The sequence below is a fragment of the Triticum urartu genome, chromosome 5 (genome assembly GCF_003073215.2).
Source record: "Triticum urartu cultivar G1812 chromosome 5, Tu2.1, whole genome shotgun sequence".
Taxonomy (NCBI): Eukaryota; Viridiplantae; Streptophyta; class Magnoliopsida; order Poales; family Poaceae; genus Triticum; species Triticum urartu.
The window spans coordinates 491,065,037-491,137,125 of record NC_053026.1 but is presented as its reverse complement, the minus strand read 5'-3'; positions in this window follow the sequence as shown (position 1 = coordinate 491,137,125).

Sequence of the window (72,089 nt, the reverse complement as noted above, 5' to 3'; positions counted from 1 at the left end):
CACATTATTGTCAATACGTTCCACTAGTGCACGTATTTAACTATGGTAACATCCAAGGAGATTCCATGGTAAGATTTTTTAGTATTACGACATCCATGCATCTTTTGCATAAATTCTTTTAAAACTTAACTACATTGCTAAGTTCGAAGTTATTACTATGTTTTTCAACAGAAAATCCCTAATGATTGTGTGCCTCATCTGATGTATCAGAATGGTCGCCTTGATGTTTTGAACATACGGCTAGGTCATCATACGAATCTCACCTGTCCATATTGGATTTCTAAAAGAAGTGGAGACATGAAAAATCAAAGAATGGGAAATATGTATGGACAGTCGTAAGGAGGTACTTGGAAGCAACATTGTGTGAAAGGCAATAATTGAAGACAGGATAATCTCCATTCTCCATAATGGAGAGTCAGGGCCTATCTTGTTTTATGCTATTTTACCTAAGAGAAGGTAGTAGGTCCTAGTTAATAATACTCATGATCATGTGCTAAGAACAACTAAGTAGGATTGGTTAGATGACTATGATGATGATGTGGTATCGAGTAGAAGTTGTATGATCGATGATGATGAGTATGACTTGTTATTATGATACCAATGATGAGTTATTTATTATTATGATCGATGATGCATGATGCTAAGTTGTTATATGAGCATGATTAATTATTATATAACAGTGGGGGAAATGAACCTGGATTAGATTCAAGTGAAGCCAACATGTGGTGCACCTCGAAAGTACTACTAATCCAAACTAGATCAAATTTGGATCAGACTAGTACTTTCGACATGCACCACATGTTGCCTCCACTTGAATCTACTCCACGTTCATTTCACCCACCATTATATATAATAAGTAATCATGGTCATAAAATCATATGATGAAAGTAGTTTATATAAAGCCACACAATGAAACTAAGCTGTATTTTTAAAAATACAAGAAAATTGAGCAGCAGTGCCTTTTAGAACAAGTGCTACTGCTACTTACAAGTAGCAATAGCGCTATCCAAAGGAAAGCGCTACTGCTAACTAGGTATAGTAGTAGCGCTCCCTTTCCAGCGCTACTGCTACTAGTTAGGTGTAGTGCCTTAGTAGTAGCGCTGGACCTAGCGCTACTGCTATGCATATTTCAAGCGCTACTACTAGGGTTTTCTCTAGTAGTGACATGATGTTTTACCCAGGTTCGGGCCCTCTTGACGGAGGTAATACCCTACGTCCTGCTTGATTGATATTGATAAGTATCAGGGTTACAAGAGTTGATCTACCACGAGATCGTAATGGCTAAAACGCTAGATGTCTAGCCTGTATGATTGTGATTGCCTCTACGGACTAAACCCTCTGGTTAATATAGACACCGGAGGGGACTAGGGTTGTACAAAGTCAGTTACAGAGAAATGAATCTTCATATCCGAACGCCAGGCTTGCCATCCACGCCAAGCAGAGTCCCATCCAGACACGGGAGAGAGTCTTCTGTCTTGTATCTTCATGGCCCATTAGTCCGGCCCATGTCACACAGGCTGGACGCCCGAGGACCCCTTAATCCAGGACTCCCTCAGTAGCCCCTGAACCAGGCTTCAATGACGATGTATCCGGCGTGCAGATTTTCTTCGGCATTGCAAGGTGGGTTCCTCCTCCGAATACTCCAAAGCCTCCACAAAAAACATGTCCGTCTCTATAAAACAAATACCACACACAACCGCAAAGAGTATAATATTTCACGAGTCCAATCTGCTGACAACATTTTTAGCACGACATCATGTCCCCGCCCGGTCATTACTTCAAACCATTTATTTCTTTAGCCTCCCGCTCCATGTTTCAAGATGCAGTTTTATTGGCATGTCTTGTCGAAGCACAGATTGTGTCCCCTTATTGCGGGATTCTCATCAATACAGGCATGGGTATGTCTACCATTTCGTTGGCATGATCCCTTGGGAATAGGCAGGCTTTAAGGCCTACGAGGAGGCGCTTGATATTCATCACATTTATAAAGGGCACAGACCTGTCTTTCTCCTCTACACCTACCTCTTCTTCAATCTTTCCAACCTCGAGTCCCAGCACCCAGGTTTCAACTTAATCGCTCCAAGCCTCCCAGTCATGTCCGGACCCAGCTTTCAAGACCGGTGTGTGGCCTCCTCTGTATTCCTACTCCCAGCTCCGGGCGGCAAGATACCTGCCCGCGAAAATCCCCCACAGGCTCCCTGCTAAAGAACATGTTATTCCTACTCCCAGATCCGGCAGGAGGGTTGTGTTCATTGTCGGAGTCAAAACCAGCAGATCTCGTGGTAGGGGGTCCCGAGCTATGAATTCTTGGATCAATGCTAACAGGAACGAAGGAGACGATGTTTTACTCTGGTTCAGGCCGTCTTGATGGAGGTAAAACCTTACGTCCTGCTCTTGTTTATATTGATGGAGTAACAAGTACAGAGTTGATCTACCTCGAGATCATATGTTGTGGTCTAAACCCTGAGGGTATAATGAATAATGTCATAATCATCTAGCGACTAGCCTGCCCTCGGCTTATATAATGTACCGGAGGCCTAGGATAACAAGAGTCCTAGTCGAATATGTTGGTGGAGAGGAGTCCTTGTCTTGATCATCAAGTCTTGTGGAATCTTCCTCGTGTGTGGCATGGGCTGCCCGAAGTGGCCCATGAGTGAACCGCCATGGGGTTCCTCAGCCCGATCCAGCTCGTCGGGAGACGACGTGGTGAGTACCCCGTAGTCCAGGACACCGTCAGTAGCCCTCTGAACTAGTTTTCAAGTTGGGGACGCTCCTTGATTCTTCCGAACTATTTTTCATCTTCGGTCGTCGGTCTTGAAAACTGGTTCAACAAATATTCTTATCTTCGATCTTGAGGATCACCGAAGTAAATCCGAAGAGTTTACACATCGGGTATCCTGAGGAGCCCCTTTAAGTTATCGGTCGTTATTAATGCCTTGTTATTTTTACGCCTACCTCAGGTTTGAAGTGTTTCCCGCGCGGCGGTGTCCTCTCATGTCCGAGCTCCAACGCCAAACTGCATTCGAGGTACCTTTTGCATCCGAGCACCAACGCTAGACCGCTTCCGAGCTTCAATGCCGGAATGTATCCGAAGAGTATTGTTACAACCGAGCTCCAACGTCGAACTGTATCCGAGCTCCGACGTCGGACTATGTCCAAGCTCCAACACCGGACTATATCCGAGCTCCAACGCTGGACTATATCCAAGCTCCAATGCCGCAATGTATCCAAGCTCCAACGCCGGACTATATCCGAGGTGTCATAAATCACCTTGGTTCAAAAAAGTTGAAGGAGTTTAGCCAAGCTTAATGTCGGAAATGCCCTCTATGGAGCCAGCCATTGGCGCCCGAGCATTATGCCAGACTCCTTCCGAGGTGGTGCACCACCCCAACTGCGGGCCGATTTTTTGTCAATATTTTTGATTGGTGCAATTTATTCTCTGCTGAGATATATAGCGAGTAGCCCTCAAGGTGTGTATCGGTCTAAAACCCGAGATGCACCTGAACGATGACATAAAACCGCTGATCCCAGTAGCCCATGAGACTCAGCTTGATCCGCAAAATCGGCCTGAGGATCAACTCCTAGCTCGGCAGAATACTTCGGGACACAAAAAGCGGTGTGCAAAGTCCTCGAGACTCAGGTTGGGTGCGGCCGACCAACCTGAGGATCATAATCTCCTTGAAAACTATATTGCACTTAAATTTTCTGGATTGGATTGCCAATGCGGTAGCCCCCTGATAATTGGGTTGGGCAACATGGCCGACCCTAGGATCGTACCTCCTCGGGAACTAGTTCAACTGTCATGTACGTTTTCACAATACCAAGGTGGGGTTTGATAGAAAAGATGCCGAACTGTAGTTTTAGAAAAGAGTTTCACGCCTAACACCTCAACCAAGAGAATGTCCTCCTTCCTGAAAGGAAAACATAAAATAGGTGAAAAGATGTTATAAGCTCAAAGGCCAAAAACATGCGTAAAAAACTTTACGTCTAGATTGAATCAAGCTGTTTTGGTGCCAATAAGGAATTTGTCTTCAAATTGTACTTCCGTCGTGCTTTGACATGACAAATCAAATCTCTAGACTTCAAGTGGGTCAGCCTTCGCCTTCAACCTCCCTATCCCAAAGGTGGAGTGTTTCTCAGGCCAGTTTAGCAAACTAAACGCGAGCGGCTTTAGATAGAAACCAGGCTACCCGACTATTGATCATACACCTGAGTAGATAAAGGAGTGGTGGAAAAAGATTTTGCAACGACTAAGAAGAAAATATCTATTACAAAAATGCTCGTACTAATTTAAGAGCCCCAAGTGATTTGGGTAAAATAATTTTATGTATAATGATTGTATGTACCAAGTACTTATATCATATCTTTGTTCACCCGAACTATAAACGTGTCTTAACCGACCGTCGGCTTCTCCCTCTTCGGTCAAGGGCCGAAAAGTGTTATGTACTCCACCTGCCGAGAGTATCGATGGTGTTTCTGATAACCAGGCAATCAGGCCACAAGGCTATAACAAACAAAGAGCGCTCAGGGAACTTATGCTATATTACTGACGAAGTGTAAGAAGCATCTTCGAAGAAAATAGTACCTCCACCGATACCTTTCTTCAGTTGCTCATTGTTACTATGAGACTTGTGCAATGTTTTTTTGTACTCATGAGTTCCGTTGTGTGCTGACCATGATTGAAAACAATAAGAGCGCTAGCTTTCGGCTTCACCCAGTCTGAGGTCCGAGCTCGGATGACCCGATCGTGACAACCACAGAGGTGGTCCCTTTACTCCCTAGCCGAACAATAGGGAACGTAGGGGTAAACACAGGAGCAAGGCAACCCAGCTTGCGTAACACTTAAGTCAACATGGTGCATATTGTGGCGTAATACACGAACAAGGAACGAAGCCATACAAGTATAATCATATGCAAGAGGAAGGGCTTCATAAAGGAAGCCCCCAAGTAAACGAGGTATTTGAATTTGTGTGTCACAAACAAAGTTTTAACAAGGAGGTTTTTCACAAACAACTTTTTTCCAAAAAAAGTATAATGCTTGGTAGAACCGAAAAAATTGAAAACTAAACGTTTTTGAGCATGAAAGCGACTTAGCTTGTTAATGTGCTCGGTATTGATGACGTGCTCCGAGCTTACGACGGGATGAGCTCCCAGCCCCCAAGACGGTCCCGAGGTGGCAGAGCAAAGAGCTCGACGCTTCGAAGTGGCAACATAGCACGACCGATGCAGACCGGCAGTGTGAGACCGAAGTACCCGACGTGGGTTAATGAAGTGATGAATAAGCCCCCGGTCCAGCAAAGGTGACGTGGTATGTACGCCGAGGTGACAGTGCTGCCCAATCCGGATCATTTACCTGCGCACAGAAGATAGTGCAAGCCGGAGATAATAGTAATAATAATATTATTATTTAAAAAAAGATGCATGATTAATAATTTATGCAAAGTGAGTAATAAAAGAAATATGGCCTGTGTGGCAAACACTCGATGAGGCAGAGCTCCCTCAACGATGCCGAGGTCCCGAGGTGACCGAACATGTCGGTATGGCAATTCGATCAACAAGGTGATCACACGACCTGATTTAGGTCGATTGGGACGATGACGTCAGCTTGCCGAAGAGTGACCGCATGACGCAGTCGAAGTCGATTACCTACACGTGTAAAATAGTGTAGTCCAACTATAATAATATAAATATATAAAAATCCTGACGTAATTAATTTACACAAGATAATTCATTTAAAGATATGTGGCCTGGCGCCGAAGTCAATATTGATGCAAGGCGTCTGCGTGATGCGGTAAAGGCATGGCAAAGCCTGACTTTACAGGTCGGTCCGAGTTCCGGATGCGACGTTCGCCGGAGTATGTATGGAAACTGACCGAACAACCATGTGACCATTGTTAATGCCGCCACCATTTGATAGACCTGTGTACAGATGATGGAACAAACCAGAGTAATAATTCCTTGGGAAAAATAAACCCAAACAAGGAAAAATTACTAGGATAAATATCACCTGGTTTATTTGTTGTAGCAATCCACATAAAGGTGACTCCCAAAATTGGGACCCTATCCGCACACCCATTGCCTGATGGGCGATAAAGCGATGGCATGGTGATGCTAGCAAAGGTTGGCTTGCCGAGACAAAGCCCTCGCTCCAGCTAACGTGACGAAGCTGGTCGGCTGGTGACGCCGAAGTCACCAGATTATGTTGATGAAGAAATAGCCAATTCCTCGGTCCAGCTGAGGTGACGGAGCAGGTCGGTGAGGAGACGTTCCGGCTGCCATGTCAGCCAAGGTGTTGAAGCAGTTCGGCGTGATGGACATCGGCTTGAAAAAGCAATAGTGCGGCCATGCCAAAGCAGGTCATGACTTGTGACGCGGTCAATGCCGGCTTGATGAAGTGACCATGCGGTGATCCCGGTGTGCCCGCTCCATGTAATCCATGGGGCAGCAATGTTGATGATGATTTATCCTTCACGATGTCGAACTCTTGTTCGGCTTGCCAAGATGATGATCCGAAGAAGTTGAGCTCAACTCAACAAAGCGGCGACGTGTCTAGCGTAGGTCGGCAGCCGTGGAGCAATATTGCCGGACTGATTTGACACAAGCGTGATGGTGAAGATTACCTCGGACGAGGCTTAAAATTTTATGGGTACGTGTTTAAAAAAACGCACAATACCCTAGAAAAAAAAGTTCCTTCAAAAGGGTTGCCCAATATCCCATTCATGAAGAAACATGAACTCGGGTCGGATTCGTATTCGCGCAGAAAACAGATCCGAAAATTGGTCCACTCATCGGAAGGTTTCCGGAGTTTAAACCATCGGATCGAGCTGAAATTTGGAGGGATGGTAGATATGGGAATTCCACAGCAGATGAACGGTTGGATCTTCCAAAGGACACCCTAGACTCGACCAGATTCCTATCCAGATTTGATAGGGCTCCAGTATATCGTAGATTGCCGGAGATTCCTCCGTCGGAACTCGACATAATTTTGCCTGGTTGTTGTAGATTGCCGGAGATTCCTCTGTCGGAACTCGTCAAAGCGATGCTCGAGGAGGTGGTGGCAGTGGATACAAGTTTGCTGTTTGTAAAAACAGCATGGTTTCCCAAGGGCAATGTTGACGTCGAGCCCCCGAGTTGATGTTGATGAAGGCCCTCGTCCGAACATGATAATTGGAGGTAGGGCACAGTCCTTGGTCAAGCCAAGGTGATCGGTCAAGGTGGCGTAAAAGATGTCGACATGGCAGTTGATCTGCAGGCGAGCCATGGATCCTTTTACAGATCACATAGCGGAACTCTCAATGAAAGCACCATTGTCGGAGTCAAAACCGGCAGATCTCGGGGTAGGGGGTCCCGAGCTGTGGATTCTCGGATCAATGGTAACAGGAACGAAGGAGATGATGTTTTACTCAGGTTCGGGCCCTCTTGATGGAGGTAAAACCCTACGTCCTACTTTTGTTTATATTGCTGGAGTATCAAGTACAGAGTTGATCTACCTCGAGATCATATGTTGTGGTCTAAAACCTATTGGTATAATGAATAATGTCATAATCATCTAGCGACTAGCCTGGCCTCGACTTATATAATGTACCAGAGGCCTAAGAAAACAAGAGTCCTAGTCGAATACGTTGGTGGAGAGGAGTCCTTGTCTTGATCATCAAGTCTTGTGGAATCTTCTCGTGTGCGGCATGGGCTGCCCGAAGTGGCCCATGATTGAACCGCAATGGGGGTCCTCGGCCCGATCCAGCTCATTGGGAGACGACATGGTGAGTACCCCCTAGTCCAGGACACTGTCATTCATCTCCCACTTCCTCCGGAGGCTAGAGTTTGCTCTCCATCCCTTCGTTCATGGACTCATGTTTTATTACGGGCTAGATTTTCACGATCTAGCTCCGAACTCCGTTCTTCACATCTCAGCGTTCATTGTCATGTGCGAGGCCTTTCTCCACATTCCCCACACTTCGACTTATGGCTCAAGACCTTTAATATGAAGCCGAAGGTAATCTAGGGGAAGCAAGTAGAGTGTGGTGGTGCGACGGTGAACAAGCTCACGAATACTCTTTGGCCAAAAGGCTCTTTCATGGAAACTTCCAACCTATGGCAGCGGTAGTGGTTTTACATCACTGAACCCCGTGGTACCAAGTGGGCAGCTACACCTGCGTTCCAATCTGGCCCTCCATTACGGCTTGCATCATGGATTAATAAAGGGTTGGACTGGGTATCAATTGACGAAGTGCAGACGCTACAAAGCCACATCTGGAGCCTCCTCGAAAAGGACACCGGCCTCATCAATGTAATCCAGGTAATGCTAGTCCGCCGGGGCCTGCCGTGCTAGCGACGGCCTCTCCGCATGTGGGAGTTCAATCCGGAAGGACCATGAACCCTTCAACACTTCTTCGACACGACACACAGATGAATGTGGAAGTAATTCTTCGGGACACGAAAACAGTGGTCGGATACCACCGAAGACATCGGCCTCGACTGCAACCATTCGGATACCTCGGTGAACACTCGACTTCCGAACATAGCTTAGTTAAGTATCCCGTAATACTGAGAAAACAATCTTCGAACAGGGCTGGATAAAGAAGGCAGAACGAATTACCACTACAAGAAATATGTTAACTAGTGACCTTTTGTCGGTGACCCTTGAAGAATTGGTCATAGATCTATGACCATTTGAGACCAATTGGTCAAAAGCTGCTCGGGGGACACAAACCCTCAACTATATCGACCATTTTGGCCATAAAGGTCGTAATTTCCTTACACAAAATGGTCATAAAGCAGACATCAGTGATCCGCTGCCTTATTTCTAGCTGATCACGGCCAATATAGATGGTCATAACCTTGTAAATTTTGTTGGATTGCTATGACTAGGTGCCACCTCATCAGTTTTGCCTATGTGTCATGTCCATGTGTCAATTTTTTCCCTAGATTGTGAAGCAACCTATATTTCTGTCATTCCCAAAATTCCCAAAAAAATCTCATAAATTCTTTGGGTCATATCTTCGTCAAATATGTAAAAATACTTCCTTGCCTAGTTCAAAAATAATTCAACAATATTCATTTTCCTATTCTATTCACAACATCACTTTGTGTAGGAAGTACTATTTATATATTCTTCATTGCCCTCAAAATTTTTGGGCACTCTTTCCTATCCAAATCATTGCCTCATGACAAAATACAGCTCCATTTGGCCAGTAAATATTCCTCGGCAAATTTCCAAAGTTTTTGTCCACCTAGAAGCATTGTGAAGGAAGTACAAGATAGAAATATCGTAATGATTTGAATTTTTGCCACATATTCTATATGCCAAAGTCATAGCTCTACACATAAGTTTAGCTCTATCTAACAATACATGTGAGCTCACCATCGCATCTTTGTTTCTGGTCATATTTTTAGTTTGTGAAGCAACTACATTTTATATTGCTTTATAATTGCTGAAAATTTACCAGGACATTACCGTGACTATAGAAACCCCCTACACCAAATATCAGCATAATCCAATCATCTATGTAATCCCAGCTTCAATTTCTATTTTCTGTCCAAATTGGCACATTGCAAAGAAAGTGCTATCTAGACACCTCCTATTGTCCTCAAACTTTTTTTGCCATCTTAAATATAGAAATCATTGCCACATTCCAATATTCAGCTCCATTTGCCTATTGAATCTTCCTTAGCAAATTTCTAAAGTTTCTATCCAGAGAGAAGCTTTGTGAAGGAAGTATAAGCTAGGATTATACAAATGGTATAAATGTTTTACAGTGCTTTACTATGCCCAAATTACCATGCTCCACAAAATTTCAGTTCAATCCAATTATCCATTTGAGCCCAACTTCACCATCCATATTTTTGCCCGATGTGGTACGTTGCAAAGCAAGTGCCATCCAAATTCCTCCATTTGAGCTGAAAATTTGCCAAGACAGTCTCCCTAGTATATGATCAACATCATCCAAAACTCAGGCCCATTGGCCTTGTGTATTTCCTATACCGCTAATCAAACACTTGGCTGCTAATTCATGTTTGAGCATAGTTCGACTCCTCGTGAGATTCTTCTGTTGTTATTTTATTCCGATCATCTACCTGGGGAGTGCCCAACCTACTAGACATGCCTAGGCTGCCCAGAACGCATGGCAACGCCACGATCACACGGTGACCATGAGGTGGGCATGCGAGTCTACGCGCTTTGGAGTTGGGGCCCTGGGCCATCGTCCAAACCTTGACGTATCACCATCGAACCATGTATTTATGCTTAAATAGATACTTATTTACCTAGAAACGATTTTTGGAAAAATAGAGAGCAAACTATGAGGCAGCTGCAGTTCAAATTCTACCGGCTTCCTACTGAATCGGCGGAAATTTGTCTTTTCCACCAGAGGTGGATAAAAACTTTTTCCACCCAACCATTTTGTCAATTCTGCATTAAACATGGCATAGTATTTTATAAATTTATTTGGTCCATTTTTTGCAAAAAAAATTTGGTAGTTCCTTCACACAAAAAACTCATTTCGGGCACTCAAAAAATGGAAAATGAATTTTCCGTGCAATTAAAATGAAAACTCCCTTAGGAAACATTGTTTGGAATTCCAAGATGCACCCTTGTGCCCAATATGAGATCATTTGAACAAACTATGCCATGAATGTGGCCATAAGATTGATCATTTGGCCCGAAAGCCCACTAGTAGAAAATGGAGCTTTAAAACCTGTTCGTAAGGGCCTTTAGTGCCGGTTCCATAACCGGCACTAATTTGTGGGCACTAAAGCCCCCCCCCCCTTTAGTACCGGTTCGGCACGAACCGGCACTAAAGTGCCACCACGTGGCGTGAGCTCGCGCCCTGGTATGGGGGACCTTTAGTACCAGTTAGTGTTACCAACCGGTAGTAAAGGTTTTTTCTTGAATTTTTTTTGAAAATTTTGGAATTTTTTTTTATTTTTTTCGATTTTTAATTTTTCTGAATTATTTGGTGATTTAGTCTCTAATCACCTCTCCTTAACTGCTCAAGTGTGGATCACTCATTCCAAATCATCTAACTTCCCGATCGGTCACCCATCCCTCTCACTACTCCAGCCCGAGCACGCTTAACTTTCGGGTTCTATTCTCCTTCGTTTCCAAGTCCGCACTTGTTGTTTTCCGGACAATAGTAAGATGTCAATCCTATTAACCCTCGGGAGTTTAGCTTGAGCATGAAGTGACACATTTCACTGTTTGAGTTTGAAACTATTATTCTAAAAAATAGTAATTATTTAGTAACACTAATATTTCTTGAATAAGTTTGACCATAGTTTGACGACAATTTGACCATAGTTTAACCAGATTTGACAAAATTCAAAAAATTGAAATAATTATTTAGTAACACTAATATTCTTGGATAATTATGTAGTAACCTTAATACTTCTTGAATAAGTAGTTTGACCAGATTTAACAATTTTTTAAAAAAAACTTAAATTTGACCATATCTTTTTTTCCTTTTGGAATCTGAGGATTCTAAAAAATTGCAAACAGGCCGTAGGCGGTCTCCATTGGATGCGGATTTTTGTGCTGAATTTTTTGATATATTATACGTTTTTATCCGACATCGTATGCAAAAGTTATAGCCGTTTTACATTTTCCCTACACTTTTTGCAAAACATGTCCAAATTTAAGTTTTCAAATTTTCCTAACTAGTAGATGTAGTAATATTACTACATCTCAAAGGATTTTATTTTTTGAAGTTTTTATCACTTTCTTTTGATTTTTTCAGAACTGAAATGGTGACACAAGGGGGGGGGGGTAGAGTTTGAAAATTGCCCTATAGTGCCGGTTTGTATTACAAACCGGTACTATAGGTCAGACCCCTTTAGTACCGGTTTGTGGCACAAACCGGTACTAAAGGGCTAACCTTTAGTACCGGTTTGTGCCATGAACCGGTACTAAAGGTGATCGTGGGGCCCCGGCCTGACGCCAGCCTGCCATCACCCCTTTAGTACCGGTTCGTGGCACGAACCGGTACTAAAGGTTCCACACGAACCGGCACTAATGGTGCCATTAGTGCCGGCTCAAATTCCAACCGGCACTAATGTGCTTCACGTTTGACCCTTTTTCTACTAGTGGCCATGAATCTTCATGCATGACAGCTCATTTTTGAGAACACTTTTTTAAAATAATTGTGGTATTACAAGTTTATTATTTTCCCTTGAAACTTGGTCACATATGATGACACAATACGAAGGTTTTCCAATTTTTTGATTTTCTTTGAATTTTTATGCCCGTTTCAAAATGCGGTCAAAACGGCGGGCTTGACCGTTCCTAGCTAGTTGTTGAATCTTGGAAACCTTTTGATGTTTCTCTGATTAAATAGATAAATATGTACCTAGAAATGATTTTTGGAAAAAATAAAGAGCAAACTATGAGGCAGCTACAGTTCAAATTTGACCCGCTTCCTACTAAATCGGCGGAAATTTGTCTTTTTCACCAGAGGTGGATCGAATCTTTTGGCACCCTACAATTTTGTCAATTGTGCATTAAATATGTCCTAATATTTCAGAAAATTAATTTGGTCCAAATTTGTAACAAATATATGGTAGGTCCTTCACAAAAAACCTCATTTTGGACACTCGAAAAATGAAAAATGAATTTTGCGTGCAAGGAAAATAAAACTCCCTTAGGGAACATTGTTTGCCATTCCATGTTTGTTATTTTCCTCAAAGCTAGTTCATAATTTGTGACACAATGAGAAGGTTTTTTATGTTTTTGAATTTCTGAGATCTTAAAATAGATTACATGAGTTTAACATCTTATTTTAAATCTATCACGACCAATTTAGTTGGTTATAATGTTGTATTGCATTCTGATTGGTCCGTGGACAACACACGCGGATCATGCACGAAACACCGTTGGATCCTCCCGCATCCAACAACAGCCCTCACCCCTCGCCTCCCCCATCAACCCCACGCGACGCGAGACCATAGCTCTATTCTCCACCATTTCCATCCACCCCCCGCCTCCTTTCTTTCTTTCTCGGATCCCCGATTCCCTCCACCGCCCCCTGCTCCTCTCCGATGACCGATGATCACCGGCCCCTCTGCTCCCTGACGCCACCGCCGTGCTCCGAGGCGGTTCCTTCCTCGTCCTCGCCTACCCCACGTAGCCCCCTTCTCTCCAACCCTCTCCCTCCCTTAGACCTCAATCCACCGTCGTACCCCAACCCAATCCGCCGTCCTTTGCCCAGATCCCTCCCAGCTCGGACGAGCCCGCCATGAACCGTCTACGGGCGGGGAGCCTAGTCCACGGGCGGCAGCACAGCGGGAGTAGCACGGGTCCACCTCCCCGGGCGGCGTCTCCCCCTCGCACCACCGCTCCTCCTCCAACTCCTCCGCGGCCTCCCTCCCGGGCGCCGCGGCCTACAGATCCGCTCGTCCTCGACAACAGCAAGTACTACAACGCCAACTTCTCGGTGGCCGATCCCCCCTGCCGCCGCCCGCGAGGTGTTGGGGAACACAATAATTTCAAAAAATTTCCTACACACACGCAAGATCATGGTGATGCATAGCAACGAGAGGGAAGAGTATCGTCCACGTACCCTCGTAGACCGTAAGCGGAAGCATTATGAGAACGCGGTTGATGTAGTCATACGTCTTCACGATCCGACCGATCCAAGTACCGAACGTATGGCTCCTCCAAGTTCAGCACACGTTCAACTCGATGACGTCCCATGGACTCCGATCCAGCAGAGCTTCACGGGAGAGTTCCATCAGGATGACGGCGTGATGACGGTGATGATGTTGCTATCGACACAGGGCTTCACCTAAGCACCGCTATAATATGACCGAGGTGGATTATGGTGGAGGGGGGCACTGCACACGGCTTGGAATAATCAACTTGTGTGTCTTGGGGTGCCCCCCTGCATACTTCTTCTCCCGTATTCCCGTAACTCCCCGGTACTCCGAAAAATACCCGAATCACTTGGAACCTTTCCGATGTCTGAATATAGTCGTCCAATATATCGATCTTTACATCTCGACCATTTTGAGACTCCTGGTCATGTCCCCGATCTGATCCGAGACTCCGAACTACCTTCGGTACATCAAAACACATAAACTCATAATACCGATCGTCACCGGACGTTAAGCATGCGGACCCTACGGGTTCGAGAACTATATAGACATGACCGAGACACGTCTCCGGTCATTAACCAATAGTGGAACGTGGATGCTCATATTGGTTCCCACATATTCTACGAAGATATTTATCGGTCAAACCGCATAACAACATACGTTGTTCCCATTGTCATCGGTATGTTACTTGCCCGAGATTCGATCATCGGTATCTCAATACCTAGTTCAATCTCATTACCGGCAAGTCTCTTTACTCGTTCCGTAATACATCATCCCGTAACTAACTCATTATTTACAATGCTTGCAAGGCTTATAGTGATGTGCATTACTGAGAGGGCCCAAAGATACCTCTCCGACAATCGGAGTGACAAATCCTACTCTAGATCTATGCCAACTAAACAAGTACCATCGGAGACACCTGTAGAGCACCTTTATAATCACCCAGTTATGTTGTGATGTTTGGTAGAACACAAAGTGTTCCTCCAGTATTCGGGAGTTGCATAATCTCATAGTCATAGGAACATGTATAAGTCATGAAGAATGCAATAGCAATATCCTAAACGATCAAATGCTAAGCTAACGGAATGAGTCAAGTCAATCACATCATTCTCTAATGATGTGATCTTGTTAATCAAATGACAACTCATGTCTATGGCTAGGAAACTTAACCATCTTTGATTCAACGAGCTAGTCAAGTAGAGGCATACTAGTGACACTCTGTTTGTCTATGTATTCACACATGTACTAAGTTTCCGGTTAATACAATTCTAGAATGAATAATAAACATTTATCATGATATAAGGAAATAAATAATAACTTTAGTATTGGCTCTAGGGTGTATTTCCTTCAGTCTCCCACTTGCACTAGAGTCAATAATCTAGTTCACATCTTTATGTGATTAGTTCACATCTCCATGTGACTAATACCCAAAGGGTTTACTAGAGTCAATAATCTAGTTCACATCGCTATGTGATTAACACCAAAAGAGTGATCATGTTTTGCTTGTGAGAGAAGTTTAGTATATGGGTCTCCAACATTCAGATCCGTATGTATTTCGCAAATTTCTATGTCTACAATGCTCTACACGGAGCTACTCTAGCTAATTGCTGACACTTTCAATATGTATCTAGATCGAGATTTAGAGTCATCTAGATCGATGTAAAAAGCTTGCATCGACGTAACTATTTACGAAGAACTCTTTTATCACCTCCATAACCGAAAAATATTGCCTTAGTCCTCTAAGGATAATTTTGACCGCTGTCCAGTGATCTACTCCTAGATCACTATTGTACTCCCTTGCCAGAATCATGCTAAGTTATACAATAGGACTGGTAAACAGTATAGCATACTTTATAGAACCTATGACTGAGGCATACGGAATGACTTTTCATTCTCTTTCTATTTTCTCTCTGGTTGGATTTTGAGTCTTTACTCAACTGCACACTTTGCAACACAGGCAAGAACTCCTTCTTTAACTGTTCATTTTGAACTACTTCAAAATCTTGTCAAGGTATGTACTTATTGAAAAAACTTATCAAGCGTCTTGATCTATCTCTATAGATCTTGATGCTCAATGTGTAAGCAGCTTCATCGAGGTCTTTCTTTGGAAAACTCTTTTCAAACACTCCTTTATGCTTTCTAGAAAATTCTACATTATTTCCGATCAAAAATATGTCATGCACATATACTTATCAGAAATGCTCTAGTGCTCCCACTCACTTTCTTGTAAATACAGGCTTCACCGCAAGTCTTTATAAAACCATATGTTTTGATCACTTTATCAGAACATATATTCCAACTCTGAGATGCTTGCACCAGTCCATGCATGGATTGTTGGAGCTTTCTCACTTTGTTAGCAACTTTAGGATCGACAAAACCTTCTGGTCGCATTATATACAACTCTTCTTTAAGAAATCCATTAAGGAATGCAGTTTTGACATCTGTTTGCCAGATTTCATAAAATGCGGCAACTACTAACATGATTCGGACAGACTTTTAAGCATGGATACAAGTGAGAAAATCTCATCGTAGTCAACACCTTGAACTTTGAAGAAAACATTTTACGACAATTCGAGATTTGTAGACAGTAACACTACTATCAATGTCCGTCTTCCTCCTGAAGATCCATTTATTCTTAATGACTCACCGATCATCGGGCAAGTCAATCAAAGTCCATACTTTGTTCTCATACATGGATCCCATCTCAGATTTCATGGCCTCAAGCCATTTCGCGGAATCTGGGCTCATCATCGCTTCCTCATAGTTCGTAGGTTCGTCATGGTCTAGTAACATGACTTCCAGAAAGGATTACTGTACCACTCTGGTGCGGACCATACTCTGGTTATCCTACGAAGTTCGGTAGTAACTTGATCTGAAGTTTCATGATCATCATCATTAGCTTCCTCAATAATTGGTGTAGAGATCACTAGAACTGATTTATGTGATGAACAACTTTCCAATTCGTGAGAAGGTACAATTACCTCATCAAGTTCTACATTCCTCCCACTCACTTCTTTCGGGAGAAACTTCTTCTCTAGAAAGGATCCATTCTTAGCAACAAAGATATTGCCTTTTGGATCTGTGATAGTAGGTGTACCCAACAGTTTCTATTGGGTATCCTATGAAGACACACTTTTCCGATTTAGGTTTGTGCTTATCAGGCTTAGACTTTTCACATAAGCATCACAACCCCAAACTTTAAGAAAGGACAGCTTAGGTTTCTAGCCAAACCATAGTTCATACGGTGTCGTCTCAATGGATTAGACGGTGCCCTATTTAATGTGAATGTAGCTGTCTCTAATGCGTAACCCCAAAATGATAGTGGAAAATCGGTAAGAGACATCATAGATTGCACTATATCCAACAAAGTACGGTTATGACGTTCTGACACAACATTATGTTGTGGTGTTCCAGGTGGCATGAATTTGTGAAACTATTCCATGTTGTTTTAGTTGAAGAGGAAACTCGTAACTCAAATATTCGTCTCAGCGATCAGATCATAGAAACTTTATTTTCTTGTTATGATGATTTTCCACTTCACTCTGAAATTCTTTGAACTTTTCAAATGTTTCAGACTTATGTTTCATCAAGTAGATATACCCATATCAGCTCAAATGATATGTGAAGGTCAGAAAATAATGATACCCACCGCGAGCCTCGACACTCATCGGACCACATACATTAGTATGTATTATTTCCAATAAGTCAGTTGCTCGCTCCATTGTTCTGGAGAACGGAGTCTTAATCATCTTGCCTATGAGGCATGGTTCGCAAGCATCAACTGATTCATAATCAAGTGATTCCAAAATCCCATCAGCATGGATTTTCTTCATGCGCTACACTAATATGACCTAAACGACAGTGCCACAAATAAGTTGCACTATCATTGTTAACTTTGCTCTTTTGGCTTCAATATTATGGATATGTGTATCACTACGATCAAGATTCAATAAACCATTCACCTTGGGTGTATGACCATTGAAGGATTTATTCATGTAAACAGAGCAACAGTTATTCTCTGACTTTAAATGAATAACCGTATTGCAATAAACATGATCAAATCATATTCATGCTTAACGCAAACACCAAATAACATTTATTTAGGTTCAACACTAATCCCGAAAGTATAGGGAGTGTGCGATGATGATCATATCAATCTTGGAACCACTTCCAACACACATCGTCACTTCACCCCTAACTAGTCTCTGTTCATTCTGCAACTCCCATTTCGAGTTACTAATCTTAGCTACTGAACTAGTATCAAATACTGAGGGGTTGCTATAAACACTAGTAAATTACAAATCAATAACATGTATGTCAAATATACCTTTGTTCACTTTGCCATCCTTCTTATCCGCCAAATACTTGGGGTAGTTCTGCTTCTAGTGACCAGTCCCTTTGCAGTAGAAGCACTTAGTCTCAGGCTTAGGTCTAGACTTGGGCTTCTTCACTTGAGAAGCAACTTGCTTGATGTTCTTCTTGAAGTTCCCCATCTTCCCTTTGCCCTTTTCTTGAAACTAGTGGTCTTGTCAACCATCAACACTTGATGCTTTTCTTGATTTCTACCTTCGTCGATTTCAGCATCACGAGGAGCTTGGGAATCGTTTCTGTTATCCCTTGCATATTATAGTTCATCACGAAGTTCCAGTAACTTGGTGATAGTGACTAGAGAACTTTGTCAATCACTATCTTATCTGGAAGATTAACTCCCACTTGATTCAAGTGATTGTAGTACTCACACATTCTGAGCACATTCTCACTAGCTGAGCTATTCTCCTCCATCTTGTAGGCAAAGTACTGTCAGAGGTCTTATACCTCTTGACATGGGCATGAGTATGAAATACTAATTTCAACTCTTGGAACATCTTATATGCTCCGTGGCGTTCAAAACATTTTTGAAGTCTCGGTTCTAAGCCATAAAGCATGGTGCACTAAACTATCATGTAGTCATCATACCGAGCTTTGCCAAAACGTTCATAACGTCTGCATCTGCTCCTGCAATAGGTCCGTCACCTAGCGGTGCATCAAGGACATAATTCTTCTGTGCAGCAATGAGCATATTCCTCAGATCACGGACCTAGTCTGCATCATTGCTACTATCATCTTTCAACATAGTTTTTCTCTAGGAACATATCAAAAGTAAAATGGGGATCTACATCACGAGCAATTGATCTACACCATAGTTATGAAAATACTATCAGGACTAAGTTCATGATAAATTAAAGTTCAGTTAATCAAATTACTTAAGAACTCCCACTTAGATAGACATCCCTCTAATCATCTAAGTGATCATGTGATCCATATCAACTAAACCATGTCCAATCATCACGTGAGATGGAGTAGTTTTCAATGGTGAACATCACTATGTTGATCATATCTACTATATGATTCACGCTCGACCTTTCGGTCTCAGTGTTCCGAGGCCATATGAATGAGGATATATGCTAGGCTCGTCAACTTTAACCTGAGTATTTCTGCGTGCGCAAAACTGTCTTGCACCCGTTGTATATGAACGTAGAGCTTATCACACCTGATCATCACGTGGTGTCTCGGCACGACGAACTTTGGCAATGGTGCATACTCAGGGAGAACACTTGTACCTTGAAATTTAGTAAGAGATCATCTTATAATGCTACCGTCAATCAAGCAGAATAAGATGCATAAAGGATAAACATCACATGCAATCAAAATATGTCACATGATATGGCCATGATCATCTTGCGCCTTTGATCGATCTCCATCTCCAAAGTACCGTCATGATCTCCGTCGTCACCAGCGTGACACCATGATCTCCATCATCTTGATCTCTATCAACGTGTCATCACATAGTCGTCTCGCCAACTATTGCTTTTGCAACTATTGCTATCGCATAGCGATAAAGTAAAGCAATTGTATGGTGCTTGCATCTTATGCAATAAAGAGACAACCATAAGGCTTCTGCCAGTTGTAGGTAACTTCGTTACAAAACATGATCATCTCATACAATAAAATTTAGTATCATGTCTTGACCATATCACATCACAACATGCCCAGCAAAAACAAGTGAGACGTGTTCTACTTTGTTGTTGCAAGTTTTACGTGGCTGGTACGGGCTGAGCAAGAACCGTTCTTACCTACGCATCAAAAACCACAACGCGGTATAGTGATTGCTTTTTGATCTTCATAAAGAACCCTATTCATTGAATCTGATTCAACTAAAGTTGGAGAAACATATACCCACTAGCCACCCGTGTGCGAAGCACGTCGATAGAACCAGTCTCGCATAAGCGTACGTGCTACCTCTTGAGCACTTGCGTTGGTTTTCCCTTGAAGAGGAAAGGGTGATGCAGCAGAGTAGCATAAGTATTTCCCCTAAGTTTTTGATAAACAAGGTATCAATCCATTAGGAGGGCGTGCACGAGTCTCTCATACCTACACAAACAAATAAATCCTCGCAACCAACGCGATAAGGGGTTGTCAATCCCTACACGGTCACTTACGAGAGTGAGATCTGATAGATATGATAAGATAATATTTTTGGTATTTTTATGATAAAGAAGCAAAGTAAAATAAAAGGCAATAAAAATAACTAAGTATGGGGAGATTAATATGATGGAAGATAGACCCCAGGGCCATAGGTTTCACTAGTGGCTTCTCTCAAGAGCATAAGTATTCACGGCGGGTAAACAAATTACAGTTGAGCAATTGACAGAATTGAGCATAGTTATGAGAATATCTAGGTATGATCATGTATATAGGCATCACGTCCGAGACAAGTAGACCGACTCCTGCCTGCATCCAATACTATTACTCCACACATCGACCGCTATCCAGCATGCATCTAGAGTATTAAGTTCAGGAGAACAGAGAATCCTTTAAGCAAGATGACATGATGTAGGGGGATAAACTCATGCAATATGAAATAAACGCCATCTTGTTATCTTCGATGGAAACAATACAATACGTGCCTTGTTGCCCCTACTGTCACTAGGAAAGGACACCGCAAGATTGAACCCAAAGCTAAGCACTTATCCCATTGCAAGAAAGATCAATCTAGTAGGCCAAACAAAACTAATAATTTGAAGAGATTTGCAAAGATAACCAATCATACATAAAAGAATTCAGATAAGATTCAAATATTGTTCATAGATAAACTTGATCATAAACCCACAATTCATCGGTCTCAACAAACATACCGCAAAAGAAGATTACATCGAATAGATCTCCACAAGAGAGGGGGAGAACTTTGTATTGAGATCCAAAAAGAGAGAAGAAGCCATCTAGATAATAACTATGGACCCGTAGGTTTGATGTAAACTACTCACACTTCATTGTAAGGGCTATGGTTTTGATGTAGAAGCCCTCCGTGATCGATGCCCCCTCCGGCGGATCTCCGGAACAGGCTCCAAGATGGGATCTCGTGGATACGGAAAGTTACGACGGTGGAATTAGGGTTTTGGCTCCGTATCTAGTAGTTTGTGGGTACGTAGGTATAAATAGGAGGAAGGAGTACGTCGATGGAGCAAAAGGGGGCCCACAAGGGTGGAGGGCGCGCCCCCTACCTCGTGGCCTCCCGATTGATGTCTTGATGTAGGGTCCAAGTCATCTGGATCATGTTCGTTCCGAAAATCACGTTCCCGAAGGTTTCATTCCGTTTGGACTCCCTTTGATATTCTTTTCTGCGAAACCCTAAAATAGGCAAAAAACAGCAATTCTGGGCTGGGCCTCCAGTTAATAGGTTAGTCCCAAAAATAATATGAAAGTGTATAATAAATCCCAATAATGTCCAAAATAGAATATAATATAGCATGGAACAATAAAAAATTATAGATACGTTGGAGACGTATCAAGCATCCCCAAGCTTAATTCCTGCTCGTCGTCGAGTAGGTAAATGATAAAAGCAGAATTTTTGGTGTGGAATGCTACTTCGCATAATTTCAATGTAATTCTCTTAATTGTAGTATGAATATTCAGGTCTGAAAGATTCAAGACAAAAGTTTAATATCGACATACAAATAATAATACTTCAAGCATAATAACTAAGCAATTATGTCTCTTCAAAATAACATGGCCAAAGAAAGTTATCCCTACAAAATCATATAGTCTGGCTATGCTCCATCCTCACCTCACAAAGTATTCAAATCATGCACAACCCCGATGACAAGCCAAGCAATTGTTTGATACTTTTAATGTTCTCAAACTTTTTCAATCTTCATGCAATACATGAGCGTGAGCCATGGACATAGCACTATAGGTGGAATAGAATGGTGGTTGTGGAGAAGACAAAAAGGGAGAAGATAGTCTCACATCAACTAGGCGTATCAATGGGCTATGGAGATGACCATCAATAGATATCAATGTGAGTGAGTAGGGATTGCCATGCAACGGATGCACTAGAGCTATAAGTATATGAAAGCTCAACAAAAGGAACTAAGTGGGTGTGCATCCAACTCGCTTGCTCACGATGACCTAGGGCATTTTGAGGAAGCCCGTCAATGGAATATACAAGCCAAGTTCTACAATGAAAAATTCCCACTAGTATATAAATGTGATAACATAGGAGACTCTCTATTATGAAGATCATGGTGCTACTTTGAAGCACAAGTGTGGTAAAAGGATAGTAGCATTGTCCCTTCTCTCTTTTTCTCTCATATATATATAGATATTTTTATTTGGGCCTTTTTATGGCCTCTCTTTTTTCGTTTGGAGTCTCATCCCGACTTGTGGGGGAATCATAGTCTCCATCATCCTTTCCTTACTTGGGACAATGCTCTAAAAATGATGATCATCACACTTTTATTTACTTACAACTCAACAATTAGAAAAAAATATGACTCTATGTGAATGCCTCCGGTGGTGTACCGGGATATGCAATGAATCAAGAGTGACATGTATGAAATAATTATGAACGGTGGCTTTGCCACAAATACAATGTCAACTACATGATCATGCAAGGCAATATGACAATGATGGAGCATGTCATAGTAAGCAGAACGGTGGAATGTTGCATGGCAATATATCTCAGAATGGCTATGGAAATGCCATGATAGGTAGGTATGGTGGCTGTTTTGAGGAAGGTATATGGTGGGTGTATGATACCGGCAAAAGGTGTGCGGTATTAGAGAGGCCAGCAATGGTGGAAGGGTGAGAGTGCGTATAGTCCATGGACTCAACATTAGTCATAAAGAACTCACATACTTATTGCAAAAATCTATTAGTTATCGAAGCAAAGTACTACGCGCATGCTCCTAGGGGGATAGGTTGCTAGGAAAAGACCATCGCTCATCCCCGACCGCCACTCATAAGGAGGACAATCAATAAATACATCATGCTCCGACTTCTTAACATAATGGTTCACCATACGTGCATGCTACGGGAATCACAAACTTCAACACAAGCATTTCTAAAATTCACAACTACTCAACTAGCACCACTCTAATATCACCATCTCCATATCTCAAAACAATTATCAAGTTTCAAACTTCTCATAGTATTCAACACACTCATAAGAAAATTTTATTTATTTAATCCTGAATGCCTCAAATAATTAAAGAAAAATACCATGCTGTTTTGTAGGACTCCCAAAATAATCTAAGTGAATCATGAGAGAACAATGGTTTCTATAAAACAAATCCACCGACGTGCTCTAAAATATATAAGTGAAGCACTAGAGCAAAAACTATATAACTCAAAAGATATAAGTGAATCACATAGAGTATTCTAATAATTTCCTAATCCTGTGTGTCTCTCTCAAAAAGTGTGTTCATACAGGATGATTGTGGAAAACAAACAAATAATGACTCAAATAATACAAGACGCTCCAAGCAAAACACATATCATGTGGTAAATAAAAATATAGCTCCAAGTAAAGTTACCGATATAAGTAGACGAAAGAGGGGATGCCTTTCGGGGCATCCCCAAGCTTTGGATTTTAGGTGTCCTTAGATTATATTGGGGGTTCCATGGACATACCCAAGCTTATGCTCTTGCCTCTCCTTGTTCCATAATCCATCAAATCTTTACCCAAAACTTGAAAACTTCACAACACAAAACTTAAAGTAGAAAATCTCGTAAGCTCTGTTAGCGAAAGAAAACAAAACACCACTTCAAGGTACTGTAATGAACTCATTCTTTATGTATATTGGTGTTAAACCTACTGTATTCCAACTTCTCTATGGTTTATAAACTATTTTACTAGCCATAGATTCATCAAAATAAGCAAACAACACACGAAAAACAGAATCTGTCAAATACAGAAGAGTCTGTAGTAATCTGTAGCTAACGCAAAATATGGAACCCCAAAAGTTCTAAAATTAATTTTTGGACGTGAGGAATTTATCTATTAATAATCTTAAAAAATAATTAACTAAATAGCACTTTCCAAATAAAAATTGCAGCAGTTCTCGTGAGTGCTAAAGTTTGTGTTTTTTATAGCAAGATTAACAAGACTTTCCCCAAGTCTTCCCAACGGTTCTAGTTGGCGCAAACACTAATTAAACACAAAAAACACAACCAAAACAGAGGCTAGATAAATTATTTATTACTAAACAGGAGCAAAAATCAAGGAATAAAAATAAAATTGGGTTGCCTCCCAACAAGCGCTATCATTTAACGCCCCTAGCTAGGCATAAAAAGCAAGGATAGATATAGGTGTTGCCATCTTTGGTAGGCATTCCATAAGTGGCTCTCATAATAGATTCATAAGGTAATTTAATTTTTTTTCTACGGAATTGTTCCATGCCTTTCCTCAATGGAAATTGGAATCTAATATTCCCCTCCTTCATATCAATAATTGCACCAATCGTTCTAAGGAAAGGTCTACCAAGAATAATAGGACATGAAGGATAGCAATCTATGTCGAGAACAACAAAATGTACGAGCACATAATTCCTATTTGCAACAATAATAATATCATTAATTCTTCCCATAGGTTTCTTAATAGTGGAATCCGCAAGGTGCAAGTTTAAAGAGCAATCATCAAAATCACGGAAACCTAACAAAGCACACAAAGTCTTTGGGATCGTGGAAACACTAGCACCCAAATCACACAAAGCATAACATTCATGATCTTTAATTTTAATTTTAATAGTAGGTTCCCACTCATCATAAAGTTTTCTAGGGATAGAAAACTTCCAACTCAAGTTTTTCTTCGTAAGATTGCATCAAAGCATCAACGATATGTTTAGTAAAAGCTTTATTTTGACTATAAGCATGAGGAGAATTTAGCACGGATTGCAACAAGGAAATACAATCTATCAAAGAGCAATTGTCATAATTAAATTCCTTGAAATCCAAAATAGTGGGTTCATCAATATTTAAAGTTTTGACTTCTTCAATCCCACTTTTAACAATTTTAGCATCAAGATCTAAAGACTCCGAATTTTGGGAATGCCGTCTAGGTAATGGTGGATCATATCCAGTCCCATTATTATCAAGATTCATATTGCAAAACAAAGATTTAATAGGGGACACATCAATAACTTTTAGATCTTCGTCTTTAATATCATGGAAACTAGAAGAACACGCTTTTATAAAGCAACCTTTCTTAGCACGCATCCTAGCGGTTCTTTCTTGGCAGTCATCAATGGAAATTCTCATGGATTTGAGAGACTCATTGATATCATGCTTAGGTGGAATAGATCTAGGTTTCAAAGAATCAACATCAAGAGAAATTCTATCAACGTTCCTAGCCAACTCATCAATCTTAAGAAATTTTTCTTCAATCAAAGCATTGAAATTCTTTTGCGAAGCAATAAATTATTTAATATTAGATTCAAAATCAGAGGGTATCTTATTATAATTTCCATAAGAATTGTTGTAAGAATTACCATAATTATTAGAGGAATTACTAGGATACGACCTAGGGTTAAAGTTTCAACAAAATTATTCCTACCAACAAAATTATTCCTGCCAACAAAATTCACATCCATAGATTCATTATTATTCTCGATCAAACTAGACAAAGGAATATCATTTGGATCAGAAGAAACACTTTTATTAGCAAATAATTTCATAAGTTCATCCATCTTTCCACTCAAAACATTAATTTCTTCTATCGCATGCACTTTCTTATTAGTAGATCTTTCAGTGTGCCATTGAGAATGATTAACCATAATATTATCTAGGAGTTTAGTAGCTTCTCCAAAAGTGATTTCCATAAAAGTTCCTCCCGTGGCCGAATCTAAAAGATTTCTAGAAGCAAAATTCAATCCGGCATAAAAAATTTGTATAATCATCCAGAAATTCAAACCATGCGTAGGGCAATTACGTATCATTAATTTCATCCTCTCCCAAGCTTGTGCAACATGTTCATGATCAAGTTGCTTAAAATTCATAATATCGTTTCTAGGAGAGATGATCTTAGCGGGAGGAAATTAATTAGGGATGAAAGCATCTTTGCACTTATTCCATGAATCAATACTATTTTTAGGCAAAGACGAAAACCAAGCTTTAGCATGATCTCTAAGCGCAAAAGGAAAAAGCTTCAATTTAACAATATCATTATCCACATCTTTCTTTTTTTGCATATCACACAAATCAACGAAGCTATTTAGATGGGTAGTGGCATCTTCACTAGGAAGGCCGGAAAACGGATCTTTCATGACAAGATTCAGCAAGGAAGCATTAATTTCACAAGATTCAACATCGGTAAGAGGAGCAATCGGAGTGATAATAAAATCATTGTTGTTGGTATTGGTAAAGTCACACAATTTAGTGTTATCTTGAGCCATCGTGACAAGCAAGAAATCCAACACACAAGCAAACGAGGAATGGGCAAAAAGAGGCAAATAGAGAAAGAGCGGGAGGATAGAGAGAGAGAGAGGGCGAATAAAACGGCAAGGGTGAAGTGGGGGAGAGGAAAACAAGAGACAAATGGAAAAAATGTAATGCGGGAGATGATGGTTGTGATGGGTACTTGGTATGTTGACTTTTGCGTAGACCTCCCTGGCAACGGCCCCAGAAATCCTTCTTGCTACCTCTTGAGCACTTGCGTTGGTTTTCCCTTGAAGAGGAAAGGGTGATGCAGCAGAGTAGCCTAAGTATTTACCCGAGTTTTTGAGAACCAAGGTATCAATCCAGTAGGTGGCCACGCACGAGTCCCTCATACCTACACAAACAAATAAATCCTCGCAACCAACGCGATAAGGGGATGTTAATCCCTACACGGTCACTTACGAGAGTGAGATCTGATAGATATGATAAGATAATATTTTTGGTATTTTTATGATAAAGAAGCAAAGTAAAATAAAAGGCAATAAAAATAACTAAGTATGGGGAGATTAATATGATGGAAGATAGACCCGGGGCCATAGGTTTCACTAGTGGCTTCTCTCGAGAGCATAAGTATTCACGGCAGGTAAACAAATTAATGTTGAGCAATTGACAAAATTGAGCATAGTTATGAGAATATCTAGGTATAATCATGTATATAGGCATCACGTCCGAGACAAGTAGACTGACTCCTGCCTGCATCTACTACTATTACTCCACACATCGACCGCTATCCAGCATGCATCTAGAGTATTAAGTTCAAGAGAACAGAGTAACGCTTTAAGCAAGGTGACATGATGTAGAGGGATAAACTCATGCAATATGAAATAAACCCCATCTTGTTATCCTCGATGGAAACAATACAATACGTGCCTTGCTGCCCCTACTGTCACTAGGAAATGACACCGCAAGATTGAACCCAAAGCTAAGCACTTCTACCATTGCAAGAAAGATCAATCTGGTAGGCCCAACCAAACTGACAATCGAAGAGACTTGCAAAGATAACCAATCATACATAAAAGAATTCAAAGAAGATTCAAATATTTTTCATAGATAAACTTGATCATAAACCCACAATCCATCGGTCTCAACAAACACACCGCAAAAGAAGATTACATCGAATAGATCTCCACAAGAGAGGTGGATAACTTTGTATTGAGATCCAAAAAGAGAGAAGAAGCCATCTAGCTAATAACTATGGACCCGTAGGTCTGAGGTAAAATACTCACACTTCATCGGAAGGGCTATGGTGCTGATGTAGAAGCCCTCCATGATTGATGCCCCCTCCGGTGGAGCTCCGGAACAGGCCCCAAGATGGGATCTCGTGGATACAGAAAGTTGCGGCGGTGGAATTAGGGTTTTGGCTCCATATCTGGTAGTTTGGGGATACGTAGGTATATATAGGAGGAAGGAGTACGTCGGTGGAGGAACAGGGGGTCCACGAGGGTGGAGGGCGCGCCCAGGGGGGGTAGGCGTGCCCCCCTACCTCGTGGCCTCCCGATTGATGTCTTGACGTAGGGTCCAAGTCCTCTGGATCATGTTCGTTCCAAAAATCATGTTCCCGAAGGTTTCATTCCGTTTGGACTCCCTTTGATATTCTTCTTTTGTGAAACCCTAAAATGGGAAAAAATAACAATTCTGGGCTGGGCCTCCGGTTAATAGGTTAGTCCCCAAAATAATATAAAAGTGTATAATAAAGCCCAATAGTGTCCAAAACAGAATATAATATAGCATGGAACAATAAAAAATTATAGATACGTTGGAGACGTATCAGTACGCGTAATGTCGGTCTGGGCCGCTTCATCCAACAATGCCACTGAATCAAGAATCAACTAGTGACGGCAAACAATATGTATATACCCACGCCCACAACTCCTTTGTGTTCTACTCGTGCATATAACATCTACGCATAAACCTGGCTCGGATGCGACTATTGGAGAATGTGGTAATTTCAAAAAAATTCCTACGCACACTCAAGATCATGGTGATGCATAGTAGCGAGAGGGAAGAGTATCGCCCACATACCCTCGTAGACCGTAAGCGGAAGTGTTATGAGAACGCGGTTGATGTAGTCGTACGTCTTCATGATCCGACCGATCCAAGTACCGAACGTACGACACCTCCGAGTTTAGCACACGTTCAGCTCGATGACGTCACACGAACTCCGATCCAGCAAAGCTTCATGAGAGAGTTCCGTCAGCATGACAGCGTGATGACGGTGATGATGTCGCTATCGATGCAGGGCTTCACCTAAGCACCACTACGATATGATCGACGTGGATTATGGTGGAGGGGGGCACCGCACATGGCTTGGAACAATCAACTTGTGTGTCTTGGGGTGCCCCCTGCCCCCGTATATAAAGGAGCAAGGGGGAGGCCGGCCGGCCCTTGCAGGGTGTGCCAAGAGGAGGAATCCTCCTCCTGGTAGGAGTAGAACTCCCCTTTCCTAGTCCTACTAAGAGGGGAAAAGGAAGGAGGAGAGGGAGATGGAAGGAGAGGGAGGAAAGTTGGAAAGGGGGCCCGGCCCCCTAGTCCAATTCGGTTTGGGCAAGGGGGGCCGCGCGCCCTACCTTGTCCTGCCTCCTCTCTTCCACCACTTGGCCCATGAGGCCCAATACTTCTTCCCCCATATTCCCGTAACTCCCCCGTACTCCGAAAAATACTCGAATCACTCGGAACCTTTCCGATGTCCGAATATAGTCGTCCAATATATCGGTCTTTACGTCGCGACCATTTTTAGACTCCTCGTCAGGTCCCCGATCTCATCTGGGACTCCGAACTACCTTCGGTACATCCAAACACAAAAAATCATAATACCGATCGTCACCGGATGTTTAGCATGCGGACCCTACGGGTTTGAGAACTATGTAGACATGATCGAGACACGTCTCTGGTCATTAACCAATAGCGGAACCTGGATGCTCATATTGGTTCCCACATATTCGACGAAGATCTTTATCCGTCAAACCGCATAACAACATACGTTGTTCCCTTTGTCTTTGGTATGTTACTTGCCCGAGATTCGATCGTTGGTATCTCAATACCTAGTTCAATCTCGTTACCAGTAAGTCTCTTTACTCGTTCCATAATACATCATCCCGCAACTAACTCATTAGTTACAATGCTTGCAAGGCTTATAGTGATGTGCATTACCGAGATGGCCCAGAGATACCTCTCGGGTAATCGGAGTGACAAATCCTAATCTCGATCTATGCCAACTCAACAAGTACCATCGGAGACACGTATAGAGCACCTTTATAATCACCCAGTTACGTTGTGACGTTTGGTAGCACACAAAGTGTTCCTCCGGTATTCAAGAGTTGCATAATCTCATAGTCATAGGAACATGTATAAGTCATGAAGAAAGCAATAGCAATATACTAAACGATCAAATGCTAAGCTAACGGAATGGGTCAAGTCAATCACATCATTGTCTAATGATGTGATCTCGTTAATCAAATGACAACTGATGTCTATGGCTACGAAACTTAACCATCTTTGATTCAACGAGCTAGTCAAGTAGAGGCATACCAGTGACACTCTGTTTGTCTATGTATTCACATAGGTAGTAAGTTTTCGGTTAATACAATTCTAGCATGAATAATAAACCTTTATCATGAATAAGGAAATATAAAATAACAACTTTATTATTGCCTCTGGGGCATATTTTCTTCAGCGCTGGGGCTGATCCACAGGGAGGGTGGCTGATTTAGTGGACTTCATCAATTTGGTGGGGTTTAGAGTAGGTCCGGGGGCGACTGTCGAGTCCGGATGGACCGCCCCACATATATGGGTTGGGTTTAAGTGGTGTCAAACAACCCATGTTTATGGACCGACTTTCGAGATCTAGTTGGGTGCCGTTTTTCGGTCCGGGCGATTTGGGGAAGTGGAGGGTCCCACTGTAGATGTTCTCACGCCCGTTCCATAGGCATATGCTCGCTATAACAGGCTTCACAACAACAAAATAAAATCATTCATAGTGGTATTGTTGAAACTTGTATTGATGAAATTGAACTGCACAGTTCATACTTGCACATATAGAACACCATAGTGTGAATAATTGAAATAAACAAGGCATACTAAGAACAAACAAATATAGCAAATAAAACTGGATATATGCTAACTACAAACAACCGAACAACAAAAAACCGTTAAGGAAGGCATATGCTTGCTACAATAGGCTTAACAACACCCAAATAAAGTCATTCATAGTGGTATTGCTGAAACTGGTATTGATTAAATTGAACTGCATAGTACATAGTTGCACATATAGAACACCACTGTAACACCCTGTTTGTCTATGTATACCAGTGACACTCTGTTTGTCTATGTATTCACATATGTACTAAGTTTTCGGTTAATACAATTCTAGCATGAATAATAAACATTTATCATGATATAAGGAAATAAATAATAACTTTATTATTGCCTCTAGGGCATATTTCCTTCACGAGGATCCAGGCCGCCCACACCGGTTCCCGTCTATCACCGCTCTAGATCGGCGCCGCCCGCGCTCCTCGACCTCGAGCCCCCCCCCCCCCCCCCCCCCCCCCCCCCCCCCCCTGCCCCCCCCCCCCCCCCGCCCGCCCCTCCTTCTCCCTCTCCCCTACTCTCTCGTACTGGCTTGCTGGATTGCTCTTAGCAGGATTGCTTTGCTCAGTTGCTTTCATTGCTTGCTTGCTTGCTTGCACACACATCAATCCACCCACTGATTTATTCCCTTGATACATGTGCTGCTCTTTTCCTATCTATCAATGTATGTTTCTATTCCTACCAAGAAAATGTAAACAAACAGTGGAACACTATCTAATCTAGTCTAGTGTATAAATTACAAACAGATTTGTATAGTTTCAGGTGTTTCCTCTTCATTCATTTCCCAATCTGGTGTATACAGAATTGTGTAGCTTGTATACTCTATTCTTTGCCAATACTCTATTTTTCCAGCGGAGCATTATCTCTTGCTTGCTTGCTTGCACACCCTCTTATTTTTACTACTCTTATAGCTTGATTGATATATGCTTTCTATGTCTGTATGGAACCTATACAAACATGCCATACAAGGAAATGGGACTGTTCACATGTTGATAGCCCCCTCGATGCCATATCTCTATCATGTGTCTATTATCTAGGTGTTTTGTGGATCCGGGATCATCTTCAATAATGTCGAATTCGTTGAGCAGTGTTCCTAATGGCATGTTACCTTGAATAATAATGTCGATAGGAGCATTTTTGGTTTCTCGTTTGTGACTTCTTGCTTGAATCCAAAAGTTTCAGATTAACGTGGGGTTCAATGTTTGCTGTCCATTCTTATTGTCCATCTTAGATAATTCCCTATTCACTGAATCAAGTTGCCTGACCTACCTATCAAGCTTGCTCACATAGCTGTAGCTGCAGTGTCCTTTGCAGTTGGACATTTGATACCCAAGTGCCAACCATTTTATTCTTACACCAACTTTTGAAGGAGTATATTATCTATGTGCTTGTGTGAATATATTGGAGTACATTTTTATCATGCTGCTGTAAATATGTAGTGTAGTATTTATATAGTGCATTATTCAAACTTGTATGTTGTTGTAGTTCAGTATTTATATTCAGTAATAGCTGTATCCAGTACTACTACCTACATGCTTCTGGCAACTGATGCTTTTAATTTTCCTCAGTTTTTGTTACTTCGAATCGCTTCTTCCTTGACACTCCGATTTGGATAGCGGCAGCAGTGATGGTGTTGACACTCGAGCATGCCTACCTCTCCATCTATAACTGGTCCGTCTTCTTTGGACGGTTAGCTGCTTCCTCCCCTTTTTGAATTCTTGATCCCCTTTCTTGTTGATGACTCATTGAATGATTCGCACGGTGAAGGTGCTCTACTACGTGCTACTCCAGACGGGTCACCAGGACGTGTATGTCGGCAATCGAGAGGCCGCTCCAGTTCGCGCAGACCATTGTCTGGCTCTACCATTGGTCAGTTATCAGTAACTTGCTAACCTATTTTCTAGGCCACGTGTTTTGTATTTTGCATGAGACATTCTTGCTAGAATGGCATGATTTAGCTTTTAGTTCTTCTGACCAAACATGTGTTTAGCCTTTTGCCTTTGCTTATCAATAGATGTTTTACTTGTTTTGAGATGCTGCCACTTTGTTAGCTACTGCCACTTGTTTTTGTCTGTAATCTGATCACGTGTTAGTTTATTCACGTAGGGATTTAGATTAAATGATCATGTAGGAAGTAGGTACCATAAATATACCAAAGGCTACAATCATTGAGAGAACCTCACACTACTTCTGCAAATGTTCGGTTTATTCTTGATATGGTTTCTATAGCTATGTGAAGCCCCATAATAATTTTTTTGGGCCTCGCCAATATATTGAATGATTCAATTATTTGTGTGTGTTGCTTCTGTAAATGTCACTTGTGATTGTGTTGCATATAGTTGTGTAAAGGTCTTGGACGATAATGTGCAAAAAATTATTTTCTCTAGCATTAGTATGTCAAATTTGTCTAAGCTAGTACATGAAGATTTTGCTAGCTGACATACTAATGCTTCTCAATGAGCGATGCTCCATAGCTGACAACTACTGGTTTTAATATTCAAACAACAATAGTGCTAGAGAGCTATGTTATAATTAATGTGTACTTGTTGAAACTTCTTGGTTATATTAGTGTCTCTCATTTCTTTTCTAATGATGTGTCTCTCATTTTTGTTCTAGTTAATGTGTAACTGAGAATGAACATACTTCTCTCTTTTTAGACTACTAGATTGCACTAGTTGAACAATCTTCTCTAGTTTAAACAAGTTAGGATCCATCAATACTATAGACTTTGTTTGCATTTCACCTAGCTTGTAACCAATATCCTTATTGCTAATTTACCTCAAGTTTATCTGAACATGGTTGTAATGAGTGCTTTAAATGTCATGTCTAAGCTGAATTTTTACCTTTTAAGTCCTGAGTTAATTATTTTGATACATCACAGTTAGGTGAGAATATAACTTGAACATTTTATGTATGCCCTAATGCATGTACACACACCATTGAGAAAATACCGAGCTGCTGAATAACCTGGAGCTAGGGAACTTCAAGGACAAGATCAAGGAGGTTCTTTCCTTGTTGGCAACATTGTGAGGTTTGTGCATCATTAGGGTTGCTTGAGTGATCTCAGTATTATCATTATGATGTTCCATACATGCTCTACTTGATGTTCCTCCCCTCCCGCTTTTTGCTATCCAGATCATGACCAAGCATGACAAGAAGGAAGGCTCATCAACCACCTCCCAGCACACCTATCATGACCGATGATGAGACGCCGAAGGTGCGCTTCTTGTTTGTACATTCCTTGCTTGGTTGGTGTCATGGAGATATGCATGTGCCATGTGACATATGACATCTATATTCTTGTTTCTTGTCATCTGTACTTATCTGTTGGCTTCTTCCTGATGTAATACCCACATGACTATCATATTGGTGGTTGGCTAACGGATTGCATTGCAAATATATTGTTCTTCATCACCTAGTGCTTTTGGTTGCCGACAACACGACCTATAGCTAGTAAACCTGCAATTAGGAAGTTATTTTTATGGTCTATCATGCTGAAATAGAAAAAATGTTTTTTGTCACATGCTTAACACACTTTGAACTATATACCTCATTCGACTATAGAAAAAAATGCACCTGGTTGTTTAACACACTTACTGAACTAATCAGCCTACCAACTCAAACTACCTTGAGTATCCAACAAACGGTTATGGAGATAACTTTTGCCATCAATCCTTTGGTTTACACAAGTACTAATATTTTGGCAGGACAAAAGTTGCAAATTCTAATGCTGGTTTATGTTCCTTCTTTTAGGTTATGAGAGATGATGCTCGAGAGATGCCCTTACCAAACTGGAAGGGGTGCAATCAAATCGAATTGGCAGCATAGTAGTGATCTCCGAATATCTAAGCTACTATTCCTTTTCAGCGATTTCTTTTCTATTTCGCCTTCCTGTAGTTTTGCACATAAGCGGAAGTTATACTGTATATTAGCAGTTGCTGGAGCTGTAATGCAATTTTTTGTTGCCAAGGTTATTTGAACGTGGCTGGTGACAATCTTTTAGTTAATGCTCCTCATGTCTATAATATGATGAAGATGTAATCACAACAAATGATGTATGATGAAACAAATGTTGCTTTGACAACAAACTTGAAAAAAAGTCAATTATTTCTCTGTTGTCTAGTCCTATTACATTAGTGGGCTAAAAATATTGATGGGCTGGAAGAGGCCTTGGCCCAAACAATGTTGGACAAATTAATTCTTGGGTTGCAAAAAGGCCTTGGCCCAATATTAGGTTGAAAAAATAAATGGAAAAAAGGCCGAGGCCCAAATAAAAAAGGCCCAACCATATAGCAGAAAAAATCAGTCTGAAAAAGCATAAAAGGCTGAAAAAGTTGGGCTCGGCCCATATAGACACCTAATTGGACCGGGCTGAATCTTGTCAATGACCTTTTCAATTGGTCACAATTTTGCCACGTCATATTGCCACGTCGGATCCGACATAGCCTGGGCAGAGAGCTAGCGACCAAAACAGAAGGTCATAGAATCAACGACCTTTTGTTTTGGTCATGGAATTCCACGACCTTCTCACAGAGAAGGTCGTTAATTTCAGTTTACGACCGCCAGCTTTTGACCTTCTGTTTTTGGTCACAAAAATGTCACAAATGAGAAAAAAATGACCTTTCACTGACCAATAGTGATGGTTGCAAGTTGACATATTTCTTGTAGAGGTGTTCAGCCCCTCTTCCCGAAGACGCAACTAATCCCGTGTTAACAAGGATGCAGGCTCCGGCGCCATATCTAGTGCCGGGGAAGGAGGACAAGGAGGAGAGCAAGAAGGCCGAAGGTGGCCTCCATTCTAAAGGTACACCGGACACGATGTCCCGGGAGACTGGAACGCCCTCTTCCAGAGACAAAAGAGTAGGAGGAGCTGACATCCCTTCCCCCATGGGAAGAAAAGGACCGCCTCCGAAGATTTGGAGGTAAAAGCTCCTAAGCGAGGGAAGGTGTCCCTGACAGGCAGTCCGGGTTCGGAAGAAAACATTGTCGCGTAGTTCCTCCGTAAGTACAAGCCCTTAGCTGAATCGTAAGTGAACAAGGGTGTCCTAAACATATCCCGTTCCTTTCCGGTTACAAGGGTAACATCTAAAATATATGTTTGCAGTCCGGCATGCAGTCTTCCTCAACAAGCCTCTTCCTCGGGGGATCTTCTCCCAGAAATGATGGAAAGCGAGACGCCTGCATAGACCTTCTCACCCAATAGGGCGGACGACTTCAAGGTGTCGTCCCGATGGTTCTCTCCCGATCAACAAGTGGTGCAAGGGATAATGAACACCACGCCCGAAGGTGATACTTCGGTAGTCCAGGGTCCGGGGCATGCGGCCCCTTCGGGGACCAACAATAAAGTCCCCGGACTATCCCGTTTACAGCCGGAGACGACTCTAGGGTCGACTAAACATATCCCTTCGAAGGGAGTCCGTACTCCCGCCTCCACTTCCAGGAATCGGGAGGCGCCGGATACATTGATGGAGATGTTGCAACGTGCGTCCATTTCAGAGGAACATCATACCTTAATGGGTACGGTAGTTAAGAGGATTCTATCCGCGAGAAGCGGATTGAATGAAGCCCTCACGGGTCTGCTAAGAGGCTTCGAGGTATGCAATGTAATATCTTCAATTGCACTTTATGTGCAAAAATGCACCTGTGTACAGGTAGTAGCCCCTGAGCCTCTGGTTGGCGTCCAAAGGGAGGCGATCAGAGGATCAAAAAATATATGCCCAGGAAATAATCTAATTAATTGGAACACATGTTGTTTCATCCATTGTGGCTGCCCACGCTACAGAGGTTGCAGGCCTGAAGCAAAAACTTGATGTGGTGGATGATGACATCACACTTATTAACAGGCGGCTCGACGAGGCGCAAGGTATGTTTTGGGGTAGTCAGTATATGCATGTATAATAATATGATTACGAAGCTGAGAATTATATACTAAGATATGCATAACTGCAGATAGTGCTGTCATGGTTGAGACCCTTCGGGCTGAGCTCGTCCGGACCAAGGCGCAAGCCAGGATGAGTAATGCGGTTGCCAAGAAGGCAGCTGCTGAGTTAAAGGCCAAACAGGCTCCTCGGTGCCAGTGAGAGGAGAGAATATCTACCATGGCGCGTGAGCTAGAGGATGCCACTGTCTGATGTGAATTCCTCGAGAAGGATAACAAAGCCAAAACGGCCGATCTCGAAAGGCCTTACAAGAGGCGAGAGAAGCATGGTCCGAGTCTAGAGCGGCTCTGGAGGAGATCCGGCAAGCTGGGGAGATAGTGGCCGGTAAGCCCTTCTTATTACTGACTAAATTCGACGATCGGAAGTATGCCCCGCTTAATCAAATGTGGAGTTCTCCAGACGCATTCTTGGACTTGCCGAAGAGTGTCTCCGATGCGGCGCAGTTTTTCCAAGCGCAAGAAGGACATGCAACGGAGAAGCTTTTTCGGTCGCAATTTAGCATGCCAAAGCGTTAACTGTTGCTGAACGAAAAGATGGCCCAGTGGGCCGAGCTCCACAAAATATCCGGATCGGCCATGAAGGATGTCATTGTCCGGCTGTGGCCGACTGAGCCAATTCCGAATAATTATTTCCGTTTGGTGTAGCGACTTGTTGATGCGGTGCCGTGTATGGACGCCATTAAGCGGTCAACGTGCATTGAAGGTGCACGGATGGCCCTTGCCCACGTCAAGACGTACTGGGCGAAGATGAAGGCCACAAATATTGTAGCAAAGAGTCCTAGAGGGCGCCCGCTTGATAGAGGGTCAGTCCTCGAAGGATTTGATATTCGAGTGATTGTACCGAAATTATAAAAAAATGATATATTTTAGGCTATGCTTTTTTCTTGAAAGTTTTGGTTCCACCTGTGTGGCCGTTTTTTGTATAATCTAAAAGTATACCAGTCGTCGACTTGGGCCCCCTCGCCTATAATACGGGGGTGTTCATAAAAGCACATGACCACTCTTGACCCAACGTCTTGGTCCATGAAGGAGGTGTCAATGCAGCGAACAAGGCAATCGGACTATAGGGCTTTAACACTTTCACTTAGCCATAGGAGTTTGACGGTGGGTCTATGATATAGCCTCTGGTATGTACGCGGTTATCCGAATATGGTGCGTTACATAGGTGACCAGAAGAATGGTCCTTCATGTAATATGGAAAGAATCACGAAAGATTCTGATAAGTCATTGAGTGGTTGACCAGCTCTCACCGCTCTACTGAGGTGCTCGACCAGATGAACCGGAAACACAATCGTAGTAGTTCTCCCTTTACTACCTTAGCCGATAGGACGGAACGTAAGGTAGTAAGCACAGGAGCAGGGCAACCCAACTATTGACCAAAGACATGATTCGGAGCTGATGCATATAAGGCCAAACTCGTGACGCTGAAATATGCTATAAAGCTGTTCGGGCTAGTCAGGAACTCATACGTTGCCATATTGAGCCCCTGGCAATTTTGTGCCGAGGTGCATGCGTGAAACAACCGAAGAAGCAAAATTCATTTCTTAGAAAAAACAAATACTAAATACAGACTATGTTCACTGGAATCTGATTGACACATCAAACACAATCTTTCAGATTATAACGACACTACCCAGACTATTTGACATGCCGGGGGTCGAAGGCTAAGGAAAAAGGCACTTTACAGGTTTGAAATGAAGAGTGCGGTCTGCAAAAAATCATTTGGACCTCCTATCGCACGTCTGCGTTGCCTTGCCTCGGCAAAGGACTCCTTGGCAGGAATAGGCTTTGGTTATCTATACGAAGCTGTGAGATGACCAGGCTTTGAGTCACCTATGGTAAAAGATCAAAAAAAGATAGAAAAAGGGAGAAAGGCTATGGTAGTGCGGACCGCATTGTAGGCCTGTCTGTATTGTGTCTCCGCCGATGACCAGGGTATTTTGAGTGCATAATTATGCATGCGTGGTACAAACTTTGCGGCTATATGAGGTGAACAACGGAGGCCGATCTGTTAATGCATCTCTTATATTGGTCGGTCTTGTTTAGTAGAGACCGGCGGCTTTATGGCCGAAGAGATACACGGCTTGATGATACTGCTTTGTACTTTAGCTGTAGTAGCCGTAGTATGCTCCTCTATACGGAGGGAGCATTCCGTATTTCCATTTATCGTGATGACGCCGCGTGGACCGGGCATCTTGAGCTTTAGATAGGCATAATGTGGGACCGCATTAAAATGAGCAAAAGCGGTACGCCCGAGCAGTGCATGGTAGCTACTATGGAACGGGACAATATCGAAGGTCAAGCCCTCGCTTCGAAAGTTGTTCGGCGAGCCGAAAACGACTTCCAATGTAATTGACCCCATGCAGTGAGCTTCTATGCCGGGTACTGGTCCCTTGAAGGTAATTGTGGTGGGCTTGATTCTTGAAGGATCAATGCCCATTTTGCGGACAGTGTCTTGGTAGAGTAGATTAAGGCTACTACCCTCGTCCATAAGGACTTTCGTGAGATGGAACCCGTCGATAATTGCATCGATGACCAGAGCTGCCGAACCTTCGTGACGGATACTGGCTGAGTGGTCTTTGCGATCAAAGGTGATCGGACAAGACGACCATGGGTTGAATTTTGGGGCGACTGGCTCTATCGCATAGACGTCCCTGAGCGCATGTTTGAGCTCCCCTGTAGGGATGTTCGTCACATATACCATATTTGTTGTTTTTACTTCAGGGGAAATTGCTTCTGACCCCCTGTGTTCAGTTGGCGAGTCTCTTCGTCGTCGCTGTCACTGGACGGCCCCTTCCCCTTGTGTTCAGTATTAAGCTTCCTGGCTTGTTTGAAGACCCAACAGCTTCTGTTAGTATGATTGGCTGGTTTATCAGGGATGCATTGAATTTGGTAGTGCCGATACAGTATCTTGTCTAAATTGGATGGTCTGTCTCTGTTTGCCTTGAATGGCTTTTTCCGTTGACCGGGTTAGGAGCCACTGAGTCCGGCATTGACCGCCATGTCTTGCGTTCCTTCATTATTATTTCGACGCTTGTGTTTATCAAGTCGTGGCTTGCCGTTGCCGTCTCGAACTTCGGAAGTGCCCGGATCACTGGTGCGGTTGCTTCTACGAGCGAGGTAGCTGTCTTCTCCCGCGCAAAAGCGGGTCATTAGAGCGATAAGGGCTGCCATGGATTTCGATTTTTCTTGGCCAAGGTGGCGGGCGAGCCACTCGTCTCGGATGCTATGTTTAAAGGCCGCAAGGGCTTTGGCGTCTAGACAATTGACAATTTGGTTCTTTTTAATTAAGAACCTAGTCTAGAGCTTCCTGGCTGACTCCCCGGGCTGCTGGATAATGTGACTTAGGTCATCGGCATCCGGAGGCCAGACATATGTACCTTGGAAGTTATCGTGGAAGGCGTCTTTGAAAGGATTGAGAAGAGGTGTCTAGAGGGGGGGTGATTAGACACTAAGTGCTAAAAGTTGCAGTTTTTAATTTCTTTAAGTTTAAGTGGAGTTTTGGCACAAGTTTAACAAACACAATACATATCAAGCAAGCATGCAAAGAGTATATGAGCAGCGGAAAGTAAAGCATGCAACTTGCAAGAATGTAAAGGGAAGGGTTTGGAGAATTCAAACGCAATTGGAGACACGGATGTTTTTGTCATGGTTCCGATAGGTGGTGCTATCGTACATCCACGTTGATGGATACTTCAACCCACGGAGGGTAACGGTTGCGCGAGTCCACGGAGGGCTCCACCCACGAAGGGTCCACGAAGAAGCAACCTTGTCTATACCATCATGGCCATCGACCATGGAGGACTTGCCTCACTAGCGGTAGATCTTCACGAAGTAGGCGATCTCCTTGCCCTTACAAACTCCTTGGTTCAACTCCACAATGTTTGTCGGAGGCTCCCAAGTGACACCTAGCCAATCTAGGAGACACCACTCTCCAAGAAGTAACGAATGGTGTGTTGATGATGAACTCCTTGCTCTTGTGCTTCAAATGATAGTCTCCCCAACACTCAACTCTCTCTCACATGATATGGATTTGGTGGAAAGAAGATTTGAGTGCAAAGCAACTTGGGAAGGCTAGAGATCAAGATTCATATGGTAGGAATGGAATATCTTGGCCTCAACACATGAGTAGGTGTTTCTCTCTTAGAAAATGTGTATTGGAAGTGTAGGTATGTTCTGATGGCTCTCTCACTGAATGAAGAGTGGGTGGAGGGGTATATATAGCCTCCACACAAAATCTAACCATTACACACAATTTACCAATCTCAGTGAGACCGAATTGAAAAACTTGGTCGGACCGATTTAGCAAACCTAGTGACCATTAGGATTTTTGGTGGGACCGACTGGATCAACTCGGTGGGACCGATGTGCTAGGGTTAGGGTAAATCCGAAACTCGGTTTGACCGATTACTCAAACTCGGTGGGACCGATTTGGGTAATAAGTGACACAGAGAGTTGGCCAAGCAAACTCGGTGGGGACGATTGCACATCTCAGTGGGACCGAAAATATTGCAATAGGTAACAGCGAGTTTGCAAGCCCATCTCGGTGAGACCGAGATCCCATCGGTGAGACCGAATTGATTAGGGTTTTGGCAGTGGCTATTTGAACTGAACTCGGTGGCTCCAGATAGAAAGAATCGGTGGGGCTGAGTTAGACTTTTGGTTTAGGTCATATGTGGATGTGAGAAGGTAGTTGAGGATTTTGGAGCATATCACTAAGCACTTTGAGCAAGCAAGCCATTAAGCAACACCTCATCCCTCCTTGATAGTATTGGCTTTTCCTATAGACTCAATGTGATCTTGGATCACTAAAATATAAAATGTAGAGTCTTGATCTTGAAGCTTGAGCCAATCCTTTGTCCTTAGCATCTTGAAGGGTTTCCACATCCTTTAGTCCATGCCACTTAATTTGTTGAACTTGTCTGAAACATACTAGGTAAAAGTATTAGTCCAACAAGAGATATGTTGTCATTAATTATCAAAATCACCAAGGGAGCGCTTGTGCTTTCAGTCTTCCAAGTCTTCCCAGATGCCAATGGAGTTCTCTGGGAGGCTGTTTAGCCAATGCCGTGCTGGTCCCTTGAGTTTTAGTGGGTGATATTTCATGGCATGAAGATCATCACCGCGGGCCATATGAATATGGAGAAGAAAATCTTCGATCCATACCGCGGTGTCTATTTTCCCGTCATATGATTCAATGTTCATGGGTTTAAACCCTTCTAGTAATTCGTGCTCCATTACTTCAATAGTGAAGAAAAGGGGGTGTGCGGCGCCTCTATATTGGGCCATGTCGCGACGTAGCTCGGATGGAGTCCGTCTATGGTTTTTGGCCCAGATGTGATTGTGCTTGTCATGTTCGGCTAGATAGCCGTCATCGCGCATCGGGGCACGCCCCCGCGATCCGTAGATTGATCTAGCCGGATCTGCTTTATTCTTCAGGTCCTGCCGCAGGTCATATGTGTATCCCTGAACTATTGTGTCTCTACCTTTACGGCGAGATAGTATGGGCCGATGTTCGGTTTGAGTTGCCGTTTTGTCCCAGCCACGTGGTGGTCGGTCAGCCGCATTACATGCTGCTGGTACGGGCTCGCGTACCTCGTCGTCGAATTGAGGTAGCAGTTTACGCTTTGGGTAACTTTTGGTTGGGTGCACGAGGCCGTATTCCTCGGCTGCGAGGACAATAGTCCATCTGTGGTTGAGTAGATCTTGATTAGCTTGAAGCTGATGCTGTTTCTTTTTCGGTCTCCTTGCAATGGCTATTAGCCGTTGCTTGAAGCACTCTTGCTCGAGAGGTTCCTCATGCACGATAAAGTCTTTGTCGCTGAGGCTCACCTCATCCTCGGAGGGTGGAAGGTAATTACTGTCCTATGAGTCTTTGTTTGTAGCCTGTTCATCGGGGCTAACTTCCCATCCTCCCAATCGTCTTGTTTAGAGTTTTGCTCGATGGGGTTTTCTTGGTCTTCGGCGTCATCTGGAGTATTGTTGTCTCTCGTGCCGGTATTGCTGTCTTTGCTGCGGCGTGATTTAGAGCGGCGCCGTCGGCGCTTTGGCTATATCTCAGGAGGTTTATCCTCAACTGGGTCTTCTTTGTCATCGCCATTAGCTTCTTTGGGTGTATCCACCATGTACATGTCATAAGAAGAGGTGGCCGTCCAGCGTCCGTTAAATGGCGGGTTTTGGGCCTCCTCTTTTTCGGCATCGTCGTCCATACTATCGATGTTTTCAGAGTCGTAATCGAGCATGTCTGTTAAGTCCTCGAAGTGGTTATAAAGTGGGTGGTGGGTGGGACGTAAAATTCCCTACTCTCAACCCCTAGTCCGGGCTGGGCATAGTTCGGACGTTGATCCTCTGTAATGACAATGGTTCGCATTAAGTCTAGAGCCTCACTTAAAGGCGAGGTTTGGCCTGAGAGAAGAGAGCCCATGGAGCACAACGAGAGGGAGACTCCTTGGCCGAACTCACACGATGCTGACTCCGAGGATTTGGAGCCCGTGTCTGGAGAAAGGTCCGGCGCCATGATGGCTGCCAGCGACACTATTTCCCCCGGCTCTCCCACAATGGGCCTAGTGGTCGCAGATAGTCCGGCGAGCTCGGGGAGCCTGTCTTCGGACTTGGCGATACGCTCTGGATCTAAGGCCAAAGTGGAAGCTGGGGGCGCGAATCCTTGGAAGATCAAGTCTCCTCAGATATTAGGGACATAGTCCAGATTTCCAAAACTAATCTGGTGACCTGGGTCGTAGCTGTCGATCTGCTCTAGATGGCCAAGCGAGTTGGCCCGCAGTGTGACGCCACCGAACACAAAGATCTGACCGGGGCAGAAAACCTCCCCCAGGGCAGCATTATTGTAGATGATTGATGGAGCCATCAAACCTTCTAGTGACGACGTAGTGGAACTCTCAAGAAAGCACCAATGTCGGTGTCAAAACCAGCGGATCTCGGGTAGGGGATCCCAAACTGTGCGTCTAAGGTTGATGGTAACAGGAGGCAGGGGACACAATGTTTTACCCAGGTTCGGGCCCTCTTGATGGAGGTAATACCCTATGTCCTGCTTGATTGATATTGATAAGTATGAGGATTACAAGAGTTGATCTACCACGAGATCGTAATGGCTAAAACCATAGAAGTCTAGCCTGTATGATTGTGATTGCCTCTACGGACTAAACCCTCCAGTTTATATAGACACCGGAGGGGACTAGGGTTGTACAAAGTCGGTTACAAAGAAAGGAATCTTCATATCCGAACGCCTGGCTTGCCATCCACGCCAAGGAGAGTCCCATCTGGATACGGGTGAGAGTCTTCTGTCTTGTATCTTCATGGCCCATTAGTCCGGCCCATGTCACACAAGCCGGACGCCCGAGGACCCGTTAATCCAGGACTCCCTCTGTATCCCCTAAACCAGGCTTCAATGACGATGTGTCCGGCGCGTAGATTTTCTTTGGTAATGCAAGGCGGGTTCCTCCTCCGAATACTCCAAAGCCTCCACAGAAAACATGTCCGGCTCTACAAAAAAAGACCACACACAACCACAGAGAATATAATATTTCACGAGTCCAATCTACTAACAACTTTTGTACCGCGACATCACGTCCCCGCCCGGTCATTACTTCGAACCTTTTTTCCTTAGACTCCCACTCCAAGTTTCAAGATGCGGTTTTATTGGCATGCCTTCTCTTGGCATGATCCCTTGGGAAAAGGCAGGCTTTAAGGCCTATGAGGAGGCGTTTGATATTCATCGCCTTTATAAAGGGGCACAGACCCGTCTTTCTCCTCTACGCCTACTGAGGGAGTCCTGGATTAGGGGGTCTCCAGACAGCCGGACTATATCCTTTGACCGGACTGTTGGACTATGAAGATACAAGATTGAAGACTTCGTCCCATGTCCGGATGGGACTCTACTTGGAATGGAAGGCAAGCTAGGCAATACATATATGTATATCTCCTCCTTTGTAACCGACCTTGTGTAACCCTACCCCCTCCGGTGTCTATATAAACTGGAGGGTTTTAGTCCGTAGGAGAACATACAATCATACCATAGGCTAGCTTCTAGGGTTTAGCCTCTTTGATCTCGCGGTAGATCAACTCTTGTAATACTCATATCATCAAGAACAATCAAGCAGGATGTAGGGCATTACCTCCATCAAGAAGGCCCGAACCTGGGTAAACATCGTGTCCCCTGCCTCCTGTTACCATTCGCCTTAGATGCACAGTTCGGGACCCCTACCCAAGATCCGCCGGCTTTGACACCGACATTGGTGCTTTCATTGAGAGTTCCACTGTGTCGTCACCATAAGGCTTGATGGCTCCTTCGATCATCGATGGCGATGCGGTCTAGGGTGAGGCTTTCCTCCCCGGACAGATCTTCGTATTCAGCGGCTTTGCACCGCGGGCCAATTTGCTTGGCCGTCTGGAGCAGATCGAAAGCTACGCCCCTGGCCATCAGGTCAGATTTGGAAACTTGAACTACACGGCCAACATCCGTGGAGACTTGATATTCGACGGATTCAAGCCCATGCCGGACGCGCCGCACAGTTGCGACGAGCAAGACGTAACTCTGCCGACGGACAGTGTTCGGGAGATCGCATCCATAGCTACTCTGGCAGTTAATCCGGAGCAAATTGCGCCATCCGAGAGCGGAGGGATAGACCCCGCCATGGAGGCCGCACTCTCAATGGCGATAGATCTATATACTGACTTCACCCCTTTCGAGAGCCGTGTCGCCGGACCACTGGATTTATCCCCGGCCATGGACTCCGAGCCGCCTACATGCGTGCCTATCGAATCCGACGGGGCACCGATCATGGAGTTCACCTCCGCGGATATCTTTCAGCACTCACTTTCCGGAGATGTGCTAAATTCATTAAGGTCTCTCTCCCTGTTAGGAGAACCTTGGCCGAACTATGTCCGGCTAGAATGGGATGCGGACAACGAAGAAATTTGCTGCCCACCCACCACCCACTTAGTAGCCACTGTCGACGACTTAATCGACATGCTCGACTTCGACCCCGGAGACATCGACGGCATGGACGACGATGCAGGAGACGAACAGGAACCACCGCCCATAGGGCCCTGGACCGCCACTTCATCACATGACGTATACATGGTGAATACACCCAGAGAGGGCAATGGCAAAGAGACAGCAGAGGATGCCCCATCCAAGCAACCCCGGCTCCGACGTCAGCGGCGCCGCTCTAAGTCCCGCCACAGCAAAAACAGCGATAACAGCACAAGAGGAAATAATAGTCCAGTCGACTCTAGAATAAACGACGACTGCACCACCCCGGTGGCAGAGCACGATCAAGATGCAAACTGCAAACGTAGTACGGATCCGACGTCCGACCACGACAACGCCAAGGATAAGCCTCATCAAACCCCGTTTGGGGAAGAAAACAGTCCGGACGAAGATGCACACATCATCCCGGAAATGCACTTGGAGCAAGAAAACATCCACAGAAGGCTTATTGCCACAACGAGGAGCCTGAAGAAACAGAAGCAAAGGCTCAAGGTCGCACAAGATACGCTCAACAGCAAGTGGAACAAAGTAACAAAGTATGGTAGAAGTTACCATAAAAATAGATATCCAAAGCGCAAGCTATTACCGTCCGGATCCACCACCTTGTGAACGCGATAGAGAGGCTAACAAAGTCACGCATAAGTCAACACACGATCTACATGAGAACCTGCGTCAAAAATCCGGCATGACCAGATCTATCTATGGATCTAGGAAGCGCACTACGGTACAAAACCAACACCGAATACTAGAGCCATCCGAACACCATGGCGCATCCCATTACAGGGCTGCCGCACACCCCTTATGTTTCACTGATGAGGTGCTGGATCACGAATTCCCAGAGGGATTCAAACCGGTGAACATAGAGGCGTACGACGGAACCACAGACCCTGGAGTTTGGATAGAGGACTTCATCCTCCATATTCATATGGCTCGTGGAGACGATCTCCATGCCATTAAATACTTGCCCCTCCAGCATAAAGGGCCAGCTCGACACTAGTGCTTTCATTACACAATGTCTGAGACGAATGGCTCGCCAGACACCTCGGTCAAGAAAAACCAAGAACAATGGCAGCCCTAACAAGCCTCTTGACCCGCTTTTGTGCGGGCGAGGAGAGCTGGTTGGCCCGTAGCAGCACCAGCGACCCAAGCACATCTGAAGTCAGGGATGGCATGGGTAAACCACGACGCCACAAAAACTAGCGTCAAATTAAAGAAGGTAGCCCAGATAACACGGCGGTAAACGCCGGATTCAGGGGCTCCCAACCAGGTCAGCGAAAAAAGCCTTTCAAAGGCAGCAGAGAAGGACAATCTGGCCTAAACAAAATTCTTGACAAACTCTGTCAGATTCATGGCACCCCAGACAAACATGCAAATCATACCCACCAAGAATGTTGGGTCTTCAAGCAGGCCGGTAAGCTAAACACCGAACACAAAGGGGACGAGACACCAAGCGAAGACGAGGAATAGCCTCGCCAGCAACACGCCGGAGGACAAAAAAAGTTCCCACCAGAGGTTAAAACAGTAAACGTTATCCATGTGACAAAGAGGAGAAGCAAACATGCACTCCAAGGCACACGTGCCATAGAGCCCGTCACCCCTAGGTTCAACCCCTGGTTGGCCTGCCCGATCACTTTTGATCATAGGGATCACGAGACAAATATCCGGCAGGAAGGACTGACGTTGTTGTTAGACCCAATAATAAATGGGTACCATTTCACACGAGTCCTCATGGACGGCGACAGTGATCTAAATCTGATATATCAGGACACAGTCCGCAAAATGGGGATAGACCCGACACAAATAAGCCACAGTAATACTACCTTCAAGGGAGTAATAACATGCCAAGAGGCCCACTGTACAGGCTCTCTACTACTAGAGGTGGTATTCGGTTCTCCCGATAACTTCCGAAGCGAAAGGTTAACTTTTCACATTGCCCCATTCTGAAGTGGCTATCAAGCACTCCTCGGAAGAACGGCTTTCGCTCGTTTTAACGCAATACCGCATTATGCTTTCCTCAAGCTTAAGATGCCCGGTCCACGTGGCATCATCTCATTTAGCGGAAATACCGAATGTTTCCCACGTTCAGAAGGGTTTGCGGCGGCCTAGCAGCCGCAAACTAGATGGCCTCACCAAACAGAAAAATGGCAGGTCGTCAAGACCACGGACACGGTCAAACGAATCCAGTGTTCCACCATATATACATGAGATTGGTTTGGTGGTCAAACCCTAATAAACGATACCAGGGGCTTCCCGCGTGTAATCAGGGCCAGCCTGGCTCAACTTGGCTTCTCTTGAATTTTGATAGTTCATTGATAATAACCAACTCTTCTTTTTTGGCACCGCAACTTTCACCTAAGTTCTTTCCTTTTGCAGATGACAATCGTGCTACACCCATCCAGGACACGGCACAACGGAGATATAGGCGCAGACGTGCAGCAGGGACCCGCCCAAAGGTTTCTTTTAAGATTAAGACCCTGCATAAACCTTTTTACTGTCTCTTGTTGCTCACATCCTTCGGATACTCCACACAATCGATAAGGATGCTGGCGTTATTGGCATGTGGCCACGCTAGGATTTTGCACGTACCTGGGCACATGGGGTTTCTTATTAAGGGTATTGTTTAGCCCGGTATATGTTATAAAGACCGAACACCTTAGGGAGTGTTCGCGTAGCGAGTTTGGCCCTATATGCATCAGCTTCGAATCATGTCTTCATTCAAATGTTGGGTTTGCCCGGCTCCCACATTTTGGTACCTTACGTTCCGTTATATCGTCTAAGTTAGCACTTGGAGAACTACTGCGATTGTGCCCTGGTTCATCCGGATGAGCACCTTAGTAGAGAAAGCCGAAAACTGACTGTCATGATATAGTGAGATGCTGGTCAACAACTCGATGACTCATTCAAATCTTCGGGATTCCTCCGCATTAACGAAGGGCCGTTTCCCGGTCATGTACGTAGGCGCCCCGTATTCGGACGAGCGTAGAAGTACCAGGGGCTATATAGTAGCCCCACTGTCAAACTCCTATGGCTAAGTGAAAGTGTTAAAGCAATATAGTATGATTGCCTCGTTCGCTATGCTATCACCTCCTTAACGGACCAAGACGTTGGATCAAGTGTGGATATGCAACTTTTGCAAACACCCCCGCATTATATGTGTGGGTGCGGAAGCCGACGACTACAAACTTTCAGGTTATACACATATATACATAAACGGCCGCATAGGAGGCACCATAGTACTTTCAGGCAAAAGTGTAAATACAGCCTTGATAATTCAATAAAACATTGTTTTTAAAATGGGAATACATGTCACTTGAACATAATATTCTTCGAGCACTAAGCCTCTATCGAACGAGCGCCTTCAAGAACTTCTTCAAAGTAGTGCTCGGCAGCCACTCGGCCTACGGCCGAACCCTGTGTCACAACAGTGGTGGCCTCCATCTCCACCCAGTATGTCTTGACACGGGCAAAGGCCATCCGCGCACCCTCTATGCATGTCGATCTCTTTACAGCATCGATGCGTGGAACATCACAAAGGAATTGTTGCACTAAGCTAAAGTAGCTACTCGGCCTTGGCCCTCCCGGCCACAGGTGATCCACAACGGACCTCATGGCAAGTCCGGACAACCTATGGAGCTTGGCCCACTCGGCCAATCGCTCATTCAACAGCAGCGGACGGACTGGAGCGTGAAACTATGACCAAAACAACTTTTCCACTTTGGGACCTTTCTGATCCTTGAAGTACTCGACCGCATCAACAGCACTTGCAGCCAAATCCATGTACGCGTCCGCAAAACTCCATAGCCGGTCCAGAGGAGCATACTTCGGATCTTCGAACTTAGTACGCAACAAGGAGGGCTTCCCAGACACGATATCTGCAGCTTGATTCAGCTCCTCCTTTGTTGCTCTACTTTTGGAGCGGGCTTCCTTGGCAGCCACCAGGGCCTTCTCCAGGTCCGTCGCCTTCGCCCGGTTTTCGTCTTCAAGAAGCTGGTAACGGTCAGTGGTATCTTTTAACTCTATAGCCATCTTGGCTATTTTTCCCTTGCTCTCGCAATGTGCAGCCTGTTCGGCCCTTAACTCTTCGGCCACCTTTAGAGCGACCGAATTGCTACTCCTTGCTTGCTCCTTGGCTCGGGCAAGCTCCGCCCGAAGGGTCTCCACCGTGGCAGCTCCATCTGCAGTCACAACACATTAAAGATACTGGCATCATGCTACTCTTATTATGTGACGATCACCAGAAAAATCACTCACGCTGCGCCTCGTCAAGCCGCTTGTTGACAAGCACGATGTCGGCGTCTGCCGCATCAAGTTGCCACTTTAGCTCGGCAAACCCATCAGTCCGGCTAGCCATCGGAGCTTCAGCCACCTGCACATAAAGGCGGTCTGGTTGTTACCTGGGACTATGATCCTCTATTTTCCGTCATTTTCGACGACAACCAGAGTCTCAGGGGCTACCATCTGCATAGGGCATACCTAACATATGTGGTACTGTTAAAAACATACATTATTTCATGTACCTCGAAGCCTTTCAGCAGACTCATAAAAGCTTCATGCAAACCGCTTTCAGCGGATAAAATCCTTTCAATTATCATACCCATTAGCGTACGATGCGCTTCAGAGACGGCCGCTTGCCCAGAAGATCCTTCAGCGCGTCCGACCGCACACTGTACGGACCCTTGCTGCCGCTCTCCTTAGGAGCCGGATACTGGGGATTCCGGGTAGCCAAAGGGTTATCCTCTGGCCCTACTGGATCGGGAGGTACCCTTCACGGCGACACTTCAAGGTCACCCGCTTCTTGAGGCAGGGTGTCCAGGGGAGGCGTTTCGCTCTCCATCATCTCCGGAAGAAGATCCCCCGAAGACGAACTCTGTCGAGAAGGGCTACGATGCGGACTACAATTTATAAGCATCGGTTATTGTCTTCGGAAGTAAGGTAGGATGTTTTCACTATTAAGTACTTTTCGATTACTTACAGCTTAGTAGAGGGCTGATCCCCATGCGGACATTGTGCGGCAAGAATACCCTCTGAGGCAGGACCGTCTGATGAAGATTTCTTTTCCCGTTTGGAAACCTCAGTTTCCGGATCTTCAGAGGTAGTCCTCTTCCTTCCCCGGGGGGGAGAGAATGTCAGATTCCTCCCTTTGATTGTCCTCCCTCGCGGAGGTGCTCATTCCCCCAGTTGGAATAAGTAGCGAGTGAGGCCTGCTTTCGCCCTCTTTATTCCCCTATCATCTTCCTTTGGGACACTGGATAAGGCGCCGGCTCGAGCATCTTGTCTAGTACCGGATTATCCAAGCCCTCGGGAAGGGGGGCTGAACACCTAATCATCATCGCCTTTGTTATCCAGTCCTGGTCAAAAGGCGGCTCTTTAGAATGATTTTCATGATGAATAAAAGGACAGCAGGTTCGGCATGGGATTACTTACTTGGGCAGCGGGGCGGTTGCATCTCAGGCCCATGTCCTCGGTGGTGTCCGGACACTCTATTTGAGGTCCGAAGAACGATTTGTACATCTCTTCGTGTGTCATGTCGAGGAAATGCTGAATAGCACGCGGTCCTTCCAGGTTGAACTCCCACATGCGAAGGGGCCAGCATTTGCAACGCTGGATTCGACGAACTAGCATAACTTGCATTACCATAACCAGACTGAAATCTCTCTCAAAGGGATCTCGGAGGCGACTCTGCAGTATTGGCACGTCCTTTGCTGGACCCCGGCTCAGCCCCCTGCTGACCCATGACATCAGTTGTGGTGGGCGGCCCGAGCGAAAGGTGGGGGCAGCTACCCACTTGGCACTTCGGGGAGCTGTGACGTAAAACCACTCCCGTTGCCACAATTCGGACACCTTTGGAAAGGAACCCTCTGGCCATGGAGCGTCAGCAATTTTGCTTATTAAAGCACCTCCACACGCTGCATGCTGCCCCTTGATCATCTTCGGCTTCACATCGAAGGTCTTGAGACACAGGCCGAAGTGAGGGGTAATGCGGAGGAAGGCCTCACATACGACAATAAATGACGAGATGTGAAGAATGGAATCCGGGGCCAGATCGTGAAAATCCAGCCCGTAATAGAACATGAGACCCCTAACAAAGGGATCCAGAGCGAGGCCTAGTCCTCAGAGGAAGTGGGAGATGAACACAACGTTCTCGTTGGGTTCAGGAGTAGGGATGACCTGCCCTCGGGCGGGAAGCCTATGCAAAATTTCGGCGGTCAGATTATCTGGCCTCTCTCAACTTCTTGATTTCCTCCTCTGTCACGGAGGAAGGCATCCACCGACCTTAAAGGTTGGATCCAGACATAGTTGAAGGTCCGAAGCACCTGACCTGAGCTTTGGGTGTTAGAACTCAAGGCGGGGGAAGGATTCGATTGAGCAGGGGAGGGAAAAAAGAAAAAGCCTTGTCCCCTTTATAAAGAGGGCGAATATCAGGCATCCTCCTCGTGGCCGTTTGAGACTTACCTAAGATATAGGACTCATACCAACAGGCACGGTTGGGTTACCCACGTTTATATTAATTAGAATCCCGTGATAAGGGGGACACGATCTCTGCTTTGACAAGACATGTCAAGGAAACCGCCTCGCATTGTATGCGGAACAGGTTAAGAAAAACGGTTTGAATAATGACCGGGTCGTGACTTGATGTCATGCTATCAAAACATGTCAGCAGATTAGATTTGTGGAAATATATTCTCTCTACGGTGGTATGTGGAACTTATTTAGCAGGGTCGGACACTATCCTTGTATTTCAAACTCTTCCATGGTGTAATCGGAGGAGGAACGCGCCTTGCAATGTCGAACACAATATTGCGCGTCAGACTCATCGTCATTGAAGCCTGGTTCAGGGGCTACTGAGGGAGTCCTGGATTAGGGGGTCTCCGGATAGCCGGACTATATCCTTTGGCCGGACTGTTGGACTATGAAGATGCAAGATTGAAGACTTCGTCCCGTGTCCAGTTGGGACTCTACTTGGCGTGGAAGGCAAGCTAGGCAATACAGATAGGTATATCTCCTCCTTTGTAACAGACCTTGTGTAACCCTAGCCCCCTCCGGTGTCTATATAAACCGGAGGGTTTTAGTCCATAGGAGAACATATAATCATACCATAGGCTAGCTTCTAGGGTTTAGCCTCTTTGATCTCGCGGTAGATAAACTCTTGTAATACTCATATCATCAAGAACAATCAAGCATGACGTAGTGTATTACCTCCATCAAGAGGGCCCGAACCTGGGTAAACATCGTGTCCCGTGCCTCCTGTTACCATCTGCCTTAGACACACAGTTCGGGACCCCCTACCCGAGATCCGCCGGTTTTGACACCGACACCTACCTCTTCTTCAACCTTTCCAACCTCGAGTCCCAGCACCCAGGTTTCATCTTAATCACTTTGAGCCTCCCAGTCATGTCTGGACCAAGTGTCGGTGTCAAAACCAGCGGATCTCGGGTATGGGGTCCTGAACTACGCGTCTAAGGCAGATGGTAATAGGAAGCAGGGGACACGATGTTTACTCAGGTTCGGGCCCTCTTGATGGAGGTAATACCCTACATCCTTCTTGATTGTTCTTGATTATATGAGTATTATAAGAGTTGATATACCATGAGATCGTAGAGGCTAACCCTAGAAGCAAGCCTATGGTATGATTGTCTGTTGTCCACCGGACTAAACCCTCCGGTTTATATAGACACTTGTGGCGGCTAGGGTTACACAAGGTCGGTTACAAGGGAGGAGATATACATATCTGTATTTGCCTAGCTTGCCTTCCACGCCAAGTAGAGTCCCATCCGGACACGGGACGAAGTCTTCAATCTTGTATCTTCATAGTCCAACAGTCTGGCCAAAAGATATAGACCGACTGTCCGGAGACCCCCTAATCCTGGACTCCCTAAGTAGCCCCCGAACCAGGCTTCAATGATGTTGACTCTGGCGCGCAATATTGTCTTCGGCATTGCAAGGCGGGTTCTTCTCCAAATCTTTAATATCTGTTAAGTAGTGTCCGGCTCCCATAAATGTTGGACTTCTTGGCTTCTACGCCCAATAAGGGCTATCTTCCACGTGTCGAGCGAATGCGAGGAGCCAGGGCATTTTCACATTTCCCCCCCTAGCCAAGTAAATAAATCGTCTATTAAAGGGATGGGGATTCTTAGATCCAATCCACACCATCTTCCCACAGCAAGAATCCATCGGAGCGCGCTCGGAAAAATCTATTCCATCATGGCCAGCCACCGCAGCTCCTCCTCTCGCTCCCGTAGCCCGAAGCCCGGCGATTGGGAGAAGTGTTCCGTCCCACACGGCCGATTAGTAGAGTTGCAGACCCAGGGATTTCTCCATCCGGCGTATATGGTTCCCGTTAGAGCTGGGCTCGCCACTTATAATGGCGGGGAGCAAGCGAAGAGCTTCCCCAATCCCTCCAAGGGGGAGCGATTATGCCTTGTCCCTTACTTACTAAGGGGACTCGGATTTCCGATTCATCCGTTCCTCCGCAGACTCCTGGAGTTTTACGGCCTCTAGTTGCATAATTTCACCCCCGCTTCCATATTACACATCGCCGGCTATGTTGCCATTTGTGAGCTGTTTTTGGGCTGCGAGGCTCATTTTGAGCTGTGGAAAAGGCAATTCTGCCTTGTGCCCCGCACACAGAAGGGGTCACTTTATCAAGTGGGCAGAGCCAAAATATGGCGCATCGCCGAGACCGGATACCCGTCCGGTACTCCAAAGAAGACATCCGAAGACTGGCCTTCGGAGTGGTTTTACATGGAGGACGTCCCTCTTCCAGACCCTGTTCGGTGGGGTCTTCCTGAGTTCGACAATGCTCCTCTGAAGAAACATCGAAGTTGGCGCCCACGGAGCCCCCAGGAGGAAGATAACGGTGATGTCCTTTATCTGATGAACCGGATTAAAGCGCTAGCTCAATCAGTATTGACAATAATCGAGGTTATGTAATTATGCATAATGCGGGGGGTGCAACCACTTCAATATCGATGGCACCCCCTGTGGTGTTTTAACGGGGAAGACGATGCCACCCGTTGCGGGCGCAAGGGACCGGACTCACCTGCTGCTTTAGCAAAAGTTCTGTCCGAGTTATTCAAGGGAGAGGAAGTGGATTTCATCCACATTAAACCACGGGACGGATTCTCCATGTACAACCCTCCAAGCTAGGTGAGTTGTACACTTTTTACTCTCAACCTTCCCGTATTCTTCGTCGTAGGTACTCCCCTTGCCATTTCATGGCAGGAACTGCCAAAAGCGATAAGGGAGGTCAATAACCCAGCTCCACAGCCAGAGGACCCTGACCAAGATCTCGATCACAAACTTGAAGAGGATTCAGACATTTTCGTGGAGGTGATAGATAGGCAATTCTATCAATTGAGCTGCGATGACGCTCTGGTGGCCATAACGGCCGATTATCCGGGACTACTTCCTGCGTCGCATGTAAGAAAAACCAAAGTCCCAACTCCCAAAAAAGGATTCCCTTTTATGCACTTCACCTACCGTACACGTATGGTGTCTTGCAGGGAAGGCCTTCGGGACGCTGTGCCAAACCTGCAGCAACTCGCCAACAAGAGGCGCCGAAGCCGAGTAGGCAAAAAAGGAAGGCGGTCCGGACGGAGATGCCAGCACTGAGGTATAACACAAAACCTCATTCTGTGGTTGTCATCTTGCTTAAAATATAATGACATCCGTGTTTCCTAGAAAAAACGCCAGCCGGACTATATCCGGAGAGGCTGCCGATCACGCCTCGACCAGTCGGGCTCCAGGGCCAGACATAGAGGCGGAAGCTAACGCAAGGCAGACGCCGGATGTTCCTCCTACAGAGGATGCAGACAGACTATCCGCTACAAATTCCGAAGTGGAGAGTGCCATGAATCACAGGTGTCGCCGTGCCGTACTCCGTGACGCTTATTAATCACCAGAGGCATTTGATGCCTTCTATTCCGGACATGCGTACATCTATGCTCCTCAAAATAGTCGAGCCAGAGCCATAGATCAGTATGTAAGGGATATACGGGTATGTAAATCTGACGATTATGTGTATTAGTAGCCCCTGAGACTTGAAACAGTTGACACAACTAATTTAAGGATCATTTATTTGAGTAGGTTCTTACGGAGAAGAATTCCCAATTGTCTCAAGAGCTGGAAGAGTGCAAGGCCCAGCTCGGGGCTGCTGTTGCCGCGTTGAGGGAGTCCGAGAAGGGTCCCTCTGGTAACACATGTTTCCCTTCCAAAGAAGACATGTACCAGGTAGTATGCGGCATGTATGCAAATCTAACAATAGATGTTGCAGGTGACCCTGGAGTGAGTCCGGAGGCCGTAGTGGTGAATGCGGCACGTGCTGATCGACAGCTAAATGCTGGTGAGCGCGTGCTTACGCGACTTAGGCAGGAGAAAACAATCTCCAAGACGCCAATACCTGGCTGGGCGAGGAACTGAAAGATGTCCGGGCCCAGCTGGCGGACTCCGTGAAGGAGAATAACCGGCTTCGGCGCGGCATTTTTAGTAAGTGCTTGAACGAACTTTCGAAGGAGTTCGGCGATGAAGCTGACTAACATAGTTGTGTCTGCAGGTATGCTGACAGGTCGTCCCGCAGAAGAGATGCCCGGGTCTTCAGGTGATCTTCTACCAGAGCTCTCACAACTGCACGAGCGAGTTCGGCAGGTGATGCAGGCTATTTCCCAAGGCTTCTGGCCGTCCGCATCCCTACCAGGAGGCACGGGAGAGCTTGTAGAGAAGCTCAAGGGAGCACGACGGCGCTTCCAATTATGGTAGATATCAGCTTGCCGACAAGGTGCGAGGGAAGCCTGGGCTATGGTGAAGACGCGATACACCAAAGCGGACCCAAACCACATGGAGGTCAGACCTGTGGGGCCTGATGGGAAGGAGATCCCTATCAGTTTAGTATGATCAAGTAGAATTAGCCGCAAAGTATTCACAACAGGATTGTAGGCTAGACAACCTGTTGGATGGTATAGAAGAACAATTGAATCAGTCTTAGTGATTGTGTACTTCAAGTGACATATGTAATGTCCCTAGCCGGATTGTAAATCATTTGTCATGGTGGACCTTTTTGCTTCGACCTCTGGACCCGATAGTCTGGAGTGTATCCGAATACCTGCTCGATTATATAAAAACTGGGGCATGCATGGAAACCAGGCGTAGGGGTCATTATTGCTTGAAAAGACAAGTACCCAACTAGCTATGTTATATTACATGGGTAGTAAGAAACATCTTCCAGGGAGAATAGTTCCGTTAAGGGTTCCTTTCACTGGGTACACATGCCCTAATGTGCATGTCTGAACTGCGAAAATGAATGCAGGCTGTAAACATCTAGGGGCATTTTTTCAAATTAAATAAAAGTCATCTCTTGTTCACCGACCGAATATTCCCTTAGGAACGCTAGCTTTCGGCTTCACCCAGTCTGAGGTACACATCCGGCTGACCTGGCAATAACAATCGCAGAGGTGCTCCCCTTATGCCCTAGCCGAATTAACGGGAATGTAGGGCATAAATACAAGAGCCAGGCAACCCAGCTTGGCCAAAACTTAAGTCATATCGATTCATATAATGGCGAAAAAGGTACATGTGGAAGAATGACACATGTGCGGGAAATAAAGCCCACAAAATAATTATATTAAGCTTCTATGTAAAAAGCCCCTAGGTATAATGAGTGCGGCAAGCGTGGCACGATTGTGCAATCAAGACACAAGTTTAGCCTTTTAGGGTCGGGATGAGAAAAAAAGTGATGAAGAGAGAAAAAGACAGATATGCAAAAAAATAACGGTGGTGAGGAGTCGAACATATAGTCCGGTGCTAGGTGTAGAATCGTCGTAGTCTGGCTGCGTTCCATGGGTTTGGCTCGAGTCGATTATCCAATGCATCCTGCAGACGATACGCTCCACCGGTCAGAACTTGGTCAATAATGAAGGGACCTTCCGATTTGGGCTTGAGCTTGTTCTTTTTCTTCTCCGGCAGGCGTAGAACTAGTTCGCCAACGTTGTAGGTTTTGGCCCGTACTTCTCTACTTTGATACCTTCGAGCCTTTTGCTGATAAAATGCGGAACGGGCCTTTGCCACATCGCGCTCCTCCTCCAGGGCATCCAAACTGTCTTGCCGATCGAGATCGGCCTCTTTTTCCTTGTACATGCACACTCGAGGTGAGTCATGAATTATGTCGCAAGGCAAAACTGCCTCTGCGCCGTACACCATAAAGAACGGTGTGTATCCGGTAGTGCGATTCGGCGTGGTCCACAGCCCCCATAGTACGGAGTCGAGCTCCTCTACCCAGTGCGTGTTTGATTCCTTTAAGGACTGCACTAGTCTGGGTTTAATGCCGCTCATGGTAAGACCATTTGCTCGCTCAACTTGACCGTTAGTTTGCGAGTGATAGACAGAAGCATAGTCGATCTTGATGCCCATATTGCTGCACCAGAGTTTCACATCATCGGCTGTAAAATTCATGCCGTTGTCAGTGATGATGCTGTGGGGGATGCCATAATGGTGTACACCCTAGATATGAAGTCTATCACCGGTCCGGATTCAGCCGTCTTGACGGGTTTGGCTTCTATCCATTTGGTTAATTTATCCACCATTTGGTGAGGATATCCGATGCTTGATTGTTTTCCCAAGCCACATGGTGGAATTCAAGCCCCTTGAACCGAGCTGACATTTGAGAACGGCGTTGCGATATGCCGCCATTTTCGGATCCTTGGCATCGAAGTCTCCATTTATTTGGGATATTGCGAGGTTTGAATCCCCACGCTCCTCCAAGCGTTGAATGCCCATGGAAACTGCCATCCGGAGACCATGCAATAGGGCCTCGCATTCGGCTGCGTTATTGGAGTCTGTGTATAGTATTTGGAGTACGTATTGAACTGTATCTCTGGTGGGGGACGTCAGGACGATGCCGGCCCCCAGACCACCCAGCATTTTAGAGCCGTCGAAGTGCATGATCCAATTGGAGTACGCGTCGTACTCTTTAGGGAGTTCGGCTTCTCTCCATTCGGCGATGAAATTAGCCAGCACTTGCGGCTTGATGGCTCGCCGTGGTTTGTATGTTATGTCGAACGGGAGGAGCTCGATGGCCCATTTGGCAATCCGGCCAGTGGCATCGTGGTTGTTTATTATGTCGTTGAGTGGTTCTTCAGAGGCCACCGTGATTGAACACTCTTGAAAGTAGTGTCGTAATTTCCGGGATGCCATGAATACCGCATATGCTATCTTTTGGTAATGTGGGTACCGTGATTTGCATGGAGTGAGGACAGTAGATACATAGTATACCGGCCTTTGACGTGGGAATTTATGTCCATCTGTCTCTCGTTCGACGACAAGCACTACACTTACAACTTGGTGCGTTGCCTCTATATATAATAACATTGGATCGCCGACATTTTGCGCGGCCAAGATTTGGTTGGTGGCCAGGATGGCTTTTATGTCTTCCAATCCGGCCGTGGCTGCGCCCGTCCACTCGAAGTGTTCGGTGCGCCAAAGAAGGCGATAAAGGGGGACTGCCTTTTCTTCTAATCGGGAGATAAAGCGGCTTAAGGCCGCCACACATCCAGTTAACTTTTGTATTTGCTTGAGGTCGGTTGGGATAGCCAACTGCGACAGGGCTTGGTTTTTAGCCGGATTTGCTTCAATTCATCTACTAGAGACGATGAAGCCTAGGAGCTTTCCGACAGGTATGCCGAAAACGCATTTTTCCGGATTGATCTTAATGTCGGATGTTCGGAGATTGGTGAATGTGAGCCTCAAGTCGTCTATTAAGGATTCGACGTGTCTCGTTTTAATGACCACATCGTCTACGTATGCCTCCACTGTCTTGCCGATCTACTTTTCCAGACATGTCTAAATCATGCGCTGATATGTTGCGCCGGCATTTTTGAGCCCGAAGGGCATTGTGTTAAAAAATAAGGGGTCGTATGGAGTGATAAATGTCGTTGCGTCTTGATCGGACTCCGCCATCTTAATCTGGTGGTAACCGAAGTATATGTCGAGGAAGCACAATGATTCGTGTCCTGCAGTAGCGTCCATGATTTGATCGATGCAAGGGAGGGGGAAGGGATCCTTTAGGAAAGCCTTATTAAGGTCTTTGAACTTGACGCATAGGTGCCAGGATTTGTCCTTCTTTGGTACCATCACCAGGTTTGCTAGCCAGTCCGGATGTTTTATTTCACTAATGAATCCGGCCTCCAGTAGCTTGGCTAGCTCCTCTCCCATGGCTTGTCGCTTAGGTTCAGAGAAACGCCGAAGAGTCTGCTTGACCAGTTTGAATCCTTTTAGAACATTAAGGCTACGCTCGGCCAATCTGCGTGGGATTCCTGGCATGTCTGAAGGATGCCAGGCGAATATGTCCCAATTCTCGCGCAGCGGGGTTTAACTGTGCCCCGATGGACTTGGAATTTGACTATTTCGTCCATTGGTTTAAAGGAGGCAGACATGGATCTTTTGTCTAGTATCACATCATCACTGTCCACTGTGGAGCGCAGCGCTGTTAACTTCTCCGCCACAAGGGCTTCGGATAATGCCTCGAGGGCCAGTGCGGCCGTTTTGTTCTCGGTGCGGAGTGCTACAGATCACTAGCTAGTGTGATGATTCCATTGGGTCCGGGCATTTTGAGCTTCATGTACCCATAATGGGGTATGGCTCGAAAAATCGTGAATGCCGCCCACCCTAGAAGGGCATGGTATCCGCTACTGGACAGGGCCACTTGGAATGTGATTTCTTCGGACCTATAATTCTCCGGAGTGCTGAATACCACATCTAGTGTGATTTTCCTAGCGCAACGTGCGTCCCGACTAGGGATAATTCCTCGGAAGGTCGTGCTGCTTTGCTCTATACGGTTGTTGTCTATTCCCATTTTTTGAAGGGTCTCCTCGTAAATGAGGTTTAATCCGCTGCCGCCGTCCATGAGCACTTTAGTGAGCCGAAAGCCATCCACAATTGGACTGAGGACCAAAGCAGCTGGTGTTCGGGTTGTTCGGAATTGAGGTTCGTCACTGGCATTGAAGGTTATAAACGTGTCGCTCCATGGATTTGTTGCTACTACGTGGCAGACTTCGGCAAGGCTGCGGAGTACTCGCTTACGCCTATTATTTAAGGCGAAGGTCTCGAAGACTATCAGTACTGTATTGTGATCCTCGGGGAGGTGTTCTGGGGTGTTTTGGATGAGGAGATCCTCACCGCTTTTGGCCACCTGCGGGAGTACCCAACATGCTCTTAGGCTATGTGTTGGTATGGCATCCGCTGTACTATGAATTTTGCAGGGCCCGTTATGCCATCCCTCCAATACGGTTACACGCCCTGTAGTGGGCTTTTGTTTATTTATAATTCAGTCGGGTGACTTATGGGAGTGCACCCTTTTAATTCGGACTGGGGGTTTTGCAGGGCCGGATTATCCCAGAATTGTGTCTGGGTTTTCCAGGCGCTTTCCATCGCATAGTATTTCCGTACTATGGCCGCCAAGTCGGTGAAGTGTGTAATGTCGGGGCGACTTATGGCGTTGAGGATCCCCTTGTCCGTGCAATTGTTACAAAAGAACGAAATTGCATCTTCCTCACGACAATCCTTGACCTTGTTCATTGCAAGGAGGAATCTGGCCCAATAGTGATGTACTATTTCTTGGGGCGCTTGCCTAATATGGGAAAGATCGTTTGTATCTGGGTGGGTGGGTGGATTTAAGTCCAGACCTTGACCCAATCTGAGATCCCGGGGCGGGGGAGTTTCCGATCTTGGAAGTTCGGACTCCGGGATGTTGCTCCGTGGGTTCGGTATGCGACCTAATTCTAGGTTCTAGGTTAGGGAGATGTCCTCCCATGAGCGAGTATCCGGCTCGGAGAGCTCGGGAATCCGGACATAGTTCGTCCCCAGGATAGAGGGAGAAACGCCGCATTATTCCGCCACCACCGCTATTTGATGGGTGACCAGTGGAGAGTTAATGTCCCTTTGGTCAGGTTTAAGCCTGACCCGATCATAGTTCGTAGCGACTCCCAGAGCGGCGATGTGATCCAAGAGCTTGTTACAAGAGGAGAGCTCCATTGGATCCATCTGTTCGGCGAATTTTGAGCCGATGTGGAGGATTTTTTCGATGACCCGAGAAGTCATCATTGGCGCAGCGACCGAGCGGGCGGTCATGACGAAGCCGCCTACTCGGAGACTTTGGCCTACAGCCAGGGCTCCCCCCGAAGTGATGTTGTCTTTGACAATGAGACGAGCCATCCCCCTTTACGATGACGACACAGTGGAACTCTCAATGAAAGCACCAATGTCGGTGTCAAAACCGCGGATCTCGGGTAGGGGGTCCCGAACTGTGGGTCTAAGGCGGATGGTAACAGGAAGCAGGGGACACGATGTTTACCCAGGTTCGGGCCCTCTTGATGGAGGTAATACCCTACGTCCTGCTTGGTTGTTCTTCATGATATGAGTATTACAAGAGTTGATCTACCACGAGATCGTAGAGGCTAACCCCAGAAGCTAGCCTATGGTATGATTGACTGTTGTCCTACGGACTAAACCCTCCGGTTTGTATAGACACTGGAGGGGGCTAGGGTTACACAAGGTCAGTTACAAGGGTGGAGATATACATATCCGTATTGACTAGCTTGCCTTCCACGCCAAGTAGAATCCCATCCGGACACGGGACGAAGTCTTCAATCTTGTATCTTCATAGTCCAACAGTCCGGCCAAAGGATATAGCCCGGCTGTCCGGAGACCCCCTAATCCAGGACTCCCTCACCCAGCCTTCAAGGTCGATGGGTGGCCTCCTCTGTCACAGAGGAGGATATCGCGAAGCTTCGAGCAGCAAGATACCTGACCCCACTCCCCATTAGTCCGACCCATGTCACAAAGGCCGGACGCCCGAGGACCCCTTAATCCAGGACTCCCTCACCCTACTCCCCATAACCCCCACTCCACTCCACCCCAAAACCCTAACCCGCCCGCACCCACTCCCCCCACTACCTCGTCTCTCCCTCTCCCCTCGATCTAGATCGGATCGAGGCTGAGCCCCGTGGCCGTCACCCCGAGCCGCCTCGCCCTCGCACCCCGTTCCCCCGTCCTCGACCGCCCATCGCCGGACCACCCCGCCTCGCCCCTGACGCGATACATCAAGCGCCGCCTAAAGTCGCTTAGCGCCCCACCACCTTCGTCGCCGACGACCACAACGCCGGACGCCCTCGTCGCCTCCTCCCCGTCTCCAACGCCGTCGCCCCCGTCCTCCTCCCCGCGCTCCGGCAGTGCACCTGCACGCCTGCGCCGTCCGCGCCCGGTGCGTGGTCGCGCCCCTATTTCCCTCTCCCCCGCACCGCTCTTCCCATGGACGCACGTCCCCGCACGGCCGCGGCCTCCACCTGCGGCCGAGGCCTCCGCCCCGGGCCATGCCAGCCCTGCTCCGGCCAGCCACCTCCCTGCTGCTGCAACCGCTGTCCCGCGCGCTCGCCCACGTCCCGCCTCGTTGACTACCCCGAACGTGGCCTCCCTCCGCCGCGCGCCACCCTGCTCCCTCTGCTACTGCCGCGCCCGCGCCTGGCCTGCCATCAACCACGTCATAGCCACCCACGCCCATCTCTGTTCGGCTGGTGCTGCTGCTGCTCTTGCCGCTGATGCTTCTTCCTGTCGCCGCCGCACCTGGCCCCGACTGTCCTCGCCGGCCCCACGCCATCAACGCCTACCTAGCCGCCCCGTCGCCCCGTCCGCCCTGCCATAACCGCCGCTGGCCGCGCCCTGCCATAACCGCCCCGCACGCCTGTTCGCCCGTTAGGCCCCCCTGGCCCAATGACATGTGGGGCCCAGCCCCTAGAACGTTTTTTAAGAATTAAAAAATAATTAAATACAAATATCAATTAATTAATTAACTAACTTAATTAATTGTGTTTAATTAACATAATAAAGTAACTAAACTAATTAAACATGTTTAGTTAGCCTTAGTCTATGACAGGTGGGTCCCATTGGACCCACATGCAAGGTTTAACTCTGGTCAGCTGGGATTGACCTGATGACGTCATGGTGATGTCATGATGACATCACCTTTCACTGTTTTGGATAATGTTCGATTTAAATAATTAAATAAATTTCAAAAATGCCTAAAACTTTGATAAATCATAGAAAATAATTCGTAACTCGGATGAAAATACTTCGTACATGAAAGTTGCTCAGAACGACGACACGAATCTGGATACATAGCTCGTTCGTCCACCACACATCCCTAGCATAGAGAGCACGCAACATTCCCCCTCTGGTTCATCTTTCCAAAAACACGAAACACCAGGAATACTTTCCCGGATGTTTCCCCCCGTCGCCGGTATCACCTCCTACTTCGTTAGGGCACACCTGGCAGCGTTACTGGTCATGTCATGCATCGATATGTATCTGTTTGCATTGTATTCATTGTTTCTTCCCCCTCTTCTCTCTGGTAGACTACGAGACTGACGCCACTTCTAGTGCCCCGATCGACTACGTTGTTGATGACCCATCCTTGCCAGAGCAACCAGGCAATCGCCCCCCCCCTTGATCAACCCGATGTCACCTATTCTTCTCTCTACTTCTTGCATTAGAGTAGTGTAGCATGTTACTGCTTTCCGATAATCCTATTCTGATGCATAGCCTGCCTTTGCTACTACTATTGTTACCTCTACCTGCAATCCTAAATGCTTAGTATAGGATGCTAGTATTCCATCAGTGGCCCTACATTCTTGTTCGTCACCTTGTTACTGCTTTCCGATAATCCTATTCTGATGCATAGCCTGTCTTTGCTACTATTGTTGTTACCTTTACCTGCAATCCTAAATGCTTAGTATAGCATGCTAGTATTCCATCAATGGCCCTACATTCTTGTTCGTCTACCATGCTATACTATCGGGTCGTGTTCACTTGGGAGGTGATCATGGGTATATACTTATATACATTATATATGATACACGTGGTGACTAAAGTCGGGTCGGCTCGTAGAGTAACCGCAAGTGATTCCGGTGTGGGGGCTGAAGGGGCAGGTGGTTCCATCTAGGTATAGTGGTGGGACTGGGTTCTCGATGGCCCCTGACTGTTACTTTGTGGCAGAGAGACAGGGCAGGTTGTGACCAGCTAGGTGAGAGGTGGGCCTGGCCCTGGTCGGCATCCACAATTACATCAATTAACATGCTTAATAAGATCTTGGTATTTGATCTAAGTCTGGCAACTAGCCTATACGCACTAACCAACTACGCGGGAACAGTTATGGGTACTCGACGTCGTGGTATCAGCCGAAGCCTTCTTGACGTCAGCGACTGACCAGCGCACGCTGGGTTGGACCATGATACGTCTCCGTTGTATATATAATTTTTGATTGTTCCATGCCAATATTATACAACTTTCATATATTTTTGGCATCTTTTATACTATTTTTGGGGACTAACATATTGATCCAGTGCCTAGTGCCAGTTCCTGTTTGTTGCATGTTTTTCCTTTCGCAGAAAATGCATATCAAACGGAGTCCAAACGGGATAAAAACTAACAGAGATTTTTTTTGGAATATATGTGATTTTTGGGAAGAAGAATCAACTCGAGACGATGCCCGAGGGGGCCACGAGGTAGGGGGGCGCGCCCTAGGGGGTGGGTGCGCCCCTGATCCTCGTGGACACCCCGGAAGGCAGTTGGTGCCCCTCTTTCGCCACAAGGAAGCCAATATCCGGATAGAAATTGTGTCAAAATTTCAGCCCAATCGGAGTTACGGATCTCCGGGAATATAAGAAATGGTGAAAGGCCAGAATCTGGATCGCAGAAACAGAGAGAGATAGAGAGACAGATCCAATCTTGGAGGGGCTCTCACCCCTCCGCCACCGTGGAAGCCATGGACCAGAGAGGACACCCTTCTCCCATCGAGGGAGAAAGTCAAGGTAGAATAAGAAGAAGGGGGGCCCCTCTCCACCTCTCTCCCGGTGGCGCCGGAACGCCGCTGAGGCCATCATCATCACCGCAATATACACCAACACCTCCGTCATCTTCACCAACAGCTTCATCACCTTCCCCCATCTCTCTATAGTTGTCCACTGTCACGCAACCCGCTGTACCCTCTACTTGAACATGGTGCTTTATGCTTCATATTAATATCCAATGACGTGTTGCCATCTTATGATGTCTGAGTAGATTTTCGTTGTCCTATCGGTAATTGGTGAATTGCTATGATTGGTTTAATTTGCTTGTGGTTATGTTGCTGTCCTTTGGTGCCCATCATGTGAGTGTGCGCTTGGATCACACCATAGGGTTAGTTGTATGTTGATAGGACTATGTATTGGAGGGCAAGAGTGATAGAAGCTTAAACCTAGCATTGAAATTCATGCATATGGGATTGAAGGGGGACCAATATATCTTAATTCTATGGTTGGGTTTTATCTTAATGAACGTTAGTAGTTGCGGATGCTTGCTAATAGTTCCAATCATAAGTGCATAGAATTCCAAGTCAGGGATGACATGCTAGCAGTGGCCTCTCCCACATAAAACTTGCTATCGGTCTAGTAAAGTAGTCAATTGCTTAGGGACAATTTCGCAACTCCTACCACCACTTTTCCACACCCGCTATACTAACTTTATTGCTTCTTTACCTAAAACAGCCCCTAGTTTTCTTTACATGCTATTTATAATCTTGCAAACCTATCCCATTACACCTACAAAGTACTTCTAGTTTTATACTTGTTCTAGGTAAAGCGAACGTCAAGCGTGCGTAGAGTTGTATCGGTGGTCGATAAAACTTGAGGGAATATTTGTTCTACCTTTAGTTCCTCGTTGGGTTCGACACTCTTACTTATCAAAAGAGGCTACAATTGATCCCATATACTTGTGGGTTATCAAGACCTATTTCTGGCGCCGTTGCCGGGGAGTTATAGCGTGGGGTGAATATTCTCGTGTGTGCTTGTTTTCTTTATCACTAAGTAGTTTTTATTTTGTGGTCTTGTTTTCTATCTTTAGTTATGGGTAGGAAACTCAAAATACCAAAAAATTAGTTGTACCTACTACATCAATGGTTGAAGAACCACTCAAAATCTATCACACTCTTGAAGCTTTTTAATTGGATCATCTTTGATCCCTATGTGCTCGTTCTGAAACCCCAACTAACTTACTTGAGGGCAAATTTTTGGATGAGCATGCTTGTTATGTGCAACACCGCTTATGTCAAAAAGGGAATCTTTTACTGGATAAAATTCATCGTTTGCAATGCTATGCTTGGAATTTATGTGGAATATATGATTTTACTTGTTGTTCTGAAGACCCTAAGAAACACCTTCCCTCCCAATGTGAGTTTAGTGATAATGGAATCGTATCTTCGTATGCTAAGGGTGTTTATAATTACTATGTTGTTCAACAAATTGAAGAATTTGTTGCTTTTAAGGGTGCTTATGAAATTGCTTCTTTGATTGGAAAGTATGATGCTACTCTTTAAAAATCTGAAATTTTTTCCATACTTAAATATTGTTATGATAATTATGCTTCTAATGGCTATGTTAAACCATATATTTAGGACTCCGCTGTCCAAGAAGAGACTAATATTTAGCTGGAGTATATGGAAGAAGGAATTGATGAAACCGGGGGCTCATTGGATGAAAAAGATGATGAGGAGAGCGAAGAACAAAATGGGGAGGAGCCGATTAGCTACCCGTTCCCACCTTCTAATGAGAGTAACTCTTCAACTCATACATTGTATAATTTCCATTCGAATTTACCTAAGGATGAATGCTATGATGATTGTTATGATCCCGTTGATTCTTTTGTAATATCCCTTTTTGATGATTCTTGCTATGCTTGTGGCCAAGATGCCAATATGAATTATGCTTATGGAGATGAACTTGCTATAGTTCATTATGTTAAACATGAAATCTTTACTCTTTCACCCACGCATGATAGTCCTATTACCTTTTCGAATTCTCCCAACAACACTATATCGGAGAAGTTTGCCCTTATTAAGGATTATATTGATGGGTTGCGTTTTACTACTACACATGATGATTTTGATAGATATAATATGCATCTGCTTGCTGCTCCTACTTGCAATTATTATGAGAGTGGAACTACATCTCCACCTCTCCATGTTTCCAACATGATAAAATTGCAAGAAACTGTTTATACTATGCATTGGCCTTTACTATGTGTGCATGAATTGTTCTTTTATGACATGCCAATGCATAGGAAGAGAGTTAGACTTCGGTGTTGCCTGATTTATGTTACTTTGTGCTCACTACTAAATCAAAAACCATTGTTAATTAAAATTGGCTTTGATACACCTTGGGATCCGGGTGGATCCATTACTTGAGCACTATATGCACTACTAGGGAAAACCCTATACACAGAACTTTAGCAGTAGCGCAGGTCAAAGAAGCACGCTGGTGCTATGTAGCAGTAGCGCGCCTGTGCAAAACATGCTGTAGATAAAGTTTTAGCAGTAGCACGTCTTGTTCTAAACACGTTACTACTAAAATTCCCACGGCTTAGCCGATAGGCTACACATAGTAGTAGTGACCTATATCGAACCGCGCTACCGCTAGTTTCTTTGTAGCAGCGCGTTTTAATCTAAACTTGCTACTGCTAAAGGATATAAAATTAAATGGAAAGCACATAGAAATGTAATTGAAAATTAAAGAAATAGAATAAGGTGAAAGGAAAAAAAATAATATGTGAAGAAAACTAAATGAAAAAGGGGGAAAGAGAAAGGAGTAATAGTAGCGTGTATCCTAGAACGCGCTGTAGCTAACGTAGCAGTAGCGCGCTTTCTGGAACGTGCTACTGCTACTTCTGACTTAACCACAGGGTTCGTCCTTCCTCACGGCTGCTTCCCCCAAATCCAGCTCTCCACTGTCGCCGCCGCTGTCGCCCGTCGGCCGCGGCGCGCTCTCCGCACACCCTCTACGCCGCCCCGACCCTAGATTCAACGCCGCCGCCGCCCCCGACCTCAACGCCGCCCCGGACGCCGCCCCGACCCCGACCTCGACGCCGCCATCCGCCGCGCGCCCGAGCCCCGACCCCGACCTCAACGTCGCCTGCCCCTCCCTTGTCGTAGACACCCGAGGTGAGCACGCCTGCTCCTCCCTCTCCCCTACCTCTGCCTAGGGTTTCTTTATATTTTAGTTGCATCAAATTAGTTAGGGTTCATGTAAGGGTGGAAACGAATCGGATGCGGATGCAGCTCAAATGAGTTAGGGTTCATCTAAGGGTGGAAACGAATCAAATTTCTAAGATGAATCATATAACGAGTATAATTTGACCACTTATTTCACTTTATAGTTGGATAATTGGAATATCCACTACCACTTTCCACCCCTAGCTTCATCAAATTAGATGGTAATTAGGGCAGTAGTTCCTAGGTACTAATTAGTTAGTAAGAATTAGGTACTAATTAGGTACTAGTTTATTTTTATTTATAGTAAGTTTATTTTTAATAAGAACTAGTTGAATTAATAGAACTAGTTAATAAGAACTTGTTGCTATTTTTTTAGTTAAAGCAATTTTTCCCGCATCGACGTGGACGATGCCTATCCCGCATCCTCGTCGTCGAGTCGGCGGAGGACGACACCTGCTTGACCAGATGGGCCATGTCCAGGAATGGGCTCCGCCGGGGTGGTACTAGGAGGCGCTACCTACCGGGGGCGCAGGTTGGTGAGGAGCCAGCCTGTCGTTGAACCGAACCTTCTTTGGTGGCGGTCGCGTGAGCCAGTGACGGTCCAGAGGCTCGAGGACCCCATGGAGGTGGTGCGTCACTGTGTCAGTGAGGAGGACGCGCACGTCCGTCGCTACTTGTTTGCGTTGGAGCACAGGTTCTCCAATACCTAGCAGGCTCTCCAAGGATCTCACTGGATCTATGATCCCATGATGGTTCCTTCTCTGTGGGTGTCCACCGCCCGCGCCGATACCCGTCGTGTGCTAGGGTTTCAGTTGTATTAGTGATGTTATATGTAAGACACTATTCGGGGTGTATTTGTGATATTATTCGACGATGTATGGATGCATGAGATTATTTACTTTTTCTTATTGAATGCATGCTAATTTGAGTCCTATAAGATATTTTGAAATGTATATCTTGTGTTTCTCAAATAGGATATGTGCTTGCCCAAGTGGCCGGTCATGTTTGCAGGTTACACCACCGAGTGGCCTATGTTTTTCCATAGTGTTGATTCATTTCCGTTCCGGCAAATTTCAGGCGCTCGATGTGTCCTATTTTAGCAAAGGTCATGCCGGATTTTTCCGTGAATTTTGGCATGACTTGTGCCAGAAGATGTAGGAAATATCGAGTGCCCCGGATTTGTGTGTTGAGTATCCTGGTAGTTGTCTTCGATATATTTTCAATTAATGTTTTAACTATGAACATAGGAAATGTATGACGACGAAAAGGATTTCGGTATTTGGAAATACTGCGAAGACGAGCGCGGCTGTGCGACGGAATCTTCCTAAATTGATGATAGGCGCTTCAGCATCAAGCTGGACGAGAACTTCGAAGTGGATACAGTAAGTAACAACGACAAGTCTTTTTTCGTAATTAAGCATGACATTTGCTTCAACTTATAATTTAAGCATGACATTAAGCATGACAAGTCTTTTTTTTACTATTCTACTAGCGTATCCCCTGCCATGCAAGAGTTTTTGTATTGGATAAGATAGGTTTCAGTCGTACTATGGAGGAAAAGAAAATTTACTTGAAGACCGAGCATGGTTATATTTTCCACGCAAAATTATACAATTCAGACGACTACACCTATTTTGGATGCAAAACATGGCGAGCACTGTGCAAGACTTATGCATTTGAGCCTAATATGGTTATCACCTTTGATATTCGTCCAGAAGATGATATTGAAGGTAATACCGACATCTGGGTCGATGTACAGACGCCTCCAGTTATACCATTATGTAAGTTTCTCAACCATATTTATGTCTTTGATATTGTTTATTCAAAAATAGTTGAGAACTAATTTGTATTGTCAGCTTATTTCGGTGCAAGCAAACATGTCCAGCGCTTGGTAGACAGGACCTACTACTATCCCGAGGCTGAACTAAACTGCAAGGAGCTAAGTAATTATGTTTCATGGCTTGAGGATCTTGATACTGTCAAGACAAATTTTCTTCCTGCATTTAGAAATGTTAGTACTGAAAACGTGCGACCAATAGTGTTCGTAATGAACTACGGTCACATCTATTTAGGAAGGATGGTAAGATTTTTACTATTTGTCCTCAGTGCATCTTTTCCATACATTATTTTTGAAGCTAAACTTCATTGCTAAGTATGTTACCATACGATGTTCTTCAACAGGGACTCCCGATGAATGTTGTGCCTTATGGGATCGAGACTAAAGGTACCATGAGTATTATTAGCTTACGGCCAAGATATCGTACAAATTAATTTAGTGCATTCAAGATTAGCGACGGATGCTTAATAGTGCAAGACTGGACCAAATGTGTGATGGAGAAGTGCAGAGAAGTACTAGGGGGCAGCAAATAGATGCGCTACCCACGATTAGGAGACAGGTTCATCTGCATGCTCCAACTTGATCAAGGAGGAGTGCTACACATGTTTTATGTTATTTTACTTAAGAGAGAGCAGCAGGAGTGATTAGCTAGCTAGAAATGAGTTTGAGGATGATGATGTGCTACACTATTACTATGATGATAAAATAGCTAGTGTTGGTGGTAATGACGATGATGATTATTATTAGCTAGTGTTAGTGGTGATTAAATAAATACTGTTGGTGGTAATGACTATGATGATGATTGAATAGCTTGTGCTGGCGGATTAGATTCAAGTGGAGGCAACATGTGGTGCACATCGAAAGTACTACTAGTCCAAACTGATCAAGTTTGGATTAGTAGTATACTTTTTACATGCACCACATATTGCCTCCACTTGAACCTAATCGACCTTCATTTGACACACTGTTATGGACATAATGATGTAAACCTCATAACTGGTATTGTACCAATATTTGTTCGATGGCGCATAAATACACTAAAAATAAAAAAATAATAAAAAGAATACTAGTAGCGATGGAGAGAAAACACGCTGCTAGTAGTTACAATAGCAGTAGCGTGGGAGTGAACAAACACTGCAGCTATTTGTCCTAGCAGTAGCGCGTGCGGGCACACGTTTCTGCTAAGCAATAGCTGTAGCGCCTTATTACTAGTGCGCCTACCCGCGCTACTAGTGAGCACAAAACCAGCGCTACTGCTAGGGTTTTCCCTAGTAGTGATGCATAGCTTAATGGCTTTAAAGAAAGCGCTGCCAGGGAGACAACCCGAAAGTTTTACAGAGTCATTTATTTCTGTTGTGTGATTTTATAATGTTTAAAAATAAAAATAATGTGCCAAGATTTGCCTTTAGGATGTTTACATTGCTTGTTGGTTTCTACTGTGCAAAACAGAAACTTTGGTTGTAGTGCGTGATGTTACATTTTTTATTGGAACGTCGACCGGTCCTGAAACTTTTTGCACTCTCTTTCTATACACATTGTTTATTTTTCCTAATTTTTTTCAGAATTTTTGGGGTACCAAAAATATGGTGAATGTTCAGATTACTACAGACTTTCCTGTTTAAGAAAGATTCTGTTTTTGATGCATAGTTTGTTTGTTTTGATGAAACTATCAATTTCTATCAGTAGATTAAGCCTTGGAACAGTTATATTACAGTAGCTACAATGAAAAAAATGAATTGTTTTGCAACAGTACTTAGAGTAGTGATTTGCTTGATTGTACTAACAGATCTTACCAAGCTTTCTGTTGAGTTTTGTG